We start from the raw sequence: 70,184 nt of genomic DNA, 5'->3' as shown, positions 1-70,184 counted from the left end.
ATACATGACTCAGTGCGCATCAAGATAAGCACACAGTTAACCCCTTCACCTCTTCACTCATCCCTTCTGATAACCACCAGTTTGTGCTCTGTAGTTAAGAGTCTGGTTTTTGGTTGATCTCCTCTTTTTGGGTTGCTTCTTTTACATATTGAGTGAAATCACACATGGTATGTGTCTTTCTCTGACTGGCTTATTTTGCTTAACATTATATTTTCTAGATCTATCCATGTTGTTGCAAAAGGCAAGATTTCATTCTTTTATAGTGGCTAAATAATATTCCATTGTGTATATTTGCCACATCTTTTTTTAATCCAGTCATCTATGGATGGACACTTGGGTTGCTACCATAGTTTTGTTATGGTAAATAATGCTGCAATTAACATGGGGATACCTTATATCCTTTTGAATTAGTGTTTTCATATTCTTTGGGTAAATGTCCAGTAGTGCAATTACTGAATCATATGGTGGTTTTATTTTTAATTTTTGAGGAACCTCCATAGTGTTTTTCAGATGGGCTGCACTAGTTTGCATGCCCACCAACAGTTTCAGAAGGTTCCTTTTTCTTCTCACCAACACTTGTTGTTCCTTGTGTTTTTGATCATAGCCATTCTGACAGGCGCGAGATGGTATCTTATTGTGGTTTTGATTTACATTTTCCTGATAATGAGTGATGTGATGTCCATGTGTCTCTTGGCCATCACCATCTGTATGTCTTCTTTGGGAAAATATCTCTTCATATATTTTGCCCATTTTTAATTGGATTACTTGTTTTTTTTGGTGTTGGGTTATAAAAATTCTTTGTTGTAAAAATGTTGTTATGGCTCTTGTTAGAAAAATGACTGCCTGTTCTTCTAGGATTATTATGGTTTCAGGTATCACATTTAGGTATTACTCCATTTTGAGTTCATTTTTGTGGATCGTATAAGAAATGTTTTTTTTTTTCCTAAAGATTTTTTATTATTTATTTGTTTAACAGAGAGATCACAAGTAGGCAGAGAGGCAGGCAGAGAGGGGGGCGGGGAAGCAGGCTCCCCACTGAGCAGAGAGCCCAATGTGGGGCTCCATCCCAGGATACTGGGATCATGACCTGAGCGGAAGGCAGAGGCTTTAACCTACTGAGCCACCCAGGCACCCCAAGAAAGGGGTCTAATGTCATTGTTTTGCACGTAGCTCTCCAGTTTTCCAACAACATTTATTGAAGAGACTCTTTTCCTCATTGCATATTCTTGCTTCCTTTATTGAAGATTAATTGGCTATAAAATCATGGGTTTATTTCTATGCTTTTTATTGTTTCCTTGATCTGTGTGTCTATTTTTGATTACTGTTTTGGTTACTACAGATTTGTAGTATAATTTGAAATCTGTAATTGTGATATTTCTAACTTTATTTTTCTTTTTCAAGATTCCTTTGGGTCTTTTGTGGTTCCATACAAATTTTAGAATTATTTGGTCTAGTTCTGTGAAAATGCTGTTGTTATTATCGCCCTCGGCGCACAAGGATGACAAGACGCCCCAGTTCAGATGCATCTTCTTTCTTTTTATTTCCGCAAGTCTACACACTTATATACGTTTACATGACCAATCAGCAAGCAGGGTACAGGAGGGAGCGAATCAGGCTGTGCACCTAAACGAACAACTTCGCTAGAAACCAATGCTGTTTACTTCCTCTTTGGGCGTTCCGCTTAGTCTGACGAGGCAATCCTAACCTGGCAACTAGCCAGGCGCCATCTTTTAATGGCCGAGGCTGCCCTGGCCAGGGGCCTGCCTCCGACAGGTATTTTGATTGGGATTGCATTAAATCTGTAGATTGCTTTGGATAGTATGGACTGTTTAACAATATTTGTTCTCCCAATTCATGAGCGTGGAATATCCTTCCATTTATTTATGTCATCTTCAATTTCTTTCATCAAGGCTTTATAGTTTTGAGAGTATAGGTCTTTCACTTCCTTGGTTAACTTTATTCCCAGGTATTTTATTCTTTTGCAATTGTAAATGAGATTGTTTTCTTAATTTCTTTTTCTACTGCTCCATTTTTACTGTATAGAAATGCAATGATTTTCTGTACATTGGTTTTGTATCTTGCAACCTTACGGAATTTATTTATTGGTCCTAGTAGTTTTTTGTTGGAGTTTATCTGCAAATAGTGAAAGATTTACTTCTCCCCCCCTCCAATCCGGATGTCTTTTATTCCTTTTTCTTCTCTGATTGTTGTGACTAGAACATGCAGCACTATGTTGAATAAAAGTGGTGAGACTGGCCCTCCCCGGATTGCTCCTTATCACAGGGGAAAAGCTCTTAGTTTTTTTTACCATTGAGTGTAATGTTAGCTTTGGGTTTTCATATATGGCCATTATTAGTTGAGGTATGTTTCTTCTAAACCTACTTTGTTGAAGGTTTTTCTCATGAATTGTTGTACTTTGTCAAATGTTTTTTCTGCACCTATTGAAATGATCATATGTTTTTTATCCTTTCTGTTATTGATGTGATATGTCGTGTTGATTGATTTGTAATCAGTCAATAGCTCTTACATCCTGGGAATAAATCCCACTTGATCATGGTGAATAATTTTTTTAATGTATTGTTGGATTCAGTTTGCTAATATTTTTTTGAGGATTTTTTATCAGAGATATTGGCCTGCAGTTCTCTCTTTTTGGTAGTGTCTTTATCTGATTTTAGTATCAGGGTAATGCTGGTTTCATAGGATGAATTTGGAAGTTTTCCATCATCTTCTACTTTTTGGAATAGTTTGAGAGAAATAGGTGTTTAACTCGTCTTTAAATATTTGGTAGAATTCCCCTGTGAAGTCATCTGGTTCTGGATTTTGGTTAGCTGGGAGTTTTTTGATTAGTTATTCAATTTCATTGCTGGTAGTTGGTCTGCTCAAATATTCTATTTCTTCCTGATTCAGTTTTGGGAAATTATATGCTTCTAATAATTCACCCATTTCTTCTAGGTTGTCCAGTTTGTTAGCATATAATTTTTCATAATCTTACAATCCCTGCATTGGTTGTCATTTCTCTTCTTTTGTTTCTGGTTTTGTTTATTTGAGTCCTTTCTCTCTCTCTTTTGATGAGTTTGGCTTAAGATTTATCAATTTTATTGATCATTTCAAAGAACCAGATCCTGATTTCATTGATCTGTTTTGTTGGGTTATTTTGTTTTCATTTGTTTGTTTCCATTTTATTTATTTCTACTCTAATCTTTATTATTTTGTTACTCCTATTGGTTTGGGTTTTTATTTGTTCTTCTTTTCCTATCTCCTTTAGGTGTAAGGTTAAGTTGTTTATTTTAGGTTTTTCTTGTTTCTTGAGGTAGGCCTATATTGTTAAAAACTTCCCTCTTAGAACAGCTTTTGCTACGTCCCAAAGATTTGGAACTGTTATGGTTTTTTTTGTTTTGTTTTGTTTTTTTGGGGGGCGGGGACTGTTATGTTTTTATTTTCATTTATCTCCATGTATTTTTTAATTTCCCCTTTGATTTCTTGGTTGACACATTCATTGTTTAATAGGATGTTATTTAGCCTCCATGTATTTGAGGTCTTTCCACACTTGTTTTTCTTGTGGTTGATTTTTAGTTTGAGATCATTGTGATTGGAAAAGATGCATGTATACTTAGTCTTTTTAAATTTGTTGAAAATTTTGTGGTCTAATGTGATCTATTCTGAAGAATGTTCCATTTGCACTTGAAAATAATATGTTCTGAAAATAGAATGTTCTGAATATATCTGTTAGATCCATTTGGTCCGATGTGTCTTTCAAAGCTACTGTTTCTGAGTGGATGACCTCTCCATTGATGTAAGTGGGGTATAAAAGTTCCTTACTAATATTGTATTACTATTGACTACTTCTTTTATATTTGTTATTAATTGCTTTATATACATGGATGCTCCCATGTTAGGAGCATAAATATTTACAATTGTTATATCTTTTTGTTGGGTTTTTCTATTTATGATTATATAGTGTTCTTTGTCTTTCTTTACAGTCTTTGTTTCAAAGTCTATTTTGTCTGATAAAAGTATTGCTACCCTTGTTTTCTTTTCACTTCCATTTGCCTGTAAATGCTTCTCCATTTCTTTACTTTCAATGTGCATATGTCTTTAGGTCTGAAATGAAACTCTTGTATGCAGCATATAGATGGGTCTTGTTATTTTATCCATTCTGTCACCATATATCTTTTGATTGGAGCACATAGTCCATTTGCGTTCAAAGTAATTATTGATGCATATGTACTAATTGCCATTTTGTTACTTGTTTTTTTTTTTTTTTTTACTTGTTTTTGCTGTTCATCTCTGTTCCTTTCTTCCTTTGCTCTTTTCTCTCAAGATTAGTTGGCTTTCTTTCATGATATACTTGGATTCCTTTCTCTTTATTTTTCACATTTATAGGTTTTTGATTTGTGGTTATGATTAGGTTTGTATAAAAAACTTTCTGCATATAACAGTCAATATTAATTTGATGGTCACTTAAATTTTGAACCCATTCTTTACTTCTCTCCCCTCAGTGTTCTAAGTATATGATATTATACTTTTTATCCTTTTATTTTGTGAATTCCTGTCTGATTTTTATAGATATAATTATTTTTACTGATTTGGGTCTTCCTACTCTTCTTACTTTTACTTTTTGTCTTTCCTTTCCACTCTAAGAGTTCTTTTTGACGTTTCTTGTAGAGCTCGTTTAGTGGTCATAAATTCCTTTAATTTTTGTTTGGCTGTGAAATTCTTTAGCTCTGCTTCTATTCTGAATGATAGTCTTGCTGGATAGAGTATTCTTGGATATAGATTTTTTTTTTTTCCTTTTAGTACTTGGAATATATCATGCTACTCCTTTTGGGCCGGCAAGATTTTTGCTGAAAAATCAGCTGATACACTCACGGGGTTTCCCTTGTATATAACTGTTTTCTTTTGTCTTGCTGCTTTAAAACCCTTTCTTTATCACTACTCTTTGCCATTTTAATTACTATGGGTCTTGGTGTGGACCTCCTTGAGTTGATTTTGTTGGAGGTTTTCTGTGCCTCCTGGATCTGAATTTCCTGTTTTCTTCCCCACATTTGGGAAGTTTTCAACTATTACTTCTTCAGATAAATTTTCTGACACCTGTACTCTTTCTTCTTCTGAGATCCCTATAATGTTAATGTAATTGTGCTTTATGGTGTTGCTGAGTTCCCTAAGTCTATTCTCATTATGCATATTTTTTTTTCTCTCACCTGCTTGACTTGATTACTTTCAATTACCATTTCCTCCATGTTACTGATTCGTTCTTCTGCTTCCTCTAATCTACTATTTATTCCAACTAGAATATTCTTAATTTTGTTTATTATGCTTTTCATCTCTGACTTTTTTTTCTTTGTTGAGGGTCTCACTGGTGTCCTCCACTCTTTTCTCAAGTCCAGTGAATATCTTTCTGATCATTACTTTCAATGCTCTATCAGGCATAACTTACCTCCATTTCACTTAGGTCTCTTGCTTTGGTTTTGTTCTGTTCTTTCATTTGGGACATATTCTTCTGTCTCCTAATTTTTTAAAAAAGATTTTATTTATTTATTTGACAGACAGAGATCGCAAGTAGGCAGAGCAGCAGGCAGAGAGAGAGGGGGAAGCAGGCTTCCCATTGAGCAGACAGTACAATGTGGGGCTCGATCCCAGGACCCTAGGATCATGACCTGAGCCGAAGGCAGAGACTTAACTCACTGAGCCACCCAGGCACCCCTGTCTCCTCATTTCTTCTAACTCTCGATGTCTGTTCCTCTGTGTTATGATAATCAATTACAATTCCTGCTTTTGAATGTAGTGGCCTTATGAAGAAGAGGTCCTGTAATGCCCCACAGTACAGTGTCCTCTGATCCCTGGAACTTCGTACTTCAGAGTGTCTCCAGGTGTTGTATGTGCCCTGCTGTTGTGGCTGAACCACTTTTTACTTCAGTCCAATCATCTGCAGTGGCTTTGCCTGTTGTGAACAGTGTTTGGTCTGTGTGGTGTTAGTTGGTCATTCAGGGGCTGCCTTGGGCTTTATTCAGGAAATTTTAACAAATTTTGGGGAAATTTAATGAGAGAAATAAAAACCATAACTGTGTATATCTGTCACCAAAAAAAAAAAAATCATAAAAAGGCTATAAAGATATTTTAAAAATACCAACCGCAACCTAAGAGAAAGAAGTCTCCCAACACATTCTCTAATCATAACACACTTAAAGAAGAAATAATAAAAACATTAGTAAATTGCTGAGTTTCTTGGGATATTAAAAATACTTTTTTAGGGGCACCTGTGTGGCTCAGTTGATTAAGCATCTGCCTTTGGCTCAAGTTGTAATCCTGGGATCCTGGGATTGAGCACCGCATTGGGCTCCCCGTTCAGCAGGGATTCTTCTTGTGTTCTCTCTCTCTGTCTCTCTCTCTCAAATAAATAAATAATAAATTTAAAAAATACCTTCTTATAAGTAAACATTGGCTTAGGAATAAATTAAGGATGCAATAAAAATCTATTTTTAAGTAATAATAAAACACAAGTCTGCATAAAAAAATCTGTTGAGATGTGGCCAAGATAGTGTTTAGAAGAAAATGTACTCATTTAAAGGTCTTTAATAAGAAGAAATAAAAAAGAGATGTTAATGGAAAGACTATTATATTGTAAAATGCTAGAACAAGATAAAGTATTAATCTAAAGCAAAATAGGAAAGAATATTAAAGCATAAATTAATAACATGGGAAATAACTGATATAAATCATATGTAAAAATAAGAGCTGGTTATTTGAAGAGAATAAAATTGATAAATCTCTGATAAATATAATTTAATAGATATAGCTATAGAATAACTCTAGTACACAAGGAAATCTGAAGGGAAACCCATACATCTCCCATACATCTCTTGGATATCTGCAACATTTAACAATGAAAAAAACAACAACAAAGTACACACACACACACACACACACACACACTCCTAACATTCCCCAAATCAATCTTTTTCCTGGCTTCTTCTCTTTCTGGCCATCAAATGTTGGAAAGACCTATGTTCTGATCTCTTAGATTCATCCCTACATGATCTCCTCTGGTCCTTTGGTTTGTTTTCTGTTTTTTTTTTTTTTTTTTTTTAAAGATTTTATTTATTTATTTGACAGATAGAGATCACAAGTAGGCAGAGAGGCAGGCAGAGAGAGAGGAGGAAGCAGACTCCCTGCTGAGTAGAGAGCCCGATGCAGGGCTCGATCCCAGGACACTGGGATTATGCATGACCTGAGCCGAAGGCAGAGGCTTAACCCACTGAGCCACCCAGGTGCCCCTAGTCCCTTGGTTTTAAAGATAATCTATTTAAATTCAAATGTTCAGTTTTTTATGTCTATCTTTGACCTTTCTGTTAATCTTAGATGTTCATATTAATTTCTTACTCAACACCTTTACTTCAATATCTAAAAAGCATCCTTCATTTTAAATACCCAAGGCAGAGCTCTCTACATGTACCCACTTATCCTCCCTCAATTTTCTTTACCTTAGTAAATGGCACCAGAATACATAGAGTTCTTCAGGTATCAAATTTAGGCATTATGCTTGCTACATCTCTCTCATCTCTCTCATCTCACCTCACATAGAATCCATCAACTGATCCTATTGGCATTGCCTTTGAATATATCTAGAATTCAGCTGCTTCTTACCACCTCCATTGTTATTGCTTTAATTTATATTTTTATTTCTTGCCTGGATTTGGCAATGATTCCAATTGCCTCCTAACCAGCTTTTCTGCTTTTCAACCCCACCTCTCCAGGAGAATGGCTAATACTTTAAAAATTTCCAATTATTTCTCACCACCCATATAGGAAAGTTCAAAGTCTTCCTTCACATCACTTGTTTGGCTCCTTCACTCCCTTGTACAAATGCCAGATCACATGATCAAAAGTGGTGCTACATTACCACTACCCTCCATCTCTCTCCACCCCTGTTTCTGCTTTATTTTTTCTCACCACCTCAAATTGCAGTTTTCATTTGTAGATTTGTTTTGTCTATCTCTCCTTCCAGATGCCAGAACACTTCATATACCCTTGTTTTGTCCCACCTCTATTATCTTTTTTTTTTTTAAGATCTACTCAAAAATAGCAAAAAAAAAAAAAAAATCTAAGCAAGAAGGTGAAGTGGATGGAGTCTTGGAGAAAGTGGTGCATTTGCTGAGGCTGTGGAAGCTCCCATGTGTCATGTATGGTCAGAGGCAGGTACCACGAACACAGTAGTTTCAATACAAGCTAGGAATTAGAGTTTTCACACAAAATAGAGAAGCTATGGCCTCAGTAGAGATATAGATTGATTTCCTCTAGAAATATAAATATAGTTTAGAAGTACTACCTGCCATCTATAAATAGGAGAATGGAAGGTGAAGAGAGCCTTACTCAGACTGTCTTTCTAATTCCAGGGTGGAGTCAGAGTGGATTCTTTATTTTTCAGGTGAGTCTCAATATAGAAATGAAGCAAGTTAGCTTTCATCCACCTCTCAGGGGTGAATCTTAAATCAAAGAAAGAATTAGGGAGATTTCTTATAGCTTCTCCAGTTATAGTGAACATGGAAATGCTATGAGAGAAGTCGGGCAGTGTCTTGACAGTCTGAAAGCCCTCAAGGGAATTGGCTGCCCCCAGGTTCATTCAGGGGGAACAGCCCTTTTAAGTGGGTTTCAGTAAGCTCAAGAGTATTAGCCTGGACATGGGTTCTTGTCCTGTAGTTTCAGACATTCATAGTCAGTCAGCCACTGGATCATCTCTCTTTTTTTTTTAGAGAACCGCAAGTGTGATTCTGACCCTTCTGACCCTACTCAAGAGCTGTTAGGCATTCCAGAATCAAATAACCCACCAGTCTTTCAAACATACATAGTACAAACCCAATAACATCCTTACACTCCAAACACAGCACTGTCACCAAAACTCAAACTGCTGGACTAAAATCAAATGACATCTTCCAGTTATATATTTACAGACCGCAGGTTGTAGAAAATGTACAAGACAATCTGGAAAGCACTGAAAGAAAAAAAATATCATTCCAAAATAGGATTTGCTTGGGAAACTCCAGTCCTCAAAAGATAATTGTCCTGGAGACCCCTTATGGAGATAGAGACACAAATAGATCTAGAGCAGGGATAGAGGGAAAATACACATTTTCTTAAATCTGGAAATCTCATTCTGTTCAATCAGGAAGAGAAGACAACTGGGGACTAGACTTAGGAGAGTCTGATTTTAGGAACCAAATGATCGGATAAGGACATAGTTTTTCTCTCCCCATTGTTAACCCCATCTCTTGACTATAAACTCTGCTTCCACACAGGTTTCCAGAAGCTCTGGGGCTAAATTTTTCCCCTTTATACTAGTTACACCTGGATTGAGGTGGGGGTGGGAGCTTCTCTTCTAACAGATAGGAGTCTTGGACTTTTTAAAAACTAGACGAACCTAGGTCATGTACACACTCTTGAACCAATCAGTGTGGCCAGGAGGATGCCAGGCACTGGTTGATTATAACTGAGATAATTGCATTGGTGAGGCAGTAGGGAGTGAGGATGTGAAATGACTCTGATTGCCTTAGGTCAGATGGGGCCTGCCCCAAGAATGGTGGTGGGGTCAACCCACTTAAACTGCATTTCCAGTGGGGTATGAGTAGAAATGGTTATTGGGGAGTTCACTGGAGTTATTACTAGGTTCTGGATTTCAAATGATTTTTGTTTTCTTTTTTTTGTGTTTTTGCTTGTTTGTTTTTTGTTTTGATTTTCAAATTTGCTATAAAGGAACATGTTTTTTATAATGAAAAAATGGAATGTAAAATAAAATAAAATTAGAAACAAAAAGAATATATAACAATGGAAAATGTTAAAACTGGGGATAAAAATATATGTTTATAAAAAATAAAAAATTAATTAAAAAAAAAATAAAGAATTACCCTGGTGAGCTTTTAAAAAAAAAACTAATTTTAAAATGTTATGCACAGTTAGTACAATCAAAAAGATAAGTTAACTTTATGATTTTTAATAAAAATACAATATATCAACATTGGATCAAGAAATAGAAAATCACGGGCACCTGGGTGGCTCAGTGGGTTAAAGCCTCTGCCTTCAGTTCAAGTCATGATCCCAGAGTCCTGGGATTGAGCCCCACATCGGGTTCTCTGCTCCCCAGGGAGCCTGCTTCCTCCTCTCTCTCTGTCTGCCTTTCTGTCTACTTGTGATCTCTGTCTGTCAAATAAATAAATAAAATCTTAAAAAAAAAGAAATAGAAAATCACAAGAACTGAGGGGGGAAATGGGTAAGTCATCAAAAAGGCATACAGAATTTGAAAAAAAAAATTTTAAGACTTTATCTATTTACTTTAGAGAGAGAGCAAGCAAGAGTGCTTGCGTGCCAGTGGTGAGAGGGGCAGAGGTATAGGGAGAGAGGAACTCCCAAGCAGGCTCGTGATGAGCAGGGAGCCCAGTCAGCCCAGTCAGATCTCATGACCCTGAGATCAAGACCCTGGTAAACACCAAGAATCAGTAGCTTAACTAACTGAACCTAGGGTGTCTGAGTGACTCAGTCCGTTAAGCATCTGACTCTAGATTTCGACTGAGGTCATGATCTCAGGGTCATGAGATTGAGCCCCTCCTGGTCTCTGGGCTCAGCAGAAGCCTAGCCTGCTCCGGATTCTCTCTCTCCCTCTGTTCCCCGCCCCCCTCTAAAACAAACAAAACAAAACAAAACAAAAACAACAAAAAATGAAATGTTTCTTTAAATTTTCAAAAAGTAAATGATTTGTTGTTTGCAAAATACGCCATTACACTTTTGGTGGATATTTGTCATGTTTGTGGCTGACAAAAGATCTTTTCAACACACCTTTCTAGATTTGGGGAATTTCCCGTTTTATAAATCCCACTTCTCCAGGCTGGAAGCCAGGTGGTGCTCTCCCAGACTCCCCTGTAGTTTGGCACGGGCTGTGATCTAGGTTTTACCAATCAGAAACACCTGCACCAGACATCAGCTGCAAAGTGAAAAATAGGAGAAATAGTGTGGATCTACCTGGGGCAAATGTAGAGCCAGTGCTTCTGTTGTCCATTTGCCAGCATGGTCAACGGGAGCCACAGGGTTTGCACAGCAGTGGCTGCCGGAGACCTACATTGGCCAGAGCATGGTGTGGTTCTGTGTTTTTGTTTTTGTTTTTGTTTTGCTGCAAAGCTTTTGATTCAGTCTCTCTGCCCATCGCATTGGAATTTGTGAAATTCCAAATATCATTGAAGAGATTCCCTTATCGAGTAAATTATCCAGAATAGATTCTGTTGCTTGTAATAAAGAATTAGACTAATACATTATCCAGTTCATTCTATGGGACAATTATAGAACCTATCTTGTAAATTAATAATCATTTTTAATTTGGAGATACTTGAAGATTCACAGGCAGTTGTAAGGAGAAATATGAGAGACCTATGTACCCTTTACTCAGTTTCCTCTAATGGTAACGTCTTGCAAAATTGTAGCACAATTTCACAAGCAGGATATTTTTTGTAATATTTATTTATTTAAGGTATCTCTATACCCAATATGGGGTTCAAACTCATGAACCCAAGATCAAGAGTCATACTCTTCCAACTGAGCCAGGCAGGTGCCCCACATTCAGGATATTGGCATTAAAATGATATCGATGTGATTAACATCCAGAACATTTCCACTACAAGACTCCTTCATGTTTCTCTTTAATAGCTATGCTGACTTCCATCCTATTTCTACCCTTCCTTATCCCCTGGCAACCACTAATTTGTTCTCCATTTCTATAATTTTGGCAGGTAAACTTTGTTATGTAAAAGGAATAATTAAGTATGTAATCTTTTGGGATTGGCTTTTTTTCCATGCAGCATATGATTCATCCAGGTTGTCACGTGTATTGTTACTTTGTTCCTTTCTATTGCTGAGTAATACTCCATGGTATCAGTTACCATGGTTTAACTATCCACCCACTGAAGGACGTCTGAGTTGTTTTCAGTTTGTTTATTATGAATAAAGCTGCTACAGATATTTGTGTATGCTTTTACATAAACATAACTATTCCTTTGGGATGCACACTCAGGAGTATAGTTGATGGATAATACAGTAGTAGCTTATTTAGTTTTTAAGAAACTGCCAGAAAGTTTCCAGAATAGTTGTACCATTTTAATTACCACAAACAATGTATGAGTGATCCAGTTTCTCTGAGTATCCCCATAGAACTCGATTGCCAATATTTTTTTAATGCATTCTGATATGTAGTAGTGATATCTCATTCAAGTTTTAATTTGCATTTCTCTAATGGCTAATGATGAACATTTTCCAATGTGTTTATTTGCCATCTTTATATCAGTTTTGGAATTACCTCTTACAGTCTACCACCCATGTCCTAGTTGGATTGTTAGCCATTTTAATACGGAGTTTTGAGAGGTTTTAAAAAATATATATGTTTTAGATACTGGTCCTTTGTTGGATATGCAGTTTGCAAATATTTTTTCCTGGTCTGTAGTCTCTCTTTTTGTTCCCTTAACAAGATTTGTTGCACAGTGAAACTTTTTAATTTTGATGAAATCCAATTTGTTAATTCTTCCTTTTAATGATTGTGCTTTTGGTCCAAGGCCTGAGAACGAGGAGCACCAGTCTCAGCTCAAACAAAGGCAGCAACTTTGTCCTTCCCCTATCTTTTTGTTCTGTTTGAGCATATGGCAGATTGGATGATGTCCACCCACCTCGGTAAGGGTGATCTTCTCCCAGCACCCTCCACGAGCTCCATTGAGATATAATTAGCATACGACATTGTGTAAGTTTAAGTTATACAATGGGATGATTTGCTACACATATATAAAGAAGGGAGTGATGGCTTGGAAAAATACTAGAAAATAAAGGACAAGGATCTTCCTTTTGAGACACAGTTGACCCAAACTTCAGTCTCTGGGGCATTGGGGCATTACATTACCTTCAAGTTTTTGCCATGTTCAACACTAACCCAACTATTATCTTTTAAATATATATATATATGTTTTATTTATTTGATAACCTAATTCAATAGGCATTAAGTATTCTAGTCTTGGATCTATAAAAGAGAAAGTATATATGGAAATTAAAATATTAAAAGCAATCTATCTAGACAATTTAATTTGTCACTTAAATTGTTTCAAAAACCATACATTATTCTTTCCTAAAGGTGATCCCTAACTCTCAATGTGGCCCCCTTTGAAAAAGCAGTTAGAGTGTCCTCAACTCTGACCCAGTGATCGGTTTCTTTCTCCTCTGGTCAGGCCGCTCATCATTGTCTGTGACATTAAGGCTTACTCAGGTTCACTCAGGATGGGATTTATTGCTCCTTAGAAAGAAATTTCTTAATTGTTATCACTGAAATCAAGTAGTCTGAGAGGTAAATTATCACTTATGTACATACCTGAGAGTGCTATGATATGTATGTAAATGTCCCATCCTTAATTTTGATGCTTTTAGCACTGTCGATGTGAGCTGGTTATGGACAACAATAATGACATGATCTTCAAAAGGTGAAATGGATGTTTAAGAGTCTGAGGAGTAACAGCCCCAATGCAGTCATAACACGTTCAAGCCATGAAGAATAGTTGAAAGAGTTTAGACAGAAGAAGATCCTGACGAGGAAGAGCCTTCCAAAAAAGTAGAAATGTAATGACTGAGGACCTCAGCAGTGAAGGTTTTGCTTTAGCCTCACCTCTTCTGGTTATTGATTTTATAACTTGGGGAAAATGTACTATACTTCCACGTATCCCAGTCTTCTCATCTGTAGAGTAAGGAAAGGAGCTCTTACTTTGCTCATAGAATTGAAGACTGAATGGAAAACATGTATGTGAGCAAAGCATTTACTGGAGCCTCTGGCACATAGGCAGTGCTCAGTAAAACGTGGATACTATTATTATTATTATTATTATTATTATTTGATATTACTATGGTATCAAACAAAAGATCCTGGAATTCAGATAGACCTCACCGCACACTGAGGGCAACCAGGAGGTGGTAGTTGCCAAGATATGCCTGCTCCAAGAGCCTGTGGTTGCTACCCTTGTTAGCTGGGGCTCTCTGGATGCCTACAGCAATTGTGACTACTGCACTGGAGGTGTGTGGGGTGCCGGGCCCTGCCGGTGGCGGCGGTGGTGGTGGTGGTGGTGGTGGTGGTGGTGATGACTCACTGCACAGTAGGACGTGGGAGATAAGGGGGTTATGCTCCTGAGGCAGCTCCCAGAACAGAGATGACTTTGCCTGCAGGAGGCAGCAGGGTGGGGAGGGGCAGGCTGGCAACAGTGTTGCCATATCTCCTTGGTTGGCTCACCTTTTCTAGGAGAGACACTAAGTCCAGGCCACAGTGCCTGTTCACGGGGCTCATGTAACACAGCACACTTGTGCCTCAACCAGCTCTTATCTAATCTGAATTGTCCCTACTACCGTTTTCTTAGAGAAACTTCAGCCCAGATGGCTTGACTGGGTAGGAAAGGAATGGGGAGGGGAATGGAGTGAGGGAAGCTAGAAGTTCAAGGTTGAGCATCTAGGGAAGGGGAGAAGAAGGTACAAAAAGAAGGTAAAACTGATTTGTATGCAAACAGACCAAAAACCTCTAAAATCCCAAGTCGTCATTTTGGTCTCAAGATGATTCCTACAGAAGCCCTTAACCACCATTCCACTTTCTACCACTGGCATTGCCGTTTTCCTGGTCATCCAGAAACAAATTATGAAGCCCACCTGTGACTGTTACACCCACTCCCTCCTCCCTGACTGCATCAGCTTCCATGACATTGTTCCCTCCCATGAAATTTTTCTGTCCATGTATTTACATCCCCTCTACCATCAACCTGGGCCAAGCCTTCACTTCATTATTCCTGTACCACCCAAGTACCAATGTGTCTCTAGTCTCTCATCTCGTCAATCCAGATCCCCAGTACCACGCCAGCTTGACACGGCTACTATTTTTGTCACATTAGATTTGTCCTCAGAAGACTTCAATCTCTCCTTTTGTGGTGCGCAAAGCGCTAACTTTTCTTCATGACTTTCCTAACTCCATCGGCATGCTGGCTTTTTCCACTTCTCTAACCACAGACAGGGAGGCTTCCCTCCATCCCAACCAATGCTCCACAACACAACACTGATGTGGGCAGGAAATCCTGCAGAGGGATCATTAGTGTGACTATCCTATCTTGCCTGGGATGAGAAAACAGGGGACAGAGGTGAAATACCGTCTCTCAGAAATGAGCTCACGGTGACTGCAGGGGAAGACCTCAATGTGATGTGGGAGAGAGAGTTACTGGCTTGGAATGCAATTCATTCCTATAAATATCCAGAGACCATCTTAGGTAGCCATGAAAGAAAAAGGAACACCGTCCCTGCCACTAAAGATTTTCAATCCCTAGGGAGATGAAGATACAAACACCTGTGGGAAACAACAGAGAATGAAAGACTCAGTAATGCCTCATTCTTTGCAGGCGGTGTGAGTTCCCGTGAGGTGGGCAAGGCAAATACTAGACTCATTTTCTAGATGATAAAACTTTCTTACCTGCTTGAGAATTTAAGTGGCTTGTTTATTGTCACAGGGCTAAAAATTAGCAGATCAGGGTCTCCTGGCTGTGCACTGCTCTGCCTGCAAACAGCGGAGTTCTGACACACCCTGAGAGCCATCAAACATTCCCAGGAGCTGTGAGAGCTCCTGGCCAAGGTGGCATTTACCTGAGAATTGAAGGATCCAGGAGATTTCAATCATAGGAGAAAGGAGTGAAGAAATAATATTCCAGAAATAAAAAAAACTCCTTGAGCAAAGGCATAGACCAGGACAAGAGGAGCCACCCAAGAGCAAGATGGCTTCTCGAGTGAAGACTCCCTCCCTTCGCCTCCCCCTGAGAAGCTGAGATAAAGGAGGAGGAGAGGTCTGGGTGTCTCTGGGCTGATAAACAGACTCCACCCAGAGGCCAACAGCATGAATATGGGGACAGGAGAGTCAAGTGGCAGAAGTTCCCCCTCTCCAGGACCAATGAACTGGGGTGGGGGTAGGAGGGAGGCCATTTTCCTGAACCTGTTTTCAGACTCAGCACTTAGAGCAGAACCAGGAAGCTTCGGGGAGCCAGAGAGGACTGAGAGAGGGCAAGTCCCCCGGAGAAAACTGTTCCCTTCTGGGGTCAGATGGCCAGGGTGGGGGTGGATGGCTCTGTGTGCGAGTGCTGTGCCCCCAGGAGAGAGGAAGGAACGTGAGGCTTGGAGAGCAGAGACTGGAAAGGAGAGGGAGGAAAGCAGGGGTGCATCCAGGGGAGGGGCCCGCTCCGAAGCCCTTCTGGGAACACTGCCCTGGATGATAGCGCCTGTGTGACAGGAAGCGTCCAAACGACCTGATATAACTCTCTTTAATGCCCCCCTTCCTGAACTAGCTTCTCTCCCCTCCATCCTCCTCAGCTCAGGAGGGTGGAGACCAGAGTGGGGAAGAAGTCGGGCCGGGGGAATGAGCCGGGCAGGTGGACTGAGACCTCCCCGGAACCAGGAGGTAAGTGCCCTGCTTGACCCTTGTGGGTAGGTGAATGACGTCCCTTCCAGCTCTGACATCCCACAAACTCTAACCCTTCACAGCCTACTTGGTTCTTACCCAGAACGGGTGGCATTCCTCATTTGTGCATCTCCCAGGGGGTCCGAATAGGGCTGGGTTTAGGGAGAGTGAGGAGAAGGATCTCTCTACACAGGGGCCCTGGCACTAACTTTTCCTTTCTCTTCCCTCTCCCCTTTCTCTTCCTCACCCCCTCTCCTAATGCCCTCCATCTTGTGGCTTTCACTTCCTGGTTGCCTGTACAGAGATCTCCAGAAGAAAGGCTGCCCACTGCCACTGAACCCAGTGGACAGTGGTCCGTGGTCAAGCGGGTGCTAATGGCTGGCCTGCTTTTCAGTGTGCTCCTTGGTTTCTCTGTGCTTTTGGTGTACATCTTCCGGAGCTGTGGCCCTCGTAAGCATGATCCTGGGAGCGCCCAACCTAGTCAGCCCTTCCTCATCGGGGGCAGCCTCTGCCTGCCCGACATCCCCGAGGCTTGGTGCCTTGGACTTACTCACCACTTACCCTGCCTGACCCACTCCTCTCTCCCCACTTCCCAACTTCTTCCTCCCCATCTGCTCCTGGTCTTGGCTTCCTCACAGGGTCCCTCTCCCCTTTCTTCACCAGGCATTCCTTTACCTAGCCCCTTGGGGGAGCCCGGTCCCTTTCTCTTTCCCTCTTCTCCCTCTCCCAGTTCTGAGCGTTTCCCCGCAGGCCCCTGTACGACTCCTGTGTGTTGGGATCTCCTGGCTCGTTACCTGGCCTCTGGAAACACCAGTGTGGCCCCCTGCACCGATTTCTTCAGCTTTGCCTGTGGACAGGCCAAAGGGACCGATCATTCTTTCCAGGCTCTTGCAGAGGAAAATAAGAGCCGACTTCGGAGAATACTGGGTGAGGCCCTTTGGGCAAGTGGGTGGCTCTGAGCCTATTACTATCTTGTCCCAAACCTGTGTGCTTGTGGGACAGCTGGTGGCTTCTCTGTCACCGCAGCTTTCTCCTCACTACCTCCCCCCTTCTCTCCCGTCCCTCTACTGCATTCTCTTCAAGCTCTCCCCTTGTCACTGCCCCGAAATGTTCGATTTCTCTCCTATACCTGGGACCTTCCCCACCTGCGTTCCCTCACCACCTGCTGCACGTAAGCTCATGTGTCCATCACTCTCAGTCACCAGACCCCCCACCCTGTCCTCTAGAGCCCCACAGGGGTCAGTATCTTCCTCTCCTTCCCTGCACTTCCTGGCCCCTTCTCACCATTATCTCCTGTTCTCCATGGAAACCTTGGACCTTGGTGTGAAAGCCCGACTGGATAAAAGGGGATCCTGGGGCTGGCCAGTTGGGATGATGTGGCCCAGCGGGGTGAGAAGTGTGTGTGTGTGTGTGGGGGGGTAGTATCTCGCTGTGTGTCAGGGAGTGGATCCACACAGGTACAAAGTGTGTAGAGGAGAGGACCCACCTAAAGCCCTAGGGTTAGAGAAGAGGCTGTGTGTGGAGAAGACAAAAGACTGACAGGAGAAGTCTGGGAAAGGAGCTGTGGCCATCTGGGAGGTTGAAAGTTGGGGGATGGTGGTGAGGATGGGGAACAAGATGGGATGCAAAAAGCAGGCATTTCCAGGGTACGGTGGCCGAGGGAGTGTGGGCTGTATCCACTGCAATTTGGGACGCGTGAATGTATCCCTCTGCCCTCCTATTGATGGAGAAAGAATGGAGGCTGACCTTCCCTTGGTAGAGGGGCCATGCTTCCAGTTAAGGTCCAGAGATGATCAGAAAATGTACGCTCAGGATGAATGCTCTTGCCCACAAGAGAGTCAAGGGAATCAGGGGCTGAGGGACAGGCAGCAGGTATTACAGAGTGGCTGAGTCCAAAACATATGTCTTTGGGTTGTTGCCACATGTTTGCTTGTTTCCTGGGGTCCCAAGCGAGGGCCTGGACTCTGTTTCGTCTCCTTGTTAAAACTTTCCAGGTGATTTCCCTCCCTCCAATCCCTCCATGTTCTTGGGTTTCCCCAATTTTTCTAATCTCCTCACTCGCCTCCTTCCTGCTTTCCTCTTGCATCCTTTCTCCTGGACCCATGGGTGCTCCTGGGGGTTCTTGTCTCTTCCTTCCTTCCCGTGTCTTCTCCTCCCTGATTCTCCGTCGTGTCTCCTTTATTTTTCTCAGTCCTCCCCACACTCCCTCTCCCTGCACTTGCTCTCCTGCCGAGCCAATCCAGCCCTCCCATTGTCCCACCTGTCCGCATCCCCATGTTTATCCCCTTCCTGCCATTTCCCTGGGAGTCCCCTTTCTTGACCCTCTTCTCAGCTCTCTACTCCTCGAATTTTCTCATGCTTCCTTTCTAGAAGCCCCAGGTTCCTGGCACCTGGGCTCTGGAGAGGAGAAAGCCTTCCAGTTCTACAGGTCCTGCATGGACACAGATGCCATCGAAGCTGTTGGGGCTGCCCCCCTCAGACAAGTCATTGAGGAGGTGAGACCCAGGACGTTAACATTTCTAGATACAAAACACATAGGACCGATGTATGCGATGTATGCTCCAGGCTGCCCCCCACCTTTTTTTTTTTTTTTTTTTCAAGAAAGGGAGGGGGGAGGTCTCTTTCCTTGGGATCTCCAAGTTCCAGGAGGGAGATGGAAATAGCAAAACCCTTTGGAAGCATGAGGACCTGGGTGTGGTAGAGAAAGAAGGATAGAGGTGGAGCCTCAAGGGCTCCAAGCACTCAGAGTAGTGGTGAGAAGTAGCAGGTGTCTGAGGAAGGGGGCGGCAGGTGTCCCAGGCCATCACCCTATACTGAGCCCTGTCTCTCTGCTTCCCAGCTTGGAGGCTGGCGAATCTCCGGTAATTGGACTTCCTTAGACTTTAACCGAACTCTGAGACTTCTGATGAGTCAGTATGGTTATTTTCCATTCTTCAGAGCCTATCTACAACCTCGTTCCACCCCTCCATACTCGCCAGTCATCCAGGTGAGGGATGTATTGGCAAAAGTGCAGTAAGACCTGGGCCCACTTGGTATTCTAGCCTAGCATCTCCTAGTGGAAGTTTGTGGGCTAAAGAGAGAGGACAAATGTACAATGTAGGAAAGATCCCTATCTTGAGGGAAAATTATTGATGGGACACCAGGGACACTAGGTGAAATTAGGGAAAGGAGTAGTAGGGCCAGTTGGGAGAAGACACACGTAGTTCCTATCTTCTTACTGCTTATCTGGATTACCCCTACAGCCTCTTAGTTAACCACATTATCTTCAGCATCACTCTCCCCATATCTGCTCTTCATTCTTGCTAGAGGGACCTTTCTAAACCAAGAGCTAATTATGCTATTGTCTCTGTGTACATGCCTCCAATGCCTCACCAGGTCATCACAATCTAGTTCTTAATCCGTAACAAAGCCTCACAAGTCCTTTTATGATCTGACCCTTACACACTTCTCCAGCCTTATCTCCTGCCCCATCTCTTGTCCCCCTTAAACCTCAAGCCATGCTAACTTACAGCTTCAGTACTATTCCTCAATTCTTTGAATAGATGACTCCTTTGCTTGCAACACTACTCCCCAACCCCTCAAGTTCAGCCTACAAAACTCACATATTTTTAAAACACGGGATTTGATCTTTATTCTCCCAGGAAGACTTCACTGACACCCTAGTTATGAGTTAGGTAGACCCTTTTGTCCTTCCACTTCCCAAACTCTCATCATTGAACACCATACCATGTTAAAGACCATGAGCCCCTGAAGAACAGGACCACAACTTGTTCATTTCTGTTCCCCAGAATCTAGTAGAAGGCCTGGCAGCCAGAGACCCACAACAGGTGCTTGCTAAACAAGTAAATAAATAAAAATATTGAAGGTATCAGTATTGTGGTGGGCAATGCAATCTATTTGACTCCTGCTCTCACAAATTCCACAGAATTATATGGGGATGAATATATAAGAAAAGCTATCGTTAACCAGTATGAGGCATTCTAAATTTCTGTTCTAAAGGGTATGCTCAGGAGTTTAACCTGTGTGGCCTTCAAGGAGCAGTTAAGATCTGCAGTGGTTAAGGAATGTCCCAAAAAGGGGAGAATGTGAGCTGAGACTTGAAACATGGTTCAATCACATAGGTGAAGGTGAAGCTAAGGGCATCAGGAGGGTTTTGGGAAAGTCCTGAGCTAAGAGAAGAGGCTGAATGGTGTGACTCCTCTGTGGGGTCAGTGAGAAGGCTGATTTGTGGAACAGAGGGTTTGGGGGAGGGGTGAGGTGTGGTGGGGGATAGATAAGAGCAAGACTGAAGACTTGAGTTTGGGCCTGATGATTCCTGGCCTCAGATGTCAGATGGAGGCGATCACTTTGACTTAATAGAAAAAACAACAACAACAACAACAAAAAAACAAAAATGCTGCTGGGTCCTTTCAAATACCAGGGCTGTGCATTGCACTTAAGCAGAAGCAGTGATTTCGAAGGTCAACTTAGAGATATTGAGGAGTCTAGAGGAACAATTTGTAGGTTCTGAACTAAGATGATTGTGAGAAATTGAAATGGAAAGGAAAGGCCAGGCATGAAGATTTAGGCAACTTCATCCCAGTGGTGATGGTCCCTGGTGCTTCTAGAGGACTTGGTGACTGACTGAATATAAATGCAGAAAATGGAGAAACTGGAAAATTACCCCACAATTTTGATGTGCTGTGAGTGGGAGGAGGATGGTTACCATCAACTGGAGACTGGATGGACTCTGAGGGGAAAAATAGGTAGAATTGACTGCGGAGGGGTCACCCCCATGGGGGCTTGGGGGCAGGGAGGAGGAGTCAGACCAGCATGGCTGAGGTACAGAGGACAGGGGAGGAGCATCTCAGGAGGGTTGGATCATCATGGGTTCCAGAGATTTCTGACCTCAGAGAATGAGGAATGAGAAGACACCATTGGGAAGCTTCTAGAAGAGAATATCAAAAGGGTTTTAGAAATGGACAGATTGTACAGAGTTTAAAAGGAAGGTAAGGGAGTTGAAGCAGGGACAGAGATGACTTTTAGTTCTTCAAAATGTGGACATAAATGTGACAAAGGAGCCATGTGAAAGATTTTTCAAGATGGGGGAAGCTTGAAGTGGGAGCGGGATATTGAAGTTGGCACAAAAAAAGGCAAAGTGTGGGAGCAAAGCTCTTCAGAACAGAATCAAGGACATGCCAGGACTAAGGTGAGGACAGATGAAATAAGTGAGGCACTTACCTGTGCACAAAATCAAAGAGGTTAGCAAAAACAGCAATCAAAATAAATATTTTAATAATTAAAAAAATCAAAACCAATGCAAAAATCCATGATAAAATATCAAATTTTTGTTCATTGCGGATTTTTTTGAAGAGATTATTTCTTCACAAAATGGACCAAAAATGTTATTGCAGATGAAAAAAAAATCTTCAATTTTTCTTCAAAATGGATAAAAAACACACTTTAGATTTTCAGGAAAAAAATCTGTGATGAACAAAGATTTGATCTTTTAGTCAGCATAGATTTTAACATTGATTTTTATTTAAAAAAAACACCAATTAGAATATTTATCTTGATTACCATTTTCAGTACCTCTTAAATCTTGTGCCTGAGACAGTTTCTCACTCCCTTAACTCTAGACCTGGCCCTAGTACAGGGGGTGGCTTCCTTCAGGACACGGATTAGTATACTTCTCTCTTGCTGAACACCCCTACACTGGTTGAAATACCCACCCTGTCTTGACATTTCTATGTCTAGACTCTTTCCCTTCATGCTTCCTGGCCCAAACCCCTCCCTTTCTTTGTCCTCTCTGCTCCTTCTCTGTGTCCTGAAGCCATCTTCTGTGGTATATTCCCCTTCTCCCCACACCTGTCCTCTCCTTCCTCCATGCTCCCTACTTCTCTCCAGTATCTCTTGTGTCCAGATAGACCCGCCAGAGTTTGATGTTCCCCTCAAGCAAGAGCAGGAACAGAAGATCTATGCTCAGGTAAGATGGCTCCATGGACAAAGGTCAGGTTCTGACCTCTGATGTTCAGAAAAAGGCAGGGGCCTCTGATGGCTGTGACTGAGGTTGCCCCTTCCCCAGATTGTGCGGGAATATGTGACTTACCTGAACCAGCTGGGAACCTTGCTGGGAGGAGAACCAAACAAAGTACAAGAACATGCCTACCTGTCCATCTCCATTACCTCACAGCTGTTTCAGTTTCTGAGGCCCCTGGAGCAGCGGCGGGCACAGGGAAAGCTCTTCCACATGGTCACTATTGACCAACTGCAGGTGCCTTGAACCAGGGACTGGAGGAGGGTGGCCATGAGGGCTTCTCTCCCAAACTTTCTTGTTCTCCAGATCTCCTTTTTCCTCATTCCTTAATTCCTTCTCATCCATAACTTTCCTGGTTCCATCCCTTCCCCCAACAATCCACCTCCCCACTTCCTGTCAAACCCTGAGGGAGGGGAACCATCCCCTTCAATCCTATCCCCCTCAGCCTTTGTGTCCCTCCTCTAAGGAAATGGCTCCTGCCATCGACTGGTTGTCCTGCTTGCAAGCAACATTCACGCCAATGCCGTTGAGCCCCTCCCAGCTTCTCTTGGTCCATGACCTGGAGTATTTGAAAAACATGTCTCAACTGGTGGAAGAGCAGCTGTCAAATCACAGGTTTGCCTCAGGTGGGATTGGGGAAGTATAAGGGAAATGAAAAATGTCTGAGGGCCAGAAGGCCTCAGGGACGAGGAAGATTACAGAAAATGCATGCTGGTAAGGTCTTCCCAGGAAGTTGGAAGGGACCCTTGGACACAAAAGGGCAGAGAATAATTGGGGGTTGATGGCCCAAGAGTGAATGGAGGGAACAGGAGATACGAGAGGCTTGGGGGGCACGGGTAAGCAAAAACACACATGAAATGAGGTGTACAGGTGCCCAGCAAGATACAGGATTTACTGGGAGTAGAACCCATCCTGTGAAGAGCCTCTAAGCTAGAGGAGATGCTAGATGACCGGTCACTAGGGATAGGGAAGGCATGTGTGTCTTAGCAGCTGGGAGGTGTGGGCAAGAGGTAGAGGCACATGAGGCCAGTGGTTGGATAAGGTGAAGGCTGGGGGTTCTTTGGGGAAAAAGCTAGAGGAGAGGCTATTTCTCAGCTGTGAAGGATTATGAGGACCTTATGGGTAAGGCTCTGTGTTGGGCTGACATCCCCAGTGCCTGGATGGCCACTACCTGAAGATAGCAGCTTCCTTCTGGGGGCTTGGGTTTAAGGCCCTTCTTCATAGTAACCCAGTGGCAACAAATTCTAGAAATTCTTTGTGAAGGAAGCCAAGGGCCATTCTTGTGGACGTGAGCAAGTTTATATATAATTACAAATCAGATGTAAAGTGAACTGAGATTTCTTGGCTGTGGAATTAGATGAATCTGTTGGTATGATTCTTTAAGTCCAGTCTTCCTCTAGCTCAGAACCTTCCCTCCCTGCAACTTGAGAAGTCACCTCTGCATCTAGTTCCTTCTACCACCATTCTCCAACTCACACCAAGGAAAGCTTTTCTTGACTTATTCCAAGGTCAAGCCTTTATTTTCTATAGCTACAGAAGAGAAGGGCCTTCCCCCGGGAGTATCAAGGTGACTACACAAGGGAGGCTGTTCTCAAGGTACCCCCAGAGCCATGGGTGTATGTGTCCATCTCTTTTCCTTCCTCAGAGACTTTCTGCAAAGCCACATGATCTTGGGGCTGGTGAGGACCCTTTCTCCAGCCCTGGACAGTAAATTCCAAGAGGCACGCAGATCATTGATCCAGAAACTGGGGGAGCTGACCGAAAGACCACCTATGGTGAGGAGACAAAGGAATGAATTTTCCCATAATGGGGGCTAAAGGAACATTTGCCATTTTAAGGGATAAATGTTGGCATATCTCTCCCAGGGAGAGGGCACGAGGGCATGAGGGCAGTGTCATGCAATGTCTAGTGTTTCCATGGAAGCAGACAGTTTTGGCATATGGTACTTATATTGAGGACTGAGATGTTGAGTACCATACATTTACACACATCTGGCTATTTTTATGGCCTTTGGCAGAGTACTAAGGTGCAAATACAAGACTCTAAAATGATCAACAATTGCTTTTCCTTTGTCATGACCTTTAAACTATTTGTCTAGTTATCCAGAGCTCTGTGATTTGAGGACAAGGACCTAAAGCTTAGGATTCACTGGGATGCTAGACATGAGTAGCAAGCAGTGGTCTTTCCTCTATCTAGGTGATTACAGTGTTTGATGTTCAAATGAGCTTCACAAAGATTTCATCTCTGACATCTAGTAGGATCTGCTGGGCCACAGCATGGGCTTTGTGGTCCAGATCCTGATATATGTGAGGTGGTGGCTGTGTCATAAACACACTAATCCAGGTCTCCTATGTCACGTAATATGTGGAGACACTCTTTTACCATGAACTTTGGAACCCTAGGTCAGACACATCCAAATGCAAGCAAAGGTGTCTAGAACATTAGATATGCTCCAACCTCAATCAAGGCCTCAGTGTAATCTTGGAAATCACTGGGGTTTCTTTCTCTTTCTTTTGTGGACCATTTCTGTGGCTTGGAGAAATTCACTGCTTTGGTGACCTGAAGCATCTGTGGTATTCAGAGAGGGGAAATGTATGAAGTTCATAGGGACTGTGATGTCATTATCGAGTATTGGGAGTAAGATATTTTTCTAAGCCCTCTAGATATGTATGAGCTGATTTAATTCTCTGAAGAATTTCCTGAGGTAGACACATCATTTATGCCTATTTTATGATGGGGAAATTGAGGCACAAAATCTAAGCAACTTGCTCAAGATATTATGGCTAGTAAGTTGGTACAGCTAGGATTTGAATTTTGGTAGTCTAGCTTGAGGGTCTGTTCTTGATCACTGTGGTAAGAATAAAACAAAACAAAGCAACAAAAACAACAACAACAAAACACTCCTTTTTAGGACTTTCACTCAGATGGGCAAGTCCCCAAGAAACTTCTACTCAGCCTTTCTCTTGACACAGATGAAGCAGACAGAACTCCCAACTCCTCTTAGTTGACATTGCTACAAAGTCCCTGGCAACAAACAGCCTTCTGTCAATCCCAGAGCTATGGTCTGATGGTACTCCTTGAAGGATGTAGGTATGCCAATACTGAAATCACACTTGAAGAACTTAGAAGGCTTACAGATTGCTAAAGTTGCCATCCTTTATATACTTACATACATCCTTTATATCCATTATGTCCATCCTCATATACCATTAGGATTATAGCTGTCCTTGAGCTTAAAAGTGGACTCAAGTTTTACCAACAAGTAGAATAAGAATAATAGCTAATGAACAGTGAGTGTTACTGTATGTCAGGCACTGCTTGGAACACTTAGCGTGGGTGATTTTACTTAACCCTCACAAACACTCTGAGGTCCTTAGAAAGGGCAAGTAGATTTCCCCAGACCATACAGCTCATTTGATGAGGAAACGGACCCCAAAACAGACCTGTCCATCTCATGAGGCCATGTTTTTAATTACATACTATGCAGGATTGAGAAATCAGTGGGTAGGAAAACATAAAATGGGTTGGAAAATTCTTTCTACAAAGGTCAAGATAGTAAATACTTTTGGTTTTGTGGCCCATACGGTCTGTGTTGCAACCACCCAGCTCTGCCCTTGTAGCACAAAAACAGCTGCACACAGAGTAAATGAATGGGTGTAGCTGTGTTCCAGAAAGACTCTGGGTCACATGACAAACCCTCAGATTTCCCAAGAGGGAGACCAGAGGGAAGGTTGGATTGGCAGTGGGATCTCCCTGCTAGACGTAGGACAGAGGCAGTTGTCTAGAGAGTTGAAAGTGTTTTCTGGCAAAGAAATGGACATTACTTCATTGGACAAGGTATGGAGCAGGCTGGCTAAGCTTTGGGGCCACATAAGGGATCCCCCTGTGGTTCTGGCTGAGAAGAGATGGTGAGGCATGCATGGAAGTTTCTGCCTGCTGCTGCTGGCACAAAGAGTCAAAGGGAGGAAATCAGAGAGGGATGGAGGGGGCCCAGTAGACCACTGGAAAGATTTGGCTTTTCTCGGCATGAAATGGAGGCCTACAGAAAGATTGGTCTGTTTTATGTTTCAAAAGAATGTATTTAGAAGGTAAGCAACAGGTGCTGTGATGGATGTGAGCTGTGAGAAGGAGGAGGGAGTCAGACACCACCAACCCATTGGTCTTGAAATGACCAAAATTTATGGTTTCATCTAATGGTTATTAATTGTGGATTTCTAAGCATATTCTTTGGAGTGAATTCTAATTTATAAAATCCCAATTCAGTAATATGAGGTCTTATTAACTGGCCATATTTTGTTGAATGATTTTGAATATACCATCAATGAAATGGCCATTAGACCAGGTCTTCCTCTTATTAAACTTGAGAAGCTGAATTTTGGGAAGTAAAAGCAGAACATCACATTTATACCTATGGAGTGAACTCTTTATATTCAATCCAACATCCTGATTTGTTCAGATGATTTTAGCCTTTGTTCCAGTCCTCTATTGTATTACCTTTCCCTTCCCATTGTTGGTCGTTTGCAGCTTTATTTAGTGTATCTTCATCTAGATTATGATTAAAATACCAAAGAAGGAAGAGCAGCAGGTCAGGTCATTGAAGACCTAGCTATAAAGTCATCCATTCACTTATGCAACAAAAATATTTCCTGAGCACCTACTATGTGCCAGACACTTCTCTCTGCCCTTGGGATACCACACAGGCAAAAGACAAAAGCCCTTGCCCTCAGACACTGATATTCTGATGAAGGAAGAAAGACAATAAACTAAGGAAATAAAATATGTTCGGTGGCAATTAGTATTACAGAGAAAGAACTCAGGAAAGGGTGAAATGGCATGCTAGGTGGGGAGCATGTTGCAGTTTTTGGTAGGATGTTGGGGAAGCTCATGTGGACTTGGAGTCACTGGTCACCAAGGTTTCATTATGGTTCAACCCACTAAGAAACCATGCAATTATATTATTTTCCAACACAGATTTCTGCATCTCATTCACAAGGTCTAAGTTTATGGTTTACGCAAAGGCCTCCATGAAACCAATGGCAACACAGTGAAGGGGCACATTAAGGTTTACAAAATGCTTTCGATGTGGTGCTTCATTTGATCTCCCAAGCAATTTGGTCGGGGGAGGGGGGCGGGGCAGGCAGGTATTACTCTCCCAGGGACGGTTTGTGTAACCAAAGTGCAGGGGTTAATAATCCACATTTAGTAAATGCTGAATTCTCTGTTCAGAGATAGTATTGTGGTGGTTCCTTGAAAATGAATCTGGACAATCAATGTGTTTTCTTGGCCTTAAAGCTTTTGACAATCTTTTAGCTAATCACCAGCAGTCAAAAATTAGGAGATGGCATGATAGTAGTCACATCTCTAGCATTTTTGAGTGCATGTGTAGTAAGTGTGAAGCTGAAGCAGCCCTGAGCTAATGTTCCTCAGGGGTCACAAGTGACAGGGGCTGAGTAAGGCAGCTCTATTCAGCCTGGGTATGCTCTGCCCATTGACCCTAGTCCCTCTATGCTCCGTCTGACGCCGGCTGCTTCTCAGTTACCCCACCACTGGCCCTTAACCTCAGTTACCCCCACCCCCTTAGTCTGTGACTCCTGGTTTCTGGGCTTTCCTAGTTTGGTGAAGTTTTAACCAGAAAAAATTGTTATTATTGTAGCATTATTTGTCTTTAGTGATCCCTTAGTAGTTATATGCAGTTTCTCAAGTGTTCAGAAATGATTGGCTTAAAGACTTATTCTAGAATTTGGTGTTGAAATTAACATTAAGGATTCCTGGCTAGTGTATAATTTCTAAAATTTACTTTCCCTCTATGGCAAATTAAGAAAATTTACGCTTCCCTTCAGATTCCTAGAATTTTCTTCTGATTTCTATATTTCTTAAATATGTTTATTTGTAGTTCTAAGGTTATATCTGCAGCTTATCTTCTGTTCCCTAAAATTAATGTACTGGGCTTCATTATCATGAGCTTGAAGTATTTCTTCCATCTTTTTTATTTTGGCAATGATTGTTCCCACTATATTTCTCTCTCTTTCTCTCTCTCTCTTTTAGAGAGAGGAAGCACACATGAGGGGGCGGGAGGGGAAGAGAGATGGGAACAGAGAGAGAGAGTTTCAAGTAGGCTTACACTCAGGGTGGAGTCTGATCTCATGAACCTGAGCTGAAATCAAGAATCAGACACCACTGACTGACCCACCCAGCTGTCCCTCTTTTTCTCTATTTTAATATATATAGTATGCTCTATCCTTCCATGTCTTGAGAGATAGCTCAGATACTCTGAACCCCCAGTAGACCAATATAACCTGTCAACTTCCACCCCAAGACCTGCATTTATTTATAGATTCTGGAAGTTATTTTCCTTCTCATGGGAGATGTGTCCCAGAACAACTGTGACCAAAGGAATTCCAGAGTTTTGCAGGGGTTCGCGATGGGTAGTCTCGGTGGCATCTATGCCCTCCAGGAACCAGGCCAGACCCTGCTGGGGCCTAGGCTATGGGGACAGGCATGAAGGAGGCAAAATCTGTTGGAAAAATGGGCAGGCATTAGCAAAAGGGATCAGGAAACAACTCAAGAATGAAGAGGTGTGGAAAGGGCAGGCAGATCAACCAAGCTCAAGGCTAATGTGCTTGCTGCTGCCCTTGGGGTGGCCGCTACCTCCCCCATGCTCCCCGACAGCCTGATGAAAGTCAGTCTCAGATCCAGACCTGTCGTCAGGAGGCCAGTGGGGGATGGACAGTCACTGAAGGCAGCCAGCCGAGCCTGCCTGGACCCAGTCATGACTGTCAGACACAGGTTCTCTTCCAGTTCATCTTCACTGTGCACATTTGTGTCTTAGAGCTGCAGCCAATATGCTGTAGAGAGTGGCTGAGTCCTTATCCTCACAAGAGGGGACAAGAACACACAAATGTGGACAACTGGGTCTGGGGCAACCTTCAAAATGGTGAAGGTCAAAATAGGCAGACCCCAAAGTGTCTTCTTCAAGGACAACAATACTGGCCTTCCCTTTTGTTTCCTCTCTTAAACTCTCTCTCCAATCTTGGTACCAGAAAGCATAGTGGCAACCTAACTACCCTCCCTACAAGGAGATCTGAGAGGAGTAAATAAGTTACAGGAATGGAGTCTTGTGACTTCATCCCTGCTTACCCCAAATTTGCATATTAGCTGTTTTTACAGAGTCTCAGCTCAGCCTTCCCCTAGGCCAGCACTCTCACCCTTGACCGGTTGAGCATGTTTCTCAATTGGTCTCATATCATCTATAGGCCCTATTCGTGGTAGGCACCTCAAAGCCATCCCCACCCCCACAGATACCTTCCCGGCATCTCTCTCTTATGTTGGTCAATTTTTCTGTCCCCATGCTAAGAACACCCCAGTTGCCAAGCCCCTACTGAGTTTTTGTACAACCACCTGTCTGCCTTTGAAGTTAACGATGTCTTTCATCTCATCCTCTTTTCCCTGATTTGACCAAAAGTCTCTTGGTTTTCTGAATTCATGTTTAGTCTTTTCTTTTGTCTCCTTCTCCTACCAAACAATATGGTGTCTAAAACCCATTTTCACTCTGATCATTTTCTTCTTTTTAAGACAAAGTTCTTATAGTCCACAATAACCATTTGGAGAGTTGGGGAAGGTGGCAGAAGGGAAAGAGGGATTACCTTCCCCAGTTTCCATTTTAAGCAAAGAAACATGGGAGGGTGGCAGCCTTTACTGGGCTACCAGCATGGTGCATGTGACAGGCAGGGACTGGGTGGCCAACAGACGTGCTGAGGTGAGAGGTTTGGTGTATAGTCCTCTCCTATCCAGGAGCCTTTCGGTTCTCCATAAGGGTGCCTCTGAAAGAACTTGTTTTCAAATTCGGTAGTCAATGAATAAGGCTGTTTCACCCAATCCAGACTCATGAGACTAATCCTGGAGGACACAGCCTTTTTTATTACCGAGTGGCAATAGCCCCATGTGTATCACCAAAAAGGATGATAGAGCAAAGTGAGACAAACCCAGAAAGACAAAGAGAGCTTCCCCTGTGCATAAAGGTCTAGACGAGATAGGCCCGGGGAGGTGGATGAGGAAGAATGCTTGATGGGAGCCATTCATTCCAGATTTGTCTCCATAGCCTTCCCGCCCTCGATGGATGAAGTGTGTGGAGGATACAGGAACCTTCTTCCAGCCTACTCTGGCAGCCTTGTTTGTCCGTGAGGCCTTCAGCCCGAGCACCCAAAGTGCTGTATGTGAGGGCTCTTCCCCAGCCCATGTCCCTCCACCCCTTCCTACCCAATCATTCTCTCCTAATTCTATTGACTGTGCCCTACTCTGTGGTTGGGGGATGGTCAGGGAGTCAGGCAGTCACAGAGAGAGAGAGAGAGACCACACTATGAGAGAGAAGTCAAAGGAGGCCAGGCTGCATCCCTAGGGTTTGCATAGTTTTACTACAGGACACAGGTGCACACAACATGCATGGAATTTGGGCAACTTACCTAACTTTGCTGCACTTGTGTTTCTTCAACCATAAAATGAGAAAATTGAACTCCGTGGCCTCTAAACGAAACCCTGTTTCTCTATGATTTCTTAACAACACAGGAAACGACAGGAAAATGGAATGATATAATCTTAAAAAGTTCAAGTGAATGAGTACTGAATAGTCTTTGAGTGCTTACCATGTGGCTGATACTCTTGTAAGCACTTTGCATGAACTACTTTAATGCCTAATATCATCCTGATTTCAGAGAAGAGAGAATTGAAGCACAGAGAGGTTAAGTAACTTGCCCAAGATCAGCTACCAGTTAATAGAGTCAGAATTTGAGCTCAGGCTTCTGATATCGTCATCCATTTACCTCTATCAAGAAAGGATACAAACAAGAAGGTAGATGGATGGTGAAGCAGTAACCACACAGTCAGTTGTGAAGCTGGGAAGACTTCAGCTTGTTGGAAAGCTGAAATGCCCAGAAAGATGGAGAGAGGAAATGCCGGCCATAATTACGAGAGTGTGAGGACAAGGGGCCTCAAGAGCAGGGAAGGGAAGGATGGTCCTCTTCCTCCCTCTGCTTTCTGAGCGGATCACCTGACCAAGGGTAAGGATGAGATCTCCCTCCCCCGGAAGGCTGGGATCTCCCATGGAAAGGACTTTCTTCCCTACTGACCTCGGGAGGGACCAGCTCTCAGATTTCCTTTCTGGGTGTGGCACCTCCTTTCTGTCCCCCCCAGATCTCTGTGCTCTGGGTTTCCAGTCACCTCGTTAATATTACTTCCTGCTTTCTCTCTCAGAGATCTTCCCCCTTCTCTGGTAGCTCCTTGGAGCCAAGGCCCTTCTGAGAGGCCCAGCAGGCAGGACCCCAGACTGAAGCTGACCCTGATTCTGTTTCTCTACCCTGGCCCCTTCACAGGCTATGGAATTGTTCACTGCAATCAAGAATGCCCTCATCAGCCGCCTCAGAAGGATTCCCTGGATGGATGAGAAGACCCGGCAAGAGGCCCAGAACAGGGTGAGCTCAGAGTGAAATACAGGAGTCGGAAGGGGTGGAATTGAGTATTGGACCCCGAGATCACACTGGTAGGAGGAGAGTGCAAAGGCACAAGGACACATGGCAAGTGTAAACACCAATATGCTGCACACATACCCTGGTGACAACACAAAAGGTGGGACCAGGGCAGTGAGCACAAGATATTCTCTCTGATCGATTTGGGGTAGCTAGGTTTCTTCTATCTTTTGTGTCTCTCCCCAGGTCACCCAACTGCAGGTGAAGATGGGGGCCCCAGAATGGGCCCTGGAGCCATCACAGGCCAGACAGGAATACAACGATGTGGGTCCCTGCCCTTGCCAGCTCCTCATTAGTCCTCAGCTCCCCCCCCCCCGACCCACCTGAGTGGCAGATAATCTGTTTATCCTGGGCAATCCTAACTGACCCCTTCCTTGCCCTGATGATCCCTGGGTTTTATGGGTGAATATCCACACTGTGGGTCTTGCCAGCAGAACAACAAAACCTTTTCAGGTCACACTGAGTGTGTGTGCATGCATATACACATGCATTCTAGTGACTTGCCTGAGCGTGTTTATCTGTGCTCTGATTTGTGTAAAGCCTGTCTGCACCGACATGTGGCGGTGTCACTGTGCTGCCTTCCACTGTACTATGGATGGCTATAAGCCGGGGCTTATCTGTCTGTGTTCAGATGTACCCATCAGTGTATGTCAGTGTGCATCTGTATTTGTCTCTGTGTATCCGAGTCACTTCCTGCCTCCTCCCAGATACAGCTTGGACCCAGCTACCTGCAGTCCTTCCTGAGCTGTTTCCGATCCCTCCAAGCTAGAACTGTCCAGAGCTTCTTGCAGTCTTTCCCCTACCACAGGTATAAGAGCAAGGGAGACATAGACCCTGCATCTCAGAGATACCCATCCAAGATTAGCAAGAAAGATGGGGGCTTGGGGAAACAGGAACAGTGTGACAGTAGTTGAGAGGGACTTCATGTCTGGTGGGAGGGACCAAAACAGATGGAGATGGTGTTCATATGCGCTCTTCCCATAGGTGGAAGGTATCCCCCTGGGGGGTCAATGCTTATTATTCAATACCTGACCATGTGGTGGTCTTCCCAGCTGGACTCCTCCAACCGCCATTCTTCCACCCTGGCTACCCCAGGTAGGGGCTATTCCCTGAGGGTGGGCAGGGGGACTTCCCAAGCCTGATGGACAGATGTTATGATGGATGGCACTTGTGGTCAGAGAACTGGGGTCAAAAACTTGGAAGGATTCTGGGAGTAAGCTAAACCTCTGTCTCCCCAGAGCCGTGAACTTTGGCGCTGCTGGCAGCATTATGGCCCATGAGCTGTTGCACATCTTCTACCAGCTCTGTGGGTAACAATGGGCCATTGGGAGGTGGGGCCATTGGGAACCCAGGTGAAGGCCCCAAAAGAGGCTGTGAGGAAAAAGGGTGGGCTCCTGGCTGGACAATTCTGAACCCTTTGCAATGCGTCTGGGGGCCAGCCCAGTCTGTGGTAGCCCCCTTGCACTCATCCTTACATGGCGCCTCACTATTTCTTTACCTGGCCGCATTTTCAACAGTACTCCCTGGGGGCTGCCCAGCCTGTGACACCCGTGCCCTACAGGGGGCGCTGCTGTGTATGAAACACCACTATGAGACCATTCCCTTACCCAATGGAACCTCCTTCAATGGATCGCGGACATTCCTGGAGAATGCTGCAGACATTGGTGGGCTGGCCATTGCACTGCAGGTAACTCCCATCCCAGGAGCCAGGAGCTGTTAATAGCCATTCCTTCTACCATCCCTCATGCAAACACAGCTGGAAAACCTTTTACTCTCCATATTCCCCTTGAAGAGATGGTGATCCCCTTCCTACCTCACAAATCCCTCTTTTCTAGGATACCCATATATTTTTTTTTTTCCTTGCTTAGACCAGGGTGTCTGTGAAGAACTTGGGCAAAAGAGCCACAAACTGGTTTTAGGTTTTGTATGTAGGGCATCAGACTTCCAAATGGCCATGGTTCTGGAGTCTAACTAAGGGCTACTCCCCATCTCACCCCCATATGCAGGCATATAGCAAGAGGCTGTTATGGCACCATGGGGAGACCACCCTGCCGAACCTGGACCTCAGTCCTCAGCAACTCTTCTTCCGAAGCTATGCCCAGGTAGACAGCTGCCATCTCCCCCCACGGCTCGCTCCATGTCAGAGAAGTACCTTACTGCTAATGCTTAAAGAACAGCTCCTCCCTGAAATGCCTTCTAACAAACAGCCCCTCTGCCCTCTTCCATAGAAGTCCTCACTGTCATCTTTTATACATACCACTTGGGGACATCTTTTCATTTTGCTATAAATTCTTCTAACAAATTCAGCACACCCTTCAATAAAGAACTCTACTGCCAAATCCCTCTGAGATGAGCCCAACTTTTTCTTCTCTCATTTCTCCTCAAAAATGAGCCTCTAACAGACTGTCTACAGAACCGAGTCCTTCTTGGAGACCCCAGGTGTGGTCCACACCTGACTGCACCCCCTAAGTACCATATGCTCTCTCAACAAGACACTACACCCAATTCCTCAATATACTGAAAGACCCTCTCACAGAGGTTTTCCAATAAACCCCACCTCTCAGTCACTGACAGATGGTCTGACTGCACAGCCCAGGCCCCCCTCACATGCCTCCTGCCAGATCAAGAGACCAAGAAGTGTGTGGCTTGATCTCTGCTCTCATCTCTGCCGTCCCTAGTCACCACCTTGGCACTGGTCTGCCTCATCCTACTGACCCTGATCTACCCTATGGTTCTGCCATTTTCCTTACCCCCCACTTACCCCCCACACACCTCTCTTTCTCCACAGGTGATGTGTAGGGAGCCTGGCACCCAGGAGCCCCAGGATTCTCACAGCCCACCCACCCTTCGAGTCCATGGGCCACTCAGCAACACCCCAGCTTTTGGCAGACATTTCCACTGTCCACACGGTACCCTCTTGAACCCCTCTAGCCACTGCCAACTCTGGTAGCCTGGCTACCACAGAGACTTCGATCGGGTGACACAATGTCCCCCTGCTCCGTTCATAGAATCAGGTGACAATCGCCTTTCTCCTTCCCTTCCAAAAATAAAAGCTGGCACTTGGCATCTGCCTGTCTCTTAATGACTCTTTCTTGATACGTTCTATGCCTAGAAGTCAGAAAAAATAAGAGGAGAAAAGGCCAAGAGAGTTCCACAGACACAAGAAAAGGAGAGAACCAATGATTGCTAAACTAGTGGGCCACGGGTCCAGCAATCAAACGAACCAGTAAGAGACAAAAGGGCTTCAGCTAAGTCTCAGAAAACTGCCCCCCAGAGTTTTCAGGATTTTATTATTACTTTTATTGTTGCTACTCCCTTCCCCTAATGTGCTGTCCCAAGCAGAGTCAGGAGAGGTGCAAGAGAGAGAAGGGCATGGGTCTGGTGTCTCAGGCTCTGGGAGATGGAGCTCAGAGAGTGGGGAGGCAGTCAGGCTGTGGCAATGGGTAGTTGGAAGGCCAGTGCCAGGCTCTCTCAGGTGCTGCATCCTGAAGTGAAGAGTCATGGGCCAGAGTCAGGAAGCCACGCATATGCCTCCTTTGGGAGCAGTGACCTGGAGCCCAGTGGGGGGAGAGGGTCAGTAAGCTATCATGAAGCGGAGGTAGATATCTAGGTCCTCATCCAGGAACCAGGCCACCACCTCAGCCTCGACGTCCCTCATAAAAAAACCATGATGCTGGCCAGATTGAAGCAGAAGGCTAGGTCCAATAGGTGGTCACGAAGAGCTGTTGTGTCTGATGTCCTGTCATCTTCTTGCTCGGTCATATCCACATTCTGCCACATCTCACCCTCTGAGGAGGCCACAAAGTGCTCTTCAAAGTACTCTTGATCCTGGTCTGGAACAGCGGAGAGGGGAAGGCACTGAAGGGGCTGATCCTAACCTGCCCCACCCTGACCCCAATCTGTGCCAGAAATGGGACAAAGTTAAGAGAATCTGGGAAGAGGTTAGGGCCTGGAGCTTTAGCCCAGTTGTGCAGACCCTATCCTTGACCAAGGAGGTGATGCTCCATCGAGAGGTCTCTTCCCATCTGTGTTCAACCACAGTACACACATCCCATGTCCACCTCAAACTGTCTCCTCCAAATTGCATTACACCATTCAGAGATGGAGGGACCGCCTTGGAGAAGGACAGAGACCAGAGACTCTTCTCAGACAAATGCATCTATGCCCACACACACACAAGACACATGCACTTTTGGCTAGCCTGTGGTGCGCCCCTGTATATGGCCCTTGTCAAGAACCCTGCTCTAAACCTTTTACCCAACCCTTCTACACTACAATAACAGGGGACTGGAGTCTACTCTCCCACAACCTGAACCTATCTCGGGTTTCATTCCAGCCTGATAAGTAGTGGGGGACTGACTCCAAAGAGATCTAATCCTTAGCTCCAGACGCCATCCTCTCTCCTCTACCTACCTGTAGAGGGTATCTCCTCATTCTGACTCTTCTCGTTGGGGTCCAAGTTGCCTTTCTGAGGCTTTACCCCCTTGACCCGCAGCAGCAGCAGGATGGTGGCCAGGAATGCTGCCCTGCAGAGCTGGGAGCCCAGGGAATTCATGGGCCTGCCCATCAGCTGCTTTTGGCCCTCCCTACTCCCCAGTTCCCAGCCAGCTCCCCCACCTCCCTCCCTTGTCCCTGTCCTAGCCCTTACCACTTCCCAGCACCGTTTTCTTCCCTTCCCTTCCATAGGACCTTTGACTTCATGAGCTTTGTGACATCACAGCCATGGCCTGCCCCTCATTCAGGTAATTAGAGAGTTCCATTGCCAAGCAAGAGAGTAGTGAGTAGCTAGCAGCAGATAGCACAGGCTTCTAGGATGATCATAGTGGGTCATCCTGTCGAGAGCAACCAAATGATGAAGAGTTTGTGAACTTTCACATCCATTTTTTGAGGAGATCCTCATAACAAGTGGGACTCAAAGTCATAGGATCATCATACCCATTATACAGATGAGGAAACTGAGGTTCACAAAAGACATGACTCTTGCCCTTAGCATCACCCAGACAATAGGGGCAGAGCAGGACCCTTGACCACCTTTTTTCATTCTAGACAACACCTCTTCCTCTCTTCCATGTGGCCTTTCTCCAAGGAAAGTGGCTTATAGAGGCTGAGGCCCAGAGAAGATGTGATAATACTGAATCCTGAAGTCCTGGGCCATACATGAAACTCAAGGCCATCAAACATGAGGGAGGTGGAGAGGCACAAATGGAGGGGGAGGAAAGCGTACATGAGGGGTATGTGTGTATATGAGACACAGAACAGGGTGTCCTGTACCCAAGCAGAAACCATTCCTTCACTCCTAACCTTCCCCTAGATTTTCTTCTCCCTGAGTCTTTGCCCTCTTGTACTGGTAGACTTAAACCCCCCTTCTCTAGTTTTATATAGCCTCTTATATAATTCTCAGACACAAAGAAAAAGTTGTTAGAGGCTCATTCTCAAAACTCCTTGCTCGATAGAAGTAGAGTCTTTAGAGAAGAACCAGTGTGGCAGAGAGGTGAGGATCCCAAAGAACAGATCTCAAGGAACCTGCCTCAGTGCCCCAGGCCCACCATGCCCATGAACCTGGTGAATACAGACATGTTGGCAGTAATGGGCTGTGGCTAAACACTTCCTGGAGCAGAGATGGTTGGGATGGGGTGGGCTGGGGTGGGGTGAGCTTGGGAGTCAGAATGAAGACCTGCTTGGACAACCACAAATCAGGGAAGGCCATGAGCTACATGAGGGGCCCTGGGGCAGGTGGGAGGAGATTGTGGGCACACCTGAGCTATCACAATTAGCTCACGCCACTCCTGAGGCCCATGCATCCCATACCTGAGTGAACCACCAAAGGCATAGGCTGGGCCATGTGCAGAAACATGTGCCCTTTTTGGAGAAGAGAATTACAGACACAGGAGTGTGAGTGGAGACTCCTTCCCACAGATGGACCCCACCTTCCTGCTGATCCAGGCCAGGCGACTTGGTGACTGGGGAGTGGTACAGGAGGTCACTTGATGGTGGGGGAAGAAAGATTCAAGGAAGCAAGTGACCCTGCTCACCTTTACCTTGCACTCATTGACCTTCAGGTCCAGGAAACAATGCTTGGGTGGAAAAAAAAAATCACTAATCTGATTACTTTGCAGGGAGGAGCCTCTTGGTTCCCAGCAAAAAGAGAAGCCAATTCAGGCTCTGTGCGATTTGATGGGTGGGGGGTGGGGGGGGCAGCTGGGGGTGGTGCAGGCTGGTGTGGAAAGAACTGGGTTGTACTGACCACCACTCCTCGAATTTCCTCACCACCCGCCAGTCCTGCAGGAATTTAATTGTTTTTATTACAGAAGTATTTAAAAAGTAGGAAAAGCAGAAAGGGCTAATAATTTCACCATCCAGTGAAAATCACTGTTAATGTTTTAAAGTGTAGTATTTAAATCCTTTCCCTACATGGCTGTGCGGATGTGGAGTGGAAGAGTATTTCCTAGAAAATAGAGTCCAGGTATGATTCCTTTTCCTCCTCCTTATCATATCAGAACCATGAGGTTTGACTGCTTTGGGGACAAGGGGCTCTGGGACCTAACAGTGTAATGAGGGGCTCTTGGGCCATCATTGAGTCTCCCGAGACTGCAGGGAAGCTGTGACCTGAGGGAAAGGGGCCCTAGGTGTTTGTGTCCACAGAAGGCTGAGGGAGCATGAGGAAGGAGGAGGGAGAAGTAGGGCTGTGGTGGGGGATACGAGAAGGGCGGAGGAATGAAGGGAGGAAGCCAGAGGCAAGCAGCGAACTCCCCGAAGATTAGGCAGTAGACTTGACCTCCACACAGTCAAAAATCCCAGTGCAATTTTGGATTTCCCCAAACTTAACTACTAATAGCCTAATACTGACTGCAAGCCTTACCAAAAACATGAACTGTCAACTAACACATATTTTGTATGCTATATGTATTATATATTGCATTTTTATAGTAAAGTACACTAGAGAAAATTGTTAAGAAAGTCATATGGAAGAAAAAATATGTTTACAGTATTGTAGTGTCTTTATCAAAAACGATTCACATAGAAGTGGCCCCATGCAGTGGGCCTGGGCAAGTGAGAGGGTGGAGACCCAGAGGTAGGGACCCATTCCCCAGGCCCCCCTCTTCCCCCCCACCCCAGACCCAAGGACAGAGCACTTGGTGGCAAGCCCCCCTGCACCTGCTCTGTGCGGCTCTGACCGGGCAAGCCCCTCCCCACCCCCATGGCCTCCAGGATTAGCTTTATGGGCTGAGTGTTGCCTAGGCAGGCCGGCGCTCCTTTCTCTGCCAGCCCCCTGCTTATCAGCGCATCTACAACCCCCACCTCAACCTTATCTCACCGTCCATCTCCTTAGACTGGAAGTCCCAAGGCTTCAGGAGCCATTACCATCTCGCACTGCTCCAGCCCCCAGCAAAACAGAAAACTGCCCTACAAGGTCACCGCCTCCCGGTCCTGACTGGCCCCTCCCCACTCCCTGGGTGGAAGTGTGCTTCCTCTTTGTCTCCCGGCATCTCTTCCTTTCCTTATTTGTCTTCCTTTCAACTCTCCTCTTAAGGTCGTTTTGTCCATCCCTCAATCTTACACTAAAAGAAGCAGGGTCCCCTGCTCCTAAAGACCCCCAAGGGGGAGGTTCCCAGCCCATGTCTGCCCAAATCTCCCACATCTGTACAGGCAGAAGTCTTCCAAGAAACAATAAGTTGTGGCAGGTGATTTGGAGCTAAATTTCCAACTTTAAAGCCAGTTCTAGTTTTGCTACTAGCCATGGGCCATCACCACCCCCCCAGCTCTGTCTCCTCATTAGAATATAAAGAGAGCCCCCAACCTATCCCCATGTACATCCTTGGCCTCCCGAATAACTCCAATTTGATAACATGTATTTACAATCAGGAGAGAAATAGAACCCATCCTATCAGAAAGCAACACAAAAAGGATATCTGCCTTCAATCCTTTTGCCTACTCATTCCTAGGGAGAGTCCCAAGATTTCTCCATCCACCACCGTGGCTCAGCTCTTATGGTTCTACCTCTGGGCTCTACCCTGACTAGGTAGAAGCTGTGAGGGAAGGCAGAGGAGGGTAGCCAGGAAGTCCCTGGGAGGCGGGCTGTAGGGTTGAGGACAGAGACAACCCCAACACAGAGAAGCAGCACCTTAGGGCTTGGAGCCTGTGTGGGGAAGGAGAGCCAACCGTCCCCGGGCTCTTCCGATCATGCTTTAAGGGACTCCATGAGACAGCACAATCATTGGCCCAATTCTACAGATTGGAAGACTGAGGCCCAGAAAGCTGGCCTAATTGATCTGAATTCAAACGAGGACCTGCCTGATGGCTGAGCTGGAAGGCTTCACTTTCCTCCTGTCCTGTATCCCACTAAGCGCTCACCTAGCTTGGGGGGCCCGCCTTCTGGGCTCCATCCTGCTTCCCCTCTATTTTCTACTGCCTCACCTTTCCTCACATCCCCTGCCTAGGCTTCAGCCTCAGCCCACCGCCAGGAATGGAATTTCCTCGCTTCTCCCCTCCCAGCTCTTGGGTTCTGTGCCCCAGGGGCTCTGGAGAAAGAGCTCCTCCTCCTCCAGGTGAAGCTGCTGTCTCCTGACAAGGCCCCCGAGTACCCTCAGTGTGTGCAGGCGTGCGCATGCGTACACACACATACACACGCACACACACACACCCCACCCACAAGCAGCATGCTGCATACACAAGTCACACTGGAGATACTCCCAACCCCAAACAGACTCCGCCTCTTCCTCCGTTAAGGAGTCCCAGACTGGCTCCTTTTACCACATTCCCTAACCTGCCAGTGCCTGAAAGGAGAAGATATGGGGGCTCCTCCACCTAAGACAGAGGGACCCTGGGTCCAACTCCAGAAACTTCTGGCCTCCTGGCTGGTCAGAGAGCCGGACTGGGATCAGCGTGTGGATGAGGCCCACATGCTGCAACAGAAGAGGTAGGCTGCCCTAGTCATGCTGCCTCCCACCCCTCCCCGACCTCAGGGCCCTCTGAGCCACTCGGGTGTATCTACCCCTTGGAGCAACCTGGAATGCAATGCCAGGCACTGGGCTGTACCCAGCCCCCTGGTTACAAACCCCAGCTGCCTCTTTTCGTGGGCAGGGCAGGAGAAGACTCAACGTAGGTTCCAAGCCAGGGACAAAATGACACCACAGTTCTAACCTGGCTGCCTCGTGGTGGACGGGGCGGGTGCTGGGGACAGAACGGGACCAGACCAAAGAAGTCTGACGGGGGAGGTAGGAAGGTGCAGGCTGATAGAGGGCAAGTTACTGGGGGGAGGCATGAGATCCCACAGGTTGGGAAAGACTTGTCCCCTGGAGAAAGACTGAGGAATTCCCATTAGTATGAATGAAAGTTGGCTGTGTGCGAGGGGAGGGGAGCTTGGCTTTGCATTACATCTGGAGCTGACCAGCTGATAAGGGAAACTCAAGCTTATCTACCTTTTATTGAGGAGTCTACCGTGTCCAGGCCATATCCCGAGGACACAGAGATTGAATGAGGCCTGTACCTGCTCCTGGGACGCCTTCAGGTCAGGTGGGGCTGGTACACCTGGGGACAGATCATTTCATGGACAAGTGGCCAGGGCCGGGACCCCTCCTGCAGGTGGGCCTCTGCCTCAGAGCATTTGGGGACCTGGTCGCCCATCAGAGAGCTGCCTAGGGGTTCAGGGAGCGGACAGGAGCAGGTCTGTGGTCTAGCTGGGGCTGTCTTCATGTGCGGGCGGTCTCTCCAGTGCCAGTGGCACGGGACCCCTTGGTTTAATGAGCTGCTCTTGTCAACTCGAAATGCTTCATTTTTGAAGTAGGAGTCCTGCATTTTCATTTGGCCCTGGGCCTCACAAATTGTGCAGCTGGCCCTGGGGACAGTCTCAGCCCGCATTTGGGAAAGGCTCTCTGCTTGCTCACCAACCCCCACCCCAGCCCCTGGGAGGGAACTTTGGCCTCCCCACCTCCCTCCAAACTCCTGGGTGAGAGTAGGGCGGTCTTGGAGAGAGAGCTGTGTTCCGGACCTCCCCTCTGCAGATGGTGGTGGGCTAGAGGCCTGGCTGCGAGGGCTGTGTATGCTGCCCCCAGAAGAAGAGGTGAACTCTGGCCCTGGTTGCCCTGAGCTGGGCGGACTCCCACTGGGTGGGATGGGAGAGGGGCTGGCCCATACTCTGCTGGTCCCTCCTGAGAGTACTTTTCTAACTGACAGATTTGAGCTCTACCTTAAGATAAAAAGCTTCTTCTTTAAGTAAAAAAGTTCTTGCTCTGGCTCCCAGGGCAATGGGACGTGAAGATCTAGGGGCTTGGGGACATCATGGGAACCACTGGTCATTCTGTTTGTCTGCCTTTCATCTCTCCCTCATGACCCTCACTTGCCTTGTATTCAGCTTGGGAGCCCACATGTGCTTGCCCAGCAGGATGGGCTTCAGTTTTATCTCTCGTTTGGTTCGTCGAGGCAGGGGAGAAACAAAGATCAATTGACAAGAGGCACCTTAGGTTGGATATCTCCACAGGCTTCTGTTCCCAGAGAAGCCCGAGGCTATGCTCCTCCTCCGTCAGGAATGGGGTAAAACACAGAAGGATGAGACAGTCTGTACCCCTCTCCAGATCTCCCCCTCCCCACCGACAGCAGGGATATGTATCTCAGCGGCCCAGAGGGGTATTTGGAACTTTGGCAGCTTGTAAATTTCCCAAGTCCCAACAACTGGCCCATCTTGGCCTCTCTGCCCCTCTGGTCTCTCAAAGTTCCCCTTGCCCAAGGAGAGCCGGTTCAGCAGGCCTGGGAGCAGGGGTGAAAATATTTACTCAGCCTAGATGGATTCAGACAGTCCAGGCCCTGATGGCTTCCTGTCAGTGTCCCTAGGGCCGCCTGCTCAGGTGCTCAGGCCTTCTGCCCCCCACAGACTTTCCTACCCACCTAAGGCTTGAGTAACACCCCAGTCCCTCTACCCCTCGCCCTGGGAAAAGCTGGCAATGATGCAACCACAGGGGGAGCCCAGAGCCAGGCTCATCCCCATCTGACCCTCAGCTAGACTCCAACAAATAACTCTTTCCAGCATGCCACTGCACACCTTGTTTGACTCCTGTCTGTTCCACGTAGAAAACTTCTCTGATCCTCTCTCTCTGTTGGCCTCTCTGTGATTCTGTCTCCATCTGACCCATGTTCATCTGCTCCCAGGATCCAAGAGTTTCCTCTGCTCCAGGCAGCCAAGGAAAATGACCTGTGTGTCCTGAAGAAGCTTCTGCTGGACCGAAACTGTGACTTCCGGCAGAGAGGTGGGACGTGGCTTGGGGTGACGGGAGGAGGGCCAGAAGCGCCTGCCCGCCTGATCCCCAGACGCTGAGGAGGTCTGCAGCGGGTGGTGGGGAGTACCTCCAGCTGGAGCCCCTTCCTTGAGAGGCCCCAGCAGTCCCTGACACCCCATCTTACTCCACCGCAGGAGCCCTGGGGGAGACAGCCCTTCATATAGCCGCACTCTATGACAATCTCGAAGCCGCCATGGTGCTGGTAGAGGCTGCCCCGGAGCTGGTCAAGGAGCCCACCTTGTGTGAGCCATTTGTAGGTGAGGAGCCGCATAGTAATTCAAGTTGCAGACCGGACGGGAGGCGCCAATGTCACCTCTTAACCTGGGCCTCTGAAGGAGGGGCAGGGAAGGAGAGACAGAGGGTTTAGGAGGGCTGCTCTTGAGTTGGAAGGAATGTAGAAGTCCTGGTCTTGGCCTTTAGCATCCGTGACTTTCTTCAGCCATTCCATTTCCTTTCAATGCCTCTCATGTTCCCTGAAGGACAAACTCTGTTTCTTTTTCTCATAGCAACATTAGAGTGGTCATATGTACACCCTACCCACAATAATCAAGAGGTGAGGGCAGTGAGGTAGACAGTCTATGGGACTAATCGCCTGCAGTCCCAGGCCACCATGGTGAGCCAGGACAGAAATCTATGCCAGGACCTATCAGAGATCTCCTGTCTGCCAGTGGGATGCTGTGTCCCTGCAGGATCCTGGGGACAGACCCCATGACTGAGAGCTCTCTCTGGCCAGGTCAGACTGCACTGCACATAGCCATCGTGAATCAGAACGTGAACTTGGTGCGAACCCTGCTTGCCCATGGGGCCAGCGTCTCTGCAAGAGCGACAGGCACAGCTTTCCGCCGCAGCCCCCGCAACCTCATCTACTTTGGTGGGAGCAGGGCCAGGACTGGGAGGCAGGGGGGGTGGGGAGGTGGGCAAGAGCCAAGGGAGGGAGGCTGAGGAGGGCTCCAACCCCGGGGAAAGCTGGGAGGGGTCAGGCCTTGCAGGGCTTAAGGCCAGAGCCAGTTCTCCCCATGGCACTTGCTCCAACCCTGCCTCTGGTTCTGCTGACAAGTGTCACCAAGCCCAGAGCTCAGATGTGGGGGGAAGGAGGCAGTCGCTCAGGGACACTGCCCATCCCCTTGGGCACTCATGCCACGGAGCCCTGTGTGTCCGCAGGGGAGCACCCTTTGTCTTTTGCTGCCTGCGTGGGCAGTGAGGAGATCGTGCGGCTGCTCATTGAGCATGGAGCGGACATCCGGGCCCAGGACTCCCTGGGTAAGAGCTGGGGTGAGGAGGGGAGCTGGGATGCTGGGGGCTGGGAGGGCAGGGACCTGGACAGCCCCCAGGCCTGTCTCGGGGTGAGCAGGGGAACAGCAGGGCCTTCGGTGCAATGGCCATGCGACACCCGTGTCTCCCGCAGGAAACACCGTGTTGCACATCCTCATCCTCCAGCCCAACAAGACCTTTGCCTGCCAAATGTACAACCTGCTGCTGTCCTACGATGGGCGCAGGGACCACCTGCAGTCCCTGGACCTCGTGCCCAATCACCAGGGCCTCACCCCCTTCAAGCTGGCCGGCGTGGAGGGCAACACTGTGGTGAGGGACGCTTGCTCCCTGGGCCTTGTGGCCTCCTTCTAAAGACCCTTCCTCCCAAGCCCCCCCCCCCCCCCAGGGCACAGTCCCTTACTCCCAACTCCGTGGCTAAATGCTCAGCTGCAGGCTTCCCGGATCCAGAGGTTGGAGAAGGGCACTCTAGAATATCTGCTCTGGTGACCCCAAGTGCTGTTCCCTTGGCCTGTCCTCTTCTTTGCCATCTTGAGAGGGTTGGTGAGAAAGAGGGAGAAGCAGAAACCAAAGGAGGTTCACACAGCAGAGGCGTGGGGCTCGCGGACTGCCCGTTAGTGCCCAGGAGCCCGCTGCAGCCCTCCGGGAGGTGTGGTTCCCGTGGCCGCTCCTCACGCTGACCCTCTGACTCACCGCCGTGTCCCCCCAGATGTTCCAGCACCTGATGCAGAAGCGGAAGCACATCCAGTGGACATACGGGCCGCTGACCTCCACTCTCTATGACCTCACGGAGATTGACTCCTGGGGGGAGGATGTGTCCTTTCTCGAGCTCGTGGTTTCTTCCAAGAAGCGAGAGGTATGGATGCCACAGTGGACCTGGGGCTGTCAAATATCCAAGTAAAGCCTGTCTGTTTCCTTAGATCCTGAGCTCCAGATACTTCCCTGCCTTTTAATAGTTGGGCATGAGAACAGAACCTTGGGGCCTTTGGGAGAAAAGTCCAGTCTGACTGCATTTTCCCTCTGTCCGTATCCAGCCCCTCTGCTTACGTTTGTCATACTATTGTTTTAATTGAGGACCTCTCCAAATCAAAGTCACTTCCTATCATTCATTCTGGATTGAGCACCTTCTGAGGCCCAGCTGCTGTAGAAGGAACTGAGACTACAGAAATAAACCTCAGTTCCTGTCAGTCTGCTCCTCAAATTCTGGTCACTGTCCTTAGTAACTGCAGTGGGTACCACTTATGCCATTAGAGGGGTCTGGATTATGAAAAGTGGCAGCAAAATGGATGTCAAGTAACTTGTCCTGGATGGGCCACAGAAGATGTCACAGAGGAAGGGCTTGAGCTGAGTCTTCAACGGGGAGTTTGAAAGCACCAGAAAGGTGAAGAAAAAGAAAGCTTTCCAGAGAGGGGGAAACAGCGATACTATTCAGATAGGACTGAATTGAGTTAATAGGTGGAAAAGGAAAATTTGTTGAAGACTGTCGTAGAGAGGAGAACATGCTTCAAGCCCTCAGGAACCTCCAAAATGGTGACAAGATATAATTTCTGTTGTTTATCTGCAACACGACCATCCTAAGAACTCCTCTAGTACTGTAAGTCTTGGATAGTTGTTAGTAGTGACAGATAGAAGAAAACCTGAAAGGTCTGTTTGTGTGATTTTGCTTGCAGAATATTCCTGGAAACAAATAAACTTCAAGCAGGAATTTTTAGGAATTAGAATCCCAATCTCTTAGTGGTGCCTGGATGGCTCAGTCGGTTAAGCATCTGGCTTTGGCTCAAGTCATGATCCCAGGCTCTTGAGATCAAGCCCCGCATTGGGCTCTCTGCTCAGCAGGGAGTCTGTTTCTCCATCTGCCTCTGCCTGCCACTCCTCTACTTATGCGTGCACTTGCTCTCTCTCTCTCTCTCTCTTTCACTATGTCAAATAAATAAGTAAGTAAAAAAATAAATTAAAAAAAAATAACCCCAATCCTTCTGCATGAACAGTGCCAACAGAAATCCCAGGTCCCCAGTTTCAGCGAGCTCTGTGTTCTCCAAGTTTCATTCTTGTCTTGATCAACTACTTTTCCCTTCCCTCAAAATTCCGAGCCCCGTTTACATTCCTCCCAGCTCTCTCCTTTAGCTCCACCAGAAGCCCAGAATCCCACATTATGGCAAAAACAGGCTCTCTGGCTGGAGATGTTTCCACTTCCTGCCCTGAGCTGCCAAACATGTCAGAAAATACCCACCTCCTCTTCTTCCCTCTGGGTTCAGTGGAAAAGATATTATTTTTGCTAATGGTTAATTCCTCCAGCTCTGCTTTGAATTAGGCTTTTCTTACTTTCTCAGATGCCTTATCCCTTCTGTCCCTCTCTCTCATTTGTGCTTAACCTCTTACCATGTACTTACATCAGAGTCCCACCCCACCCTGGGGGCTTAGATTATTGCCACATCCAACCCCTGTGCCTTTATTGCGCCTCTCTGGTCCACAACACTTCCAGAGCAAATGTGACTGCTTCCTTGCTTGTGCCCCCAATGCTCCCCATTGCATTCAGAAAGATCATTCAAATTCCTGACTATGGCATTCACAATGTGCAATGGTCTGCCTCGTATCCATGTCACCCCTTATAACTCCTGCCTGCCACTCCCCATCAGTCCTCTCATGTCCCCAGACACCCCCGGCTTTCATTTGCAGATGACCTCTCTCACCTCCCTGCCTTGGCAACTGCTGCTACTTCATGGAAGGATCTTCTCAAGCTCCTCCTTCTTCATTCCACTAAGTACTACTCATCCCTCTAAATTCATTGGTGCTCAAATGCCTTGTTTTACTTCTATGATAGTTCCCCTGCAGCACTCACATGAGGCTCAGCATAGAGTGGAAATTTTCTAGTTGTCTGAAAATGAAATGGCTGGCTAACTGAATGAAAGATGATAGCACAGTTAGAGCCCAGCCCTCTGGGACCCGGTAGGAAATCCTGCCTGCCTCACTGGGCTGGCCACCCCCATCTGTACTCTGCTTCCATGCCAGGCTCGCCAGATCCTGGAGCAGACCCCAGTGAAGCAGCTGGTGAGCTTCAAGTGGAAGAAATACGGGCGGCGGTACTTCTACATTCTGGGTGCCTTGTATACCCTGTATATGATCTGCTTCACTACCTGCTGCATCTACCGCCCCCTCAAGTTCCGCATGGGCAACCGCACAGACCCCCGGGATAATACCGTCCTTGAACAGAAACTACTGCAGGTGACACCTCTTTGAAGGGGGTGGAAGGGAGTGGTAGCAGGGGATGCTGATGCTGGAGAGTGGAGGGGAACCTGGGAAAGGCACCACACACTGGTCTCCAGAAGCTGCAGGCTCCTGATCACCCAGACGCAAATTAGGCATGAGATAGGAGACCAAAAAGGTGACCTAATAAGCAAAAGCGCACTTGTCCAAGGAGCTGTAGTTTTTCTCACTAACCCTGAAAGAACACTTGGTATTACGAACACCATGCATTTGTCAACTTCTTATAATCTGCAAAGCCTGTTGTTCTAAAAGGAGGAAACCTGTGCTCCGGGTACATTTCTGAGTCGATTTCTGGTGTGCGAGGGCAACACAGGCATCCCCCCTGGCCTACGTTCTCTCCTGTATGCTGTCAATATAAGGGTGTTGACAATCATGTGTTCTCTGTCTGACCACCTGCCTGGTCTGCTGAAGAAGGGGGCCTGGATTAAGTAGCAGGTTGCAGTCAATAATTTTTGAGGTTCCGTTGACACCTGTGGGCTTGCCATTCTGTAGTGTCCTTCAGAGACCCAGGGAGGTAAGGATGGCTCAGTAGAGGTCTAGAGGAGCTCTGAGAGTCAGCTGTTGAAGGGAGCAAACTCTCCTTCATGGGTGACAGAATGAGTAGACTCTAGTGAGTGCTCCCAAGCATATGTAGTCAGCAAGTATGGCTGCATTGCATTGGTTTCCTGTTCATGGGTAACCAAAATTGTTGTCCTGCTGACCTGAAATAGCCAAAAATGCGTGCACATGTATGGGCAGGAAGCAGAAGACAGAGGAAGAAAGAATTTTCCCTAGTAAGTAAGAGCTAGGTGACTGGAGGTTGATGTTGTATGCAGGCTGGGCCAGCCACAGGTAGGATGCAGCCTAAGCTAGGAAGAGGGATCATTTGGGTCAGAAGGGGAACATAAGCCGTTTGCCCAGTCAATGAGAAAAATCTCTGAGTCAGCTTAGTGGGAGGCACAGAGAAGCAGCAGACTAAAGCCTCATCAAACCCTAGAGTAGGGCAAGACACTCCATCTCTCTTGCTTCTTAACCACTTCTCAGTATAAAGTGTGCTCATGGATCCAGAGCCAGTCTCTGACTGAGTCAAGTGTTCTCCCTGGAGAGGACTATCCTGATTGTGGTGGGGCTGCCTTGTTAGAGTGGGCACTCATGCGTTGGGGGAGGTTGTGTCCCATGCATCTCAAAGTGGGCATGAGGGCTGGCCCCAACATGGAACCCACAGAAGGGGAAATACGGATTTTGAAGACATGGCCCAGTGGGACTAGAAATGGGGAAAACGTATACACATGAATGAGTTGAGGGCAGCTGGGCTTTCCCAACATTCTAGACCCTATTTATCAGTCATCTTGTTTTCCTGGTCCTCCTTAGTCCCAAGCTTACCTGGGATTTTTCTGGATTTAGAATGTAGATAGCATTCTGGCCTAAGAGTTGTGTGATGCTGAACGATTGATTACTTGGAGTCTTCTCTATGTGCCCCTTTCTCTTTGGCACAGGACTAATCTCTTCCTTTGATCCAGATGGTCTCTAGTTAGAAGATCCCTCCCCCCTTACCACAGGACTAAGGGGAGCATAATTATAGCTGAGAACACCTCCCACTCCCTCTTTTTTTCTTTCCTCTTCTTTCCTCCCCCACTCTTATCATCGTTACCCTTTTGTCTTCCACCTAGATAATAGATTCTTTAGGCCAAATAGAAGACTATTAACTTTTAAATGTTCCTTTCTTGGTGGGAGGGAGGGGCTCAGAGATTAGGAATGCTTCTGTAAGGGGTTCAGGTAGCAAAGACCAACAATGGAAGGTTGCTATTGTTTCGTGTTCCTCCTTGATGGGTGTCCTGAGTTTCTGGTTTATCTGTGTCCTCTTAGTCATTAGTAAGCCCATCTGGATAATATCAGGGGCTCCTAAATTTATCACTATGGTCTGAAAGATCCTGCTTTCTCAATGTACCAGGCTTGTTAATATTAGGAAATTCTCTCTCTCTCTCTCCCTCTCTCTCTCTTTTTTTTTGCTTTCCATTACTTAAGAGTCTTAGAAAAATGAAAATGCACCAATAATGTCATGATTTAATTAATGTAATTGTTGACATGTTGGTTAGTCCATGGAGCTTTATCTTAGACAAATGAATACTTTACTATCTAATTATACAATAAATCTGTGCATGCAAGGCTCTCTCAGTCACTGACGGATTTCCCCTGTGGATCTCATGGGATCCACAAGAGCAGCCCAGCATCACCTTCTCAGGACATTTGAAAGGAGAAGAAAAACTCATCTGTCTATATGTGGTGGTGCAAATGCCACAGAAGCAGACAGAAATGAGGATGGAGTGAATGTCTCTGTCCAGTTTTCGAGATATCTTTGGGGGTTACTGCACTCTAAGATGCCTCATTGTTCAGCTATAAAAGTTGTGCATTTCCAGAGTTTCCCAAGAACTCTATTAATTGAGTTGATTTCCTACCTCCATTCAATTCTACTTGGTTTAGGCAGAACGACATACACTGTAATGCTAGTTCTCTTGGGTTTCCAGACGAGAGGAAGGCGCCAAGCATAGGAGTCGAGCAGCTTGGGTTTTAGTCCTAACTCTGAAGTAGTTGTTCGACCTTGCATAGATCCTAACTCTTACTAGATCAGTGGCTTTTAACCAACATGGGAAGACAGTAACAGTATTTGTTTCTAATACAACAGAATATGTGAAGATGCAGCCCCCCGTCGATGGTATTTTTAAGAACTCTTTTAGTGATCCTAATATTCACCTGGGGCTGAGAACTACTTACTGGCTTCTGTTTCTGAAACCTATTCATCTACAACTTTCCAGTCTTAAGTCAATCCCTCTGATCTTTTAGTTTCCTGATGTGCTGTTCAGCAAGAGGGCATTGCTCTCTCATTGAAATTCCTCTTTGTCTCCTGAAGACTTCTTCGATCTCTCTCCTGCCCTTTTCCCAAAAGCATTTCACTAATTTGTTCATTAAGCAAATAATCATGGAGAGCCTGTAGAGCCTGGACATTGTTGTAGGCATTAGGAATTTATCACGGTCTGAGCAAAACACACATGATCTCTGCCCTTTTGGAGTCTACAGACTGGTTGATGTTAAGTGAATGAATAGAAATTTCATCACGACCTGTGATTGTTACAATTCACATTATGGTTTCGTATGACAAGAAAAAAGACAGGATATTATGAGAGTTTAAAAGAGGGGCCTAGACATGCTGAAAAGCCAGAGGCAGCTTCCCTGAGGGATATACCTAAGCCGAGAGCTGCACACCGGTTAAAGGTGCAGTTAGTCTTAGGTGGAAAGCATGCACCCAAAAAACCCCTGCCTTAGGAAGAATTTTGCCAACATCTGAGAACCAAAAGAAGAGCTAGAGCACAGGAGCTGGGCAGGGCGGAAGCTGCCAGATGAGGTTGTCCAGGCAGCTCAAATCATGCTCAAATCATGAAGGGCCTTGCAGGCCATCTTGAAGATTGTACTTTCTATGCCAAAGGTAATGGGAAGCTCAGAAAGATTTTAAATAGGGGAGGAACTTAACAAGACCTTTGATTTAGAAAAACATCTCTGTTCGTAAGGTGGAGAGCAGATTTGAGGACACCAGGGTGGATGTGGGGAGACCAGTTAAGAGGCTGTTATGGTTCAGCAAGCAAGAGATAATGGTGGGTTGGCCTAGGGATGTGCTGGGGGCAGGGTTTGGCATCGCTATGGCACAATGGATTAGATCAGCAGAGAAGTGCGCAGACCGTGGCTGGAATGACTCATAGGTTTCCATTCATTTAAATGATTTTGCAAGGACGTGGATGGAGCTAGAGAGTATAATGCTAAGTGAAGTAAGTCAGTTAGAGAGATAATTACCTTAGGATTTCACTTCCATGTGGAATTTAAGAAACAAAACAAAGCAAAGAAAAGAGACGAACAACAACAACAACAAACAAAACCCTACTCTTAACAATGGAAAACAAACACGATTATCAGAGAAGAAGAGTGAAATACAGGAGAGGGATACAGAGTACACTTGCTTATCTCAGACCCTGGGTGATATAAGTATGATATTGTCGAATCACTGTATTATACTCCCGAAACTAACTTAACACCGTCTATGAACTATAGTTATTTTTTAATTTTTTAATTTTTAAAATTAAAATTTTAAAAAGGAATAGAAAGAACACTGTCCTAAGAATAACTACGAAAGCAACAACAAACTGAATAATTCAGGAATCATTTATTAAATATTTGCTTTGGGCAAAAAAAAAAAAAAAGAAGAAGAAGAAAAAAAAGAAAAAACAAATGTTGTCCTCCCGCTGTCATGGTCAGTGCGATTGATTTGTCTACACATCATTATTCCTCACAAGCTCTGAACAACCCAAAACACCGCAGCTATTTGAAAACCCAACTGATAGCCAGCTCTGCACAACATGGTTCAGGAATCCTAAGCACCTTATTGGGGACAAGCACAGCAAATTAAAAAGGAAAAGAGATGAACAGAAGTAGGGAGGTTGATAGGTAAAAATAACATGTGCTAAGTGCTTGCTTTGTGCACTTGACACGCATTTACCAGTGCTTGTGGGAGCTGATTAAAATGCAGATTCTGACAATAAAGCTCCAGTGGGACCCGAGATCTCCAACTAGCTGCAGGGGATGCTGATGTTTTGATTCCGTGGGCCACATTTCGGATGACAAAGCCTCATATCATTTAATCCATATAGATACCCTAATTACTAAGGAAAAGTGTCACCATTTTAAAGACGATGAATCTGAGGTCAGGAGAGGTTAAGTACTTTGGCAAAGACACTCAGCTGGTAAGGGCAGCCCTGAGACCAGGATTTTGGTCTGCTTCACTTAAGAACTTCGCTTTTAACCACTGAGCTAGGCCATTTGTCTCTCCGGAGTGATATGCTGGGTCCCAGTCTTCTTTCTCTGTGGTCTCACAGAGAAACTCACGGCTCCAGGCTTTGAGGGCCTCCTGGGGCCTGCCACATGCTCCACTTGGTCTAGCTATGCCTCATCTCTCACTGTCTGGATGGGGGACACCGAGGGTTAGGAGCAGCTCTGGTTAGGAACCCCTGCACACTCTAGAGGATCAGAGTAGCCCCTCATTACGACCCAGCAGGACTTTTTCTGGGAACTTCCTTTGCAAGTTGGGGTCTTGGGGAGGAAAAGAAGGTCTAGGACTGGAAATGGAGCATTGTTTCTGCTGTCTTCTCACTTCTTCTGGGTTGCTCACGCTCTCTGCCCTTCTCCGCATGGTGCAGGTGACTCTGACTCTGCTATGCCCACCCACTCTGGGCATTTCCTTCCAGGCAGTGAGCTCAGCCAGCTGGTAAATGAGAGCAAGGTCATTAGGCTCACTTCCATGAAGTATGAATGATCAGCCTCCTCAGGGGATTTGGTTGTTGACAACTGAAATTCCAAGCATATGATGATGTGAAGAATTCCAGTCATTAATGAGAGACATTTATTTTTAGAGGAGCGGGGTAGGGTATTTTCTCAGTGCATTATTAGCCAGGGCCTCTTAGGTGACCTTGAGCTACAAATCTCAGAATCCTGGAGAAGCCCAATTCTTTGTGACCTTCTCCCCATTTGCTTCCAGATGGGTTTCCTCCAGTCCCTCTTCCGGATTCCATCTTTATCTCCCTTCTGCAACTCTCAGATCATGCTCAGCTTGCACCTGCCTGCTTACCCCATCCTTCTTTCAAACGAATAGAGCATCCTCTACACGGTGCGCTGTGCATTGTGGCTGAAAAGCAGTGAGATGCTCCTGCTCTTAGGGAGCTCTGAGATTACAGGTGAGGCATGGAGTACCCTGATAATTATAGTGTGCTGGGTAAGGTCTGTAAGCAGCGTGGTGCCAGGTGCCTGGGGGAGAACCCCCGAGCTGGGGTGGAGCAGCAGGAGAGGAGCCCTAGGAGGAATGCTATCACCTGACTTTTAAGGCTTAAGGTGCGCCAGGAACTATGATGAAGGAGGGCATTTTAAGAAGAGGGCACAGTCTACAAAAAGGCCTGGATTAACACCCAAGAACCCCAATAGTTCCATGTGGCTAGAGCATCACACAGAACATGGGGACACAGAGGAGGAACCAGACCAGCAAGGGTTCTGTACATCACGACATACGGTAGTCCAGATCTTATTTTCTTAAATTCACCCCTTCCGGTGGCACTCCTAATTAAAAGAATATAGGCCCATGATTTAAAAATCAGAGGGCAGGCATAATGAAGAGCATGGGGGCCGGCCCCTCCTGACATATGTCTTGTTCCATGAAGACAACGAGGTTTTACCTCTTTAAGCTTTTCATTCCGGTTGTTATCGCCACCCTGCTGAACAATACGCTTGTGTCTTTATTCCTTAATTAAATTTAGACATTATCAATGGGATTTCTGCTACGATAAAGACCTTAGAGCACCCTCCATTCATGTCTTCCCTCCAATTCTTTTTTTAAATTATTTATTTATTTATTTATCTCTCTATCTACCTGAGAGAGAGACTGAGAGAGAGAAAGAAAGAGAGCATGCAAGCAAGGGGAGGGGCAGAGGGAAAGAACCTCTCCCGCAGACTCCCTACTCAGCGCAGAGCCCAACGTGGGGCTTGAGCCCACAGCCCTGGGATCATGATCTTAGTCCACACCAAGAGTTAATGCTTCACTGACTGAGTGACCCCAGCACCCCTCTCCCTTTCATTTCTATTCTGAAGACTTAAGGCAACAAGGAAATGTAGTGAACAGGAATGCCATGTCATGACATAAGCATTTTAGAAAGACCAGTCCAGAAGCACGGTGGGGAGTGGGCCAAATGAGGGACATGGCTTCATGGCAAACCAGATCACAGATGCCACGGGTTTGCATTAAGGGAAAAGTGCTGTGAATTGAGGGAAAGGGTAGCGTTTGAGAGAGAACTGGGAGACTGAATGAACAGGGCCTCAAGAATGAGTATGTCTTCTACTTTACTTTGTCAAACACAACCTGATCCCAAAACCATTTTACAAAGACCACAAATCCCGAAAGCTGTGGGTCAGCTTCTGGATATAGACAGAAAATCTTTTTTTAAAAAATTATCACATAATGTATTATTTGTTTCCAGGGTACAGGTCTGTGACTCATCATTTTTACACAATTCACAACACTCACCATAGCACATACCCTCCCCAATGTCCATCACCCAGCCATCTTATCTCTCCCACCGCCCTCCCCTCCAGGAATCCTCCGCTTGTTTCCTGAGATTAGGAGTCTCTTTTGGCTTGTCTCCTTTCCTGGTCCCATCTTGTTTCATTTTTCCCTCCCTTCCCTCCACGAACCCCTGCTCTGCCTCTGAAATTCCTTATATCAGAGAGATCATATGATAATTGTCTTTTTCTGATTGACTTGTTTCGCTTAACATAATACCCTCTAGTTCCATCCATGGTGTTGCAAATGGCAAGATTTCAACTTTTTTATGGCTGCATAACATTCCAGTGTGTATGTGTGTGTGTGTGTATCATTTCTTCTTTATCCATTCATCTGTTGATGGACATCTAGGTTCTTTCCATAGTTTGGCTATTGTGGACATTGCTGCTATAAACATTTGGGTGCATGTGCCCCTGTGGATCACTACATTTGTATCTTTTTCTTTTTTTTAAGATTTTATTTTTTTATTTGTCAGAGAGAGAGAGAGAGAGATCACAAGCAGGCAGAGTGGCAGGGAGAGGCAGAAAGAGAAGCAGGCTCCCTGCTGAGCAGAGAGCCCAATTCAGGACTTGATCCCAGGATCCTGGGATCATGACCTAAGCCAAAGGCAGTGGCTTAACCCACTGAGCCACCCAGGCGCCCCAATGCATTTGTATCTTTACGGTAAATACCCAGTAGTGTGATTGCTGGGTCATAGGTTAGCCCTATTTTCAACTTTTTGAGGAACCTCCACACTATTTTCCGGAGTGGCTGCACCAGCTTGCATTCCCGCCGAAAATGTAGGAGGGTTCCTCTTTCTCTGCATCCTTGCCAACATCTGTCATTTCATGACTTATTAATTTTAGCCATTCTGACTGGTGTGAGGTGGTATCTCACTGTGGTTTTGATTTGTATTTCTCTGATGCCGAGTGATATTGAGCACTTTTTCATGTTAGACAGAAAATTTTGAATTCAATCTCCAAAGAATAAAATTCTCAGAAATTCAAAGGAAAGCTCATTCCCAGCTTGAGTTTAGGCTTAACTAATGGAGGTGGTTAATGAAGGGAGAATTCTTATTATCAGTTCAATAGACATCAATAAGTCATTCATCAAAATTCAGTGCTCCTGTCCATTTTTTAAACATGAAAATCTCAACTTTGAAAAGTTATCTATTCCAAATTGAGAGCCAGACTTATACGTATAAGTGTGAAACACTAGAATTCTCCCTTAAAACAAAAGGAAAAGCAAAGTGTTCTAAAAGCCCAATGGCTCCATTATTTTTTCATCTTTATTGGGGTATAACTGACTAAGAAAATTGCGTGATACCTAAGGTATACATTGCAGTAACTTGGAGTATGTGTACAATGTGAAAGGGTTCCCACTATCTAGTTCATTAACACATTCACCACCTCACATAGTTATTCTCTTTGCTAGTTTTTGATGAGAGCAATTAAATTCTACTCTCTTAGCAAATTTGTTTAAAGATTTATTTATTTATTTTAGAGAGAGAGAGAGAGAGTGCAAGCAGGAAGGGCAGAGGGAGAGAGAGAACCTCATGCAAACTCCCTGCTGAAGGCAGAGCCCCATGCAGGGCTTGATCTCATGACCCTGAGCCAAAACCAAAAGTCGGACTCTAAACTGTCTGAGCCACCCAGGCGCCATTTCAGTTGTATAATACAGTGTAGTAATCCACCGTAGTCCTGTTGTATGTTAGGTTCTTAAGTCTTACTTATCTTATAGCTTTAAAAGTGTAGACCTTTTTACCAACTTATCCCTATTTCTTCCACTCCACAGACCCTGCCAACCACTTTTCTATTCTCTGTTTCTAGGATTTTGACTTTTTTTTTTTTTTTTTTGGTCCCACATATAACTGGTAGCACTTGCAGTTTGTCTTTCTGTGTTGGGCTTATTTTACTTAAGATAATGCCCTTAAGATCCATCTATGTTGTCACAAATGGCAGCATTTCCTTCTTTTCTTGTGGCTGAATAATATTTTACTGTGTCCATGTTTTTTTTATCCTTTCATCCATTGATGGTCACTTAGGTTGTTTCCACATCTTGGCTATTATGAATACTGCTACAATGAATATGGGGGTGCAGATATCTCTTCAAGATCCTGTTTTTATTTTTTCTGGGTGCATGCCTAGAAGTGGAATTTCTGGATCATATTGCGGTTATGTTTTTAATTTTGTGAGGAACCTCCATACTGTTTTCCATGGTGCTGTATCAATTTGCATTCCTACAGTGCATAAGAGTTCTCTTTCTCTATATCTTCACCAAATTGTTATCCCCCTTTTTTTTTTTTATGATATTCTATCAGGTGTGAGTTGATAATATCATTTTGGTTTTGATTAGCATTTCCCTGGTCATTGGTGATGTCGAGCAACTTTATATGTCTTTGGGAAAAAATATTTATTAAGTTCCTCTGACCAGTTTTTAATTAGATTGTTTGTTATTTTGTGCTATTGTGTTGTATGAACTGCCATTATTTTTATTGCAATTTTCACACATATATATTACTTTTTACTTTCTAGAGAGAGCAATTAAAGACAAATAAAACCCCTATGTGAAGGTCTTGTGTGGTGACCTTGGACAGCAGTGAGGAAGGGGGCCCACAGGAGACTGTGGCACTGTCTGGCCTGGTTTAGGGGAGAGGACTTTGGGGACAGAGTTGTGGAGGCAGCTACTTTAGTACAGTCAGATCCCCGGTGGAGCTGTGACAAAGCTCGGGACACCTGTTACTCACGTGAACTTGTGCAGAACTCCTACTTGGTTTGTTTTTGTTTTATTTGAGAGAGAGAATGCAGGGTTGGGGTGGAGGACAGAGGGAGAAGGAAAGAGAGAATCTCAAACAGATTCCCTGCTGAGCACAGAAGCCCCATAGTGGGGCTTGATCTCCCCATCCTGAGATCAGGACCTGAGCTAAAACCAAAAGTTTGTCTCTTAACCGTCTAACTCAGGCACCCCAGAACTCCTACTTGTAAAGGAATCTGTTAAACAAGCCGAGGTGTGGAGGTGAGGGGAAGCCCCAGAAGAAGAGTGTGGTGACTGTACCCAACCCTCTCCATGGGTTGGGAGTTTCACCTTTTCATCTCCTGAGGGACTGACTAGCCAATGCCCATCTCCCACTGTCCTCTAGGGGCGCTGTGATTCCCCCCAAAACGCGCAGAGCCAACTTGTGCAGTTTTTTTACTTAGTTGAGCCAAGAAAGAAAGGTTGGTGGCAGTTTTCCAGACATATTTAACCAAGATACAAACTTGTAAAAAAAATTCAAAATTTTTGTACAGACACATATTTGGCACAGATGCCGATATTTTATTTCTATAGTTAATGTACTTATTATTTATCCCACTCACTACCTGACCTCAAAAGGAGTTGGAATGTTTTACAACTAAAGAGAGATGCTATAGGAACATTAAAATAAAGAAAAAGAACAAGGCTCATGAATTGAATTTCAGGACAGAGGTGGAGGAATTCAGTTAGACCTGAGTATAAAAAACAAAACAAAAGAGAACAGAACAAACACGCAACGTCGGAGCCTCCTTGGAAGCAAGGCACAAGGAAAATTGTCCATTAGATGATAACATAAAATTGACCAGTTTGTCAGGAGAATATCAATTCTTTAAACAACAACAACAAAGTCACCGAAGTCTAGCCATAGGTGGTTAGATCACATTGTTTACCAGGAACATAGACACCAGCTCTTTTTCTGATCTCTCTTGGGCCCTTGGATTTACCTGAAACATTTCCACCCTCTGCTGGTAAGTCTGGTCCTACTCTTCCATGAAGGCTATATTCTTGGCTGCTTTGGAGCTGTCACTTTCTGAGCAACCATGGGGCTCCTGGTGGTACCTTCTTTATATCATTGATCACCTCCTACCACATAGCATCTCTTCCTATTTCAAAGCTATGCCTCTCACTGGACCATTCACCAAGCATCCTGCTGAGGGATGCTTAGAGGTTCCAGTTTATCAGCAGAGCAGAGATGATTAGCATTCCTTTCGTCTAATGAGGGATCACATCCTTCCTAGCTTATATCATCAACTTTCCCACTGGAGCCAGGGACTCTCAACTCTTTTCTTGGGTGCACCACTCAGAGAGGTGACCTTAGAGAAGGGAGTTCCTCGAAGTGTAAAGCATACCTGAATGTGTTGAAGTTATTTGTACAATTTCATGGGGGAGATTACATATATATGAACACATTTTTCTGGTAAAAGTGTCCACAGTCTTAATGATACTCTCCAATGGACTCATAACTCCAAAAAAAGTTAAGGATCATTATTGTAGAATTCTATCACTGCATATGTGTAATGTTGTAAGACTTTCACTGTGAAATCACATGCACATAAAGAGGATGGTCTTCTTTGACCTTGACCTTAGGGCTATATCTTCTATACCCATTGCTCAGGATAAGGCTAGGATAAAGGATAGGGATAAGGATAAAACTTAACTAAAGTTAAGTTTTCAACCCTTCCAAAACTAAAACCCATTCAATATCTCTAACCCTTTTTTCTGACATTTTTTCTGTTGCCAAATCATAATGAAACTACAATTAATATATCTATGGTGCTTTCTGGTTTATAAACTACATCCAGATACATCACCTAATATGATCTCCACAATAACACTGGAAGGTGAAGCATTCAAGTTTCTCAATGCTCTGAAATGTGATCTCAGCCCCTTGGTACACACATCATAAATTACTGCTCACCATATATATTAGAGCGATTTGCTAGGGGGTGGCTCATGTTATTAGCATGTACAACACATATTAAGCTTTGGATACATAGACTAATGCCCTGATCACAGAGTTAGCCACAATAACAAATACAATAGTGGGGGCTGGGAGGAGTGATGGTGGTAATGGGAGCTTTTCTGTATCTGAGACAGACCTCAGTTGCTTTAGACCACTTGCCCGAAAAAGATTTGACTCTTGATCCGTCAAAAAGTGCTTACCCTGTACTACTCCCACAGGAGGCCTATGTGACTCAGCAGGATAAAATCCGTCTGGTGGGGGAGTTGGTGACCGTCATAGGGGCTGTGATCATCTTGCTCCTAGAGGTGAGGTACCATCAAGGTCCAAGCTGAGGCCATCCATCTGGGGTCCCAGATTGAGCTACAGTCCACATTGTCCTTTTGTTTTACTGGCCTCTTCCTAGATCCCAGACATCTTTAGGGTTGGTGCTTCTAGATATTTTGGACAGACTATCCTCGGGGGACCATTCCATGTCATCATGTAAGTGTCCCTTCCTTTCGGTCTCCTGCTTTCCCTTGCCAGAATTGTTCCAGGTCTCCCATTTACTCTCTGGGACCTAGAGCTCAGTTGACTCTCACCTTTAGGGTTTTCTCTCCAGCAGGCTCGTATGTGTGTTTTGGGTGTAAGGACTAAGCCTGTGGGGGTACTACCACAAGTTTTCACCATGCTAGAGGAGACCAAGAATTTTTCCTCTCTCACTCATTGTTCTCTGCCTCCCGCCCCCCCAGCATCATCTATGCCTGCATGGTGCTGGTGACCATGGTGATGCGGCTCTCCAACATGAATGGAGAGATGGTGCCTATGTCCATTGCCCTGGTGCTGGGCTGGTGCAGTGTTATGTATTTCGCTCGAGGATTCCAGATGCTTGGTCCCTTCAGCATCATGATCCAGAAGGTCAGTGCTTTCCCCAAAGCTTCCTCTGGCTTTAGCCTTAGGACATTTCTGGACAAAGGGAGGAAGTCAGAGCAAACAGGAAAACAAAATACTGCTCTGAGTGAATCTGGTGGAGCTAGGGGGCCTCCAATCTAGCAGGATGGCTGTAGAGAGACAGCCACTCCACCTTCCCTTCCCTTCCGTTTCCTGTAGATGATTTTTGGAGACCTCATGCGTTTCTGCTGGCTAATGGCTGTGGTTATTCTGGGATTTGCCTCAGGTAAGAGCACTCTCCCCTCTTCTACTAGGTCATGGGGTCCAGTTCTTCAGAAAGTTGGCTTACTCTTGCTCATTTGTACTCTGTTTTGATCGCCACCCCCCATCCTGGTAGAAACTGACTAAAAAAGTACACTCATATCCATAGGATCAGGGTCACTCAGGTTGGCTTAGAAGGGAAACCATGTGCTCTGACCAATAACATTCATGTTGACTAACTGCTCTGCGAGATCTTTAAAGAAGAGATAAAAGAAAAGCTTTGGAGAGAGAGGACCATTCAACAGGAAAGACTGGCCAGTTGCGGATCTCAGAAAACTGTGTGGGCAGAGACAGTACAATATTTAACTCCTCTATGTTTATACTTCAGAAGAAGAAACAAAGAATTCAGTAACACAAAACATACTTTTTTCTTCCTATGTGTGATTGAAGTTGAGAGAAGAAGAAAGAATTCAAGGAGGAGGTGCCAAAAGAGATTCTAGAAAGTTTGAGAATGAAGGAGGAAAACAGAAGAAAAAAAACTGTAAAGAGAGTTTGAGGAAAGGATGAGCTAGGTCTCAGTCTCAGCCCAAGCCACTGGTTGGGGGAGAGGGGGAGCATCAGGGTAGAGAGAGGAGCAAAGTCAGAAAATAACAGCCAGTGTCTGTTGGGTGAGGGAGGTGAGGGAGGGTGAGCGTGGTGAACAAGTAGGAGAAAGTTCTTAGGGAAAGGTGCTAAGAGGATGGAAGAGCAGTAAGTCTGGCAGCTCAAATCCAGTCTCTAACGTCTACAACTAAACATCTATAAGACAAGAGGATGTCCTAGGCAGTATTTGAAGACATCCCCCCACCCCAATTCTAAAATACCATGGCTTTTAGAAAGGGCACTATTCTTATCCTAAGAATTCCCATTTAACAGGGATTTCCACCAAATAGTAGACTAAAAAAATACCCCAAGATCTGAGCTAGGAATGGGTAAAACTGTGGTAGTCTGCCTATTTGGAGTATTCCTTCTGTATTCCTTCTCCCTCATTCTCCACCCCATCTGCTCACATCTTAAATTACTGCTCACAACATGTGTGTGTAGTTACACAGTATGCATATGTTGCATATAGTATATGGTATCATGACTTGGTGACTACAGAACGAGGCCATGATGACGGAGTAGCTTTCTGTTAATGTCTTATACCCAGAATCTCCCAAACCATCTCTTCTCGGTTGTTGTACTTGCTTTTTGATGCTTTGCCATAGACCCTATTTCCATTCTTGAGATCCCTTAGTTTATACTTCAGTTCCTCATACAGACAGGAGTCTTTTAAAGGTTCTAATGCCGTAGTACAGGATGTGCAGTATTATCCAGCAGGCTACACACTGAGCAGGGAAACCTTCTCCATGAGGGTCCAAGATCATCCAGGGAATCTCAGAGTGATGGATGGTTATTTAAAGGTCACTGAGATTTTTTTTTTATAGGCGCTTTTCTTTTAGTCATTTCTTATGTCAATTCTTTGAAACTGTTGGAGAGTCCATGCATTCTTGTAACCAATCATCTTTTAAATATTCTATTTTCTCAGATGTGAAAAGCAGTTGATGACTTATTTTGTGTGTGTATAGTAAGTCACCTAACTGCTTTCACCATATATATATATATATTTATAATACATGCACATACTTTATATACACATTTTGCTAAATGACTGAGTATTACCATTGTCCAGAGTGATGAACTTGGTCATCTGACATCTCAGGGTTTGCCAGATCCACATGTAGAATATTACTTACATGTATACAGTCACATATGTACATTTATGGGCTTATCTGTGTGTCTGCAAGTGTGTAAATATGTGGAGATATGACTAGGCCCATACTTATTGTGATAACTCCCTGTTTCCCCACCTCCATGCCCACTTCCTGGGCGGAGCAGCGTTCTATGTCATTTTCCAGACAGAGGACCCAGCCAATCTGGGGCAATTCTATGACTATCCCATGGCACTGTTCAGCACCTTTGAGCTTTTCCTCACCGTCATTGATGGGCCTGCCAACTACGAAGTGAACTTGCCCTTCATGTTTGGCATTGTCTACTTTGCCTTCACCATCATCGCCACACTGCTTATGCTCAACCTATTCATCGCCATGATGGGTGACACACACTGGCGGGTGGCCCATGAGCGGGACGAGCTCTGGAGGGCCCAGGTGAGTTTATCAGTGTTAGTCTTACTAGGGGAAGAGTATGGAGAGAAAAATCAAAGTGGGATAAGTTATGGTAGATGACTCTTAGGAGAGTCACAGAATAATCCAGTGGGGTTGTCACCTCAACAAAGATATATTTGGTAGAGGAAGAGACAAAAGGAGGGTAAAATAGTATGATAGGAGTAGGTTCAATACCCAAGAGCTGAAGTATTGGTCACAGGGGAAAAGCAGGTCTAATAGTCAACCTTGGGTCTAGTAAGCTAGAATATGTCTTATTCTTATATATTCTAGTTTTTTAATTTTTTAAATTTAGTTATTTTTTAAAGTTTTTTTTTTTTTTTTTAAGCAATCTCTATACCCAACATGGGGCTTAAACTCACAACCCTGAGATTAAGAGTTGCATCTCATGCTTTACTGATTGAGCCAGCCAGATGCCCCTATATATTCTAGTTTTTAATTTGAACCTTATCTTCTGTTTTTCTCCCTGTTTCTCTATGATTTTTTCTTTATATCATTGAGGATAATACAATTTTAGAGTTGGAAGTATCTTTAGTGGTCCTCTGGTTGAGCTCCTAACCAGAGATAAATTACTCATTAGTCAAAAGGTCATTTAATATATTCTTTACTGCTGATTAGGACCTTATTATCATATGGTTTTGGATAATGGTTGGGAAGAGGAGAGCTTTAGTCTTATTTCAAAAGTCTTTGTTACTAGAAATGTGCATGTTGCATTGAGCTTAAACCTATCTTTCTACAATTCCATTCTTTGGGCTCAGCCTTTTCTTCTCACACAACACAGAACATACTCTTCTGTATGAACACCATTCAGACATTTGAATAAAACCATCATTTATCCCCTCAGACTTTCCATTCACTTAATAATTACTTAGAGCCTGTTATATGTTGGTAAATGTCTAGGAGCTGGGGACACCATCATGAACACAGATGTCATCTGTGTCTTCATGGATTCTACAGTCTGGTTCCGAAGATGGCCATTAAATGATGGACTTCCTGGAACCCTGTACAATTACAGTAGGAAAAGTGTCACAGAGAAGTAGAAGATACTAAGAACAGGATGCAACAGAGCAGTCTGATGGGAAAGTTAGGAAATGCTTTCCTGATGGAGTAGCATTTAAGATGAGCCCCTAAACCTGGGTAAGAATTAGCCAGTTAAGAAGAATAAAAGAAAGAGATGAAGGGTTGGGGTTGTATCATTCAGAACTCTTGGCTACAGGGACAGAAAACCAAACTCAAATAGACTTAAAAAAAAAAAAAAAAGGCATTGGGAGGAGGCTGTGTTGGTCCTTATAACTGGAAAGTTTAAAGTACTAAACCAGCTTTAGGCATATCTGGCCAGAGCTGTATCTCCATTTCCCACATGACATTAGTTTCTATGTTCTGTTCTTCTATCCAGACTCTCCTAAGTCACTCTCTCCCATCATGTTGGTGAGATGTCTTCTAGAAGCTCTAAACTTCCAAAGGAATGAGTAGATGTTCTGCACTGCACAATTCCAAGGATCCCTTTTCTGTAGTAATCTGTGTGCTTCCTGATGCTGTACAATATGTACCCCCTCAGAGAGCATCTTTCCCATGAGAATCCAGTGTAAGCTCCATCTCACTGCAACTTAGTTCCATCCGGTCTAAGTTCCATAAGCACATCCCTGAATTTGAGGTTAAGGCCAATGACTGACGAGTGGTGATAGTGGTGCTGGAGTTTAGGGGAGAATAGACTAATTAGCCAGGCCTGTGTGTAGTCCAGTCTACCCTAACTGATGGACAGAGTGGTAAAGGGGCAATGCTCTAAGAGAAAGGGGTTCTGTTACCAGAAGAAGGGGCTGACTTATGGTACCACAGGACACATAAATGTCCTTTTCAAGATAAAGAAGGAGAAGAGTGCTATAGGGAAAGGGAACAAATGATTAAAATTCCTGAGGTTGTAGGAAACTTGGTGCAACTAAGAAAGTCAAGTGGAAGAACATGACATGGGGAATTGGTCTACTTTAATGATTGCTGGTGCCTTCAACTAACCAAAATCATGGTCCTTTCAAAACTAGAGTGGTCCTGATAGGATTGGAGGAATGCAGTATAAAAAGGGGTCATGCCTTTCTTTGCTTTGGACACTATAAATGGAACCTCAAATTGAGCCAGGTGTTTTAGCAAATATACAATTTGCCCTTATCAAGATCATGATCAACTAGAACTCTTGTATCTTTGTTATGCAACTTAATTAGTGAAGCCCCTTTGCCATTTTCTAGTACTTATACAGATACTTTGGTCTTAAACATAAATGTGTAGGACCTTATATTTGGTTCTCTTAAATTTCACATTTTTGATTTTTGACCAGCATTCCAGTCTGATGAGATCATTTTTATATTGCTTCTGTCACCTCACATATTATATATCCCTCCCAGTTTTGTGTCACAGGCATATTTGATAAGCTTGTCTTCTATGTTTCATCTAAGTAATTAATGAGGGCTGGTCAAAGGACAGAACATGTGATATGCCACTAGAATTTTCCCTGCCAAGTTTACAATCATTAACCCACTCTTTTTCTTTGTAGGATACGGGTATATAATTTGCTATAAATTCCCTGAACATTAGCAGCATTGTTTCATCTCTGCCATCATAGAGATTCTATTTCATCATTTCATTTAAATCAAGATAGCTGGTCTATGGCTTTCCTATGAAAAAGCAAATGAAATTAGTTTGGAGTGGCTCATTTTCTATGAATGTGAATAGTAATGTAGCGATCATGGTTTTATTGAAAATGCTCATAAAATATTCTCTCTCTCCTTTTATGATGGATGATGAGTAAAGCAGGTAGCATGATGCCTGGCACAGGCTAGAGCACGGCTAAAGGACTGCCATCTCTCCAATCTCTGGTATCCTCATCTGACAGGTACTTCTTTGGTACCTATGTCAGTGGCCTCCAGTGTCCCCTGAAACATCATGACTCTTTCTGAGTTTCTTCTACCTCTTACTCCTCCCAGGTGGTGGCTACCACGGTGATGCTGGAGAGGAAGCTGCCTCGGTTCCTGTGGCCTCGCTCTGGGATCTGCGGGTACCAGTATGGGCTGGGAGACCGCTGGTTCCTGCGGTGAGTGACACTGTATATATATAAAGTGCCAACAAGTGTGAGGCTGTAGGAATAGGGTGACCAGTTCCACATTTATCACACATCTTTTCATTACTGAGATCCCCAATTGGACCAAAAGGAGATGTCATCACTCTATAAAGTGAGACTGCATTAGCCTGTTTAGGGGAAGTGGGTGGAGCTGATGAGGAGGGTGACAAGACCGCTAATAGCTGATGCCAGGTTGTGAGTACATCAGGGCAGTAACGTGTGTGTGGCTGTGTATGTGTCCACGCTCAGATGTGGGTATGGGCTACCCAACTCGTTCTATTTTGTTCCCCCCTGACCCCCATTTCTAGTATATTTTTGCCTTGAAGCTAACCTTCTCCATATTCAACCTTCAGCTCCTGACCATGGTTCTTCCCACGCTCTCCATTTTCTCTTTCTCTCTTTCATGTTCACTACTAAACACACACACACACACACACACACACACACACACACACACACGTCCCACTACTTTCCAAATCCTGACTGCTCACCTCTTTGGTCTCTATCCCACTTTACCCTCCATTGTACTTCCATTCATTTGATCCTGGGACTCTGGTCCTTTCCTTCCCCGTCCTCTTGGTCCTGTTTCCTCTGTGCATTCTTTCTACCTCTCCTTCTCGTCATAGTCCTTTTCTCTTCACCTCGATTGAGTCCCTTCCCTTTGCCCTCCTCAGAGTTGAGAACCACCAGGATCAAAATCCTTTGCGAGTACTTCGCTACGTGGAAGCTTTCAAGGGCTCAGACAAGGAAGATGGACAAGAGCAGCTTACTGAGAAACAGCCCTCTGTTTCGGCGACTGAAAGTGGGACCCTAGCCAGAGCCTCTCTGACACCGCCCACCCCCTCCCTGTCCCGGACCACATCTCACAGCAGCAGCCACCGGGGCTGGGAGATCCTTCGTCGCAACACCCTGGGACATGTGAATCTCGGGCTGGACCTTGGTGAGGGGGATGGAGAGGACAATATCTATCATTTATGATGAGGATCCTTGTTACTGTTGGCCTGACAAACGGGTGGGCCTAGTTGAGGACAGTGCCGAATTTTCATGCCTGTTAATCATGGGGAGGAGGTGAACAGAATAATTCTTAAAGTCCATATCTCACCCTTCACATCAGTATTTCTGGAGATAGGCAATGGGCATCTGTTGCCCCACATACCTCCTGGGTTCTTAGAAGTTCCATATCATGAGAAAAAAGGTATCTCTTCAAGCAAAGTTGGATTTGGCCGTCAAAGATATGAGGTAGAGATGCTAGACTAACATGTGGATCAACTTTCTTTCTGCCTCATGCAGGGCCTAGAATATAGTAAGCTGTGAAGCCTGCCTGATTCCACAAGCTTACCATGGGCAGAGCCAGGCTTGGCACTGAGGTTGTGGCCCCTCCCTTTTTCTTATATCCCTGTAGGACTTTCTCCTTACCTAGCAACCAAACCCCAACTAGAAAATTGCAAGGCGAAATGTCCTTTATTCTTGTCTTATTTTTAATAATGTTATTGTGGGAAGATACACATAACATAAAATTTACTATTTTAACCACTTTCAGGGATACAATTCAATGGCACTAAGTCCACTTGTATCACCATCGCAGGACGATTTTGTCATCCCAAACTGGAATTCTTGCATTCCTTAAACATGAACTCCCCACCATCCCCTCTGCACAGCCCCTGATAATCAATATTCTACTTTGTGTCTATGAATTTGCCTACTCTAGGTACCTCATGGAAGTAGAATCATGCGTTATTAGTCCTCCTGTGCCTGGTTTATTTCACTGAGCGTAATATTTTCAAGATTCATCCCTGTTGTAGCAGGCATCAGAATTTCGTTCCTTTTAAAGGCCAAATAATATTTCATTGTATGGATAGACCACATCTTATTTATTCATTCATCCGCTGGTGGACATTCAGGTTGTTTCCATCTTCTGGCTACTGTGAGTAATACTGCTGTGCACATTGGTGTATAATTCTCTTCAAGTCCTTGCTTGCAGTTCCTTTGGGTATATTGCTAGATGTGGAATTGCTGGATCTTATGGTAATCATAATTTAATTTTTTGAGGAATTGCCACACTGTTTGTTGTTTTACTTTTTTCTTCTTTCTCTCCTCCTCCTCCCCTCAAACCGTTCTCCTTCTTCTCCTTCTCCTCCTTCTCTGTCCCTTTCCCTCTCTTCCCCCTCCTCCTCCTCCTTCTTCTTGTCGCCATCCTAGTGGCTATGAACTGGCATCTCATTGTGGTTATGATTTGTATTTCCCCAATGACTAAAGACAATGAACATCTTTTCATAAGCTTTTAGGCCCTTTCTATATTTATTTTTTGAGAAATATCTATTCAAGTCCTTCATCTATGTTTGAATTGTGTTGTGGTTTTTTTTTTGTTGTTGTTGTTATTGATTGTCTTACCCTTGCTTTTTGAGGCTCCCAGTCCGAAGTGTTTGGGTGCAGGTGTATGTTTGTGTGTGTGCAGGTGTATGTTTAAGTAAGTATCTTCTTTGTGTGCAGGTGTATGTTTAAGTAAGTGTGGTAAATTATGCCTTTCTGTGCTTCAACAGCTCAATCATTTCTTTTATGGGACCGTACCCAGTCTGTCCCTCAGGTGGCTCATTAGAAGCTAATCACCCTTGTGCATGGAGGTAGCAGGCTCCTGGCTATGTTTCCTGTAGCAGCCCCTCCTCCACCCCCACCTCCCTCTGCCCCTGTGCCGAGTTGTGGGGGGTGGGGGGGCAACAATACAGGATGGGCCCTCCCTCTCCAGGGAGGAAACTGGGAGATAGTGTTCAGGGGACCCAGTACCAGGCTCATGAGAGCCTCCCGCTTGTCTCTAGTCCTTTGCACCTCACCCAAGCCCTATCACCACCTTCACCCAAAAGCCATAATATCTTTTAGGAGGACTGTGGTCTGGAATAGCAAAGAGGTGAGTGGGATTTGTAAAACCACTGGCAGGTTCGAGATACTCATACAAAGCACAGATGAGTGTGGGACAGTGAGGGATCACATGAATGTACAGGCGCAGAGTCCTACACACTGGGCCACAGGCGGCAGGTTTCTCAAAGTGCTCAGTCATTGTGATTCCTCTTATTTTCCTTACAATGGAAGCTAAACTCCCATCTGAGTTCCAGATTCAGTTTTCTTCTTCTGTCTCTTCAGACTGCTGTGTCTATCACTGTCCTATTTTGTGTATCTTCTCAATTCTGTATCTCATCCCCTCCCTCTCCACTAGCTCTGGAGGTCAGCAAATAACCATGCTCTGTTCTTTCCCATCTTCAAAGAAATGGCAAACACCCTCCCTCAACCTTTCTCCCTCCTTGCAGCTACTGCCCTATCTTTTCTCTACCGGATTCAGGGCCAAACTTCTTAGAAAAGCCTCCATTGTCTACTGACCTCACACTGAGTTCTCAACCCATTGTGATTTGACCTTGCCTCTTCATGCTACTGAGATCTCTCCAGTTATCTGCCTCTGGGTAAGCTCACTGAGTAGTCCCAATCCTACTTGAACTCTTGGTAGACTTCAGACTATAGTCTACCACTTACCACCTCTCAGCACATTAGTACCACACACTCCTACCAAGCTGGCTGCTTCTGTTCTACAAATCCCTTAAATATTTTTCGTTCACAAGTCTCTCTGTTTTTCTCACCACCTGGGCAGTCTCACCTGCTTCTGTAGATTGTATTAACATGCACATGTTCATGACTCCCCACTCCCTATCTTGGTTCAGATCTGTCTCCTAAGCTTCAGGCATGTACAGCTTGGATACCTATCTATTAGACAGCTGAGCCTGGATATTTTACAAACACCTCAAACTCAACATGTCCCAAACTGAACAGCTTTTTTTCCTCACCAAACCTGCTCCTCCACCAGAGTTCCCTACCAAATAATGGGCAAAGTTGCCTAAGTCAGAACCTGGGCGCCATCTTAAACATATTTCTGTCAACTCTCAAAGCCAGTAAATCTTGAATCTTGTAGATTCTGTTCCCTAAAACATCTGCTTTGAAAAGAATTAATTTTGATGAGATCATACATGACATAGCACAGAATTCAACAAGCACACAAGGTATACAGGGGAAAAAAAAAAAAAAAACTTT

General features: G+C 45.0%; 3 protein-coding genes across 16 annotated transcripts; 2 read left to right on the top strand and 1 right to left on the bottom strand.

The window, feature by feature from the left end:
- The first annotated feature begins 15,958 nt into the window (after nucleotides 1-15,958).
- On the top strand, nucleotides 15,959-35,082 carry KEL (Kell metallo-endopeptidase (Kell blood group)). Of its 14 annotated transcripts, XM_059172093.1 has the most exons (19): nucleotides 15,959-16,086; nucleotides 16,393-16,480; nucleotides 16,783-16,930; nucleotides 17,231-17,407; nucleotides 18,851-18,975; nucleotides 19,320-19,466; nucleotides 22,383-22,445; nucleotides 22,545-22,733; nucleotides 22,963-23,111; nucleotides 24,142-24,271; nucleotides 30,595-30,705; nucleotides 31,862-31,960; nucleotides 32,201-32,278; nucleotides 32,722-32,822; nucleotides 32,999-33,109; nucleotides 33,253-33,320; nucleotides 33,532-33,701; nucleotides 34,021-34,116; nucleotides 34,803-35,082. In XM_059172093.1, exons 1-19 carry the CDS (start codon nucleotides 15,977-15,979, stop codon nucleotides 34,962-34,964), a joined length of 2,322 nt encoding a protein of 773 aa, XP_059028076.1. In that variant the 5' UTR covers nucleotides 15,959-15,976; the 3' UTR covers nucleotides 34,965-35,082. The 14 variants fall into 14 exon arrangements, with proteins under 14 accessions (XP_059028076.1, XP_059028081.1, XP_059028086.1 ...); XM_059172098.1 differs by having other exon boundaries at nucleotides 15,959-16,480; XM_059172097.1 differs by lacking the exons at nucleotides 15,959-16,086; nucleotides 16,393-16,480; nucleotides 16,783-16,930; nucleotides 17,231-17,407 and having other exon boundaries at nucleotides 17,421-18,975; nucleotides 19,320-19,341; nucleotides 19,418-19,466; nucleotides 22,367-22,445; nucleotides 22,653-22,733.
- Nucleotides 35,083-35,290: 208 nt separating this feature from the next.
- On the bottom strand, nucleotides 35,291-36,656 carry LLCFC1 (LLLL and CFNLAS motif containing 1). Its single transcript, XM_059172693.1, has 2 exons — nucleotides 36,428-36,656; nucleotides 35,291-35,847 (listed from the first exon to the last, which is right to left on the bottom strand). Exons 1-2 carry the CDS (start codon nucleotides 36,579-36,581, stop codon nucleotides 35,669-35,671), a joined length of 333 nt encoding a protein of 110 aa, XP_059028676.1. The 5' UTR covers nucleotides 36,582-36,656; the 3' UTR covers nucleotides 35,291-35,668.
- A 4,145-nt stretch (nucleotides 36,657-40,801) lies between these two features.
- TRPV5 (transient receptor potential cation channel subfamily V member 5) lies at nucleotides 40,802-68,432 on the top strand. Its single transcript, XM_059172090.1, has 15 exons — nucleotides 40,802-40,931; nucleotides 43,157-43,254; nucleotides 43,419-43,541; nucleotides 44,018-44,155; nucleotides 44,446-44,544; nucleotides 44,690-44,865; nucleotides 45,263-45,409; nucleotides 47,563-47,775; nucleotides 59,897-59,983; nucleotides 60,082-60,158; nucleotides 60,407-60,572; nucleotides 60,765-60,831; nucleotides 62,724-62,992; nucleotides 65,980-66,086; nucleotides 66,788-68,432. The coding sequence occupies exons 1-15, from the start codon at nucleotides 40,804-40,806 to the stop codon at nucleotides 67,089-67,091; spliced, it is 2,199 nt and encodes a 732-aa protein (XP_059028073.1). The 5' UTR covers nucleotides 40,802-40,803; the 3' UTR covers nucleotides 67,092-68,432.
- Nucleotides 68,433-70,184: the final 1,752 nt, after the last annotated feature.

The sequence above is a fragment of the Mustela lutreola genome, chromosome 4 (assembly GCF_030435805.1).
Source record: "Mustela lutreola isolate mMusLut2 chromosome 4, mMusLut2.pri, whole genome shotgun sequence".
Lineage (NCBI taxonomy): Eukaryota > Metazoa > Chordata > Mammalia > Carnivora > Mustelidae > Mustela > Mustela lutreola.
The sequence above is the reverse complement of the archived record's forward strand: the minus strand, read 5'-3'. Positions and strand labels throughout refer to the sequence as shown.

Bases quoted from the DNA above. Each gene is read 5' to 3' on its own strand.
- TRPV5 (XM_059172090.1), top strand. From the start codon at position 40,804: ATGGGGGCTCCTCCACCTAAGACAGAGGGACCCTGGGTCCAACTCCAG. The intron at 44,545-44,689 runs GTAAGAGCTGGG...TGTCTCCCGCAG, and splicing joins CCGGGCCCAGGACTCCCTGG to GAAACACCGTGTTGCACATC. The intron at 62,993-65,979 runs GTGAGTTTATCA...TACTCCTCCCAG, and splicing joins ACGAGCTCTGGAGGGCCCAG to GTGGTGGCTACCACGGTGAT.
- LLCFC1 (XM_059172693.1), bottom strand. From the start codon at position 36,581: ATGGGCAGGCCCATGAATTCCCTGGGCTCCCAGCTCTGCAGGGCAGCA. The intron at 35,848-36,427 runs GTAGGTAGAGGA...CCGCTGTTCCAG, and splicing joins TGAGGAGATACCCTCTACAG to ACCAGGATCAAGAGTACTTT.
- KEL (XM_059172091.1), top strand. From the start codon at position 18,298: ATGCTCTTGCCCACAAGAGAGTCAAGGGAATCAGGGGCTGAGGGACAG. The intron at 33,321-33,531 runs GTGGGTAACAAT...CATTTTCAACAG, and splicing joins GCACATCTTCTACCAGCTCT to TACTCCCTGGGGGCTGCCCA. The intron at 34,117-34,802 runs GTAGACAGCTGC...CTTTCTCCACAG, and splicing joins TCTTCCGAAGCTATGCCCAG to GTGATGTGTAGGGAGCCTGG.